The 72089-nt window shown below is 38.8% G+C and overlaps 1 protein-coding gene across 3 annotated transcripts; it reads right to left on the bottom strand.

Annotated features, from left to right (window-relative positions):
* Positions 1 to 18999: 18999 nt before the first annotated feature.
* LOC126252082 (uncharacterized) lies at positions 19000 to 67678 on the bottom strand. 3 transcript variants are annotated; one of them, XM_049952936.1, is made up of 3 exons: positions 67558 to 67678; positions 62571 to 62698; positions 19000 to 19695 (listed from the first exon to the last, which is right to left on the bottom strand). In XM_049952936.1, the coding sequence occupies exons 1-3, from the start codon at positions 67664 to 67666 to the stop codon at positions 19543 to 19545; spliced, it is 390 nt and encodes a 129-aa protein (XP_049808893.1). In that variant the 5' UTR covers positions 67667 to 67678; the 3' UTR covers positions 19000 to 19542. The 3 variants fall into 3 exon arrangements, 2 of the variants coding, with proteins under 2 accessions (XP_049808893.1, XP_049808894.1); XR_007545827.1 differs by lacking the exons at positions 19000 to 19695; positions 67558 to 67678 and adding exons at positions 23899 to 24138; positions 67324 to 67521; XM_049952937.1 differs by lacking the exon at positions 19000 to 19695 and adding an exon at positions 23899 to 24138.
* Positions 67679 to 72089: the final 4411 nt, after the last annotated feature.

Genomic DNA, 72089 nt, shown 5'->3' with positions numbered 1-72089 from the left:
AAATGAGCACATAAGACTTACAACTGAAAAAGCAACTAGACTAATGCACAAACTCACCATGCTAAATTCATCTCACTACAAACTACCTATGCAGACACTGGGGATGTATCATACAGCCCTCTTTGAGTATATAATGTATTTCGTAACAAGTGCATGACCACATTGACTGAAAAACCATTGAGGCTTGGAATAAGAGATCTATTGCTCAGAATGTCAGGGTCATTTGGCACCCTGCCCATTGAAGCCCTATGCATTGTACTTGCAACATACCTTATTGGCATAACCATCAGACACAGGGCAGCAGCATACTGGCTAAAAAGGAGAAGACTGGATAAGGTATGTGAGATAATAGGGGAGCATATTACAGAAAAATGTCAATTAAATCTTTGGAAGGTTGAAACATAGCATAAAGAACAGGAAACATCTGACAAGACCAGTCAGGTTTTCTCCTTCTGCGAATGGTTGGTGCTCAGACATATTGACCCAAGTCACAGTATGGTACATTTCCTGACAGGCCATGGCACTTATCCTACATACCTGCACAGTGTGATGTATGTGAATGTGGGCAACATGAATCCCCTGAACACATAACACTAAAATGTGGTGCACACACACACACAAACATGTAAGGCTAACATCAGAAATCAAAGAGCTTAAAGAGGCCCAGATAACGGGAGTATCCTTAATCGCATCACTGATGAAATATCAAGTGCACTACACAAGACTTATAAGCAACAATGACCATATGCAAGATCATGACCCAAAACATACCCTGCACCCCAATATGATGCATGGGGAAAAGAGATTATACACAGATATGGAAACAGATGAAAATATAGCCATAGATGATGAGACAAATAGTACAATACCATCAGATACATATACAGTGTAGTAGCAGATCACACAACTGCATCAATACTACAAGTAATATATACATGGAATTTAGAAGTAAGTTAGTAATAGAAATAAAATAATGAATTTTCCTGTTTGTACAAGTAAAACAAGAATTATTTAGTTCTTTGAATCATTATTTTCAAACATGTAATTGTGCAACCTCGTGAAATGTATAAGAAGCAGACTGAAAAAACATGTGAACTTTATAAAATTATGCATAATGTACATATGCAGTATAATAAGGCATATATACACAAACATAAGCACACAACACAGGTGACAAGCCCCCTTCAGGGAGATGAGACTCAAAGTCACCTCCAGAGGTTCCTATCCCACTTACAGTGCAGTTAAGCAGAGGAAGCAACTGTATTAACAAATAGTACTGCCATACCTTATACAAGGATAACGAAAAGTTCGTACCACAACATACATACATACATATAGTAGTAGCAGTAGTATAAGGGGCATTCAAATGAATACCAGTCACTAGTGTAAAGCAACGGTAATGATTTTGTTAAATCAAAAACGTAGTTATACACAGTACACATACTCAAAAATAGTTGCTAAAGCTGTTGGCACATTTATCGCATTGTGACACTAGTCATGTGATTCCATCCTTGAAGAGGCTAGTACGCTGCTGTCAGACCCAGTCACGCACTTTGTCAGTCACACACTTTGTCAGTCACGCACTTTGTCAGTCACGCACTTTGTCAGTCACACACCTTGTCAGTCACGCACCTTGTCAGTCACGCACCTTGTCAGGCACGCACCTTGTCAGGCACGCACCTTGTCAGGCACGCACCTTGTCAGGCACGCACCTTGTCAGGCACGCACCTTGTCAGGCACGCACCTTGTCAGGCACGCACCTTGTCAGGCACGCACCTTGTCAGGCACGCACCTTGTCAGGCACGCACCTTGTCAGGCACGCACCTTGTCAGGCACGCACCTTGTCAGGCACGCACCTTGTCAGGCACGCACCTTGTCAGGCACGCACCTTGTCAGGCACGCACCTTGTCAGGCACGCACCTTGTCAGGCACGCACCTTGTCAGGCACGCACCTTGTCAGGCACGCACCTTGTCAGGCACGCACCTTGTCAGGCACGCACCTTGTCAGGCACGCACCTTGTCAGGCACGCACCTTGTCAGGCACGCACCTTGTCAGGCACGCACCTTGTCAGGCACGCACCTTGTCAGGCACGCACCTTGTCAGGCACGCACCTTGTCAGTCACGCACCTTGTCAGTCACGCACCTTGTCAGTCACGCACCTTGTCAGTCACGCACTTTGTCAGTCACACACTATGTCGTCTATTGCGAATTGATGTCCGCGAATAGCTTGTTTTATAGGTCCAAACACATGAAAGTCACATGGTGAAAAATCACAACTGTATGGAGGATATTCCAGCATTTCCCACCAAAACTGCTGCAATGTTGTGTTCACTGCATTGGCCATGTGTGGGCACGCATTATCATGCAGGAGGATAATACCATTGGACAACATGCCTCGGCATTTTGACTGTTCCAGGAATTCAACAAGCAGTGGGCCCTTGTGGTCAAAAAAGGAGGACATCATGACCTTACCAGAACTGGTGTGGTTGACCTTTGATTTCTTTGGAGGTGGGGAAGTCGAATGTTTCCTCTGCTTGCTCTGACGATCGCTTTCTGGTTCAAAATGGTGACACCATGTTCCATCACCTGTGACAATACATGACAGAAAGCCATATTCCTCCTCATGATAACATTGCAGATGACTCAAAGACAGCACCATTTGAGTATTGCGCTGTTCAGCAGCCAGTTGGTGTGGAAACCACTGCACACAGAGTTTTCAAAAGTTCAAGTATTGATGCATTATGTTGTGGACAGTGCCAACACTAATACCCAGTAACCAATGGATTTTGCCCACAGTGATTCTGAAGTTGTCCAAGACTAAAGCATTCACTTCCACAACCATTTCCAGTGTGATGGCACAATGAGCCTGTTCAGGATGAGCATCATCTTCCAGTGACTTGTGCTGTTCAAGGAATCATTTGTGCCATTCCGCAACACTTCAGTGACTCAGACTCTACTCACCATACACAGCATCCATCCATCGATACATTTCACAGTCACCAACTCCCTCCACCACCAAAAATAAAATAATTCCTCATTGTTCCTGCTCACTTGCCTGCATACTCGGTAGTGGACGATAACTTGCATGGCCACATTCTCTTCAGCGTGAAACCACACTGGCACTATGCAACATCAAACAGTGTGCACGCATCAATCTCTCTACCAATAGGTGGTGCCACGATACCCACAGTTACGTGGTGCCACCTTATGTGTAAGGCAAAGGTAGATGCCCTGACCAGGTTTCATTTGAATGAACCCCATAGAACAGAATATTCTAGTGCTGGTGAAACAGGCTTGAAGTGTTTACCAAAGGCCTCCTACTTGAAATGGCAGGTAAAGGTACCTCTTTTGCTACCCATATCTTTACTGTCATGTATCATTTTCTTGTTAAGAATATGGTAAAATTTGTGTTTTTTCCTTCCTTTCCCAAATTGTGTTTTATATATCTTGTGTTCTTTTATGTTTCATTTTTCTTTTTTAACTAACAATTTAATTCTATAAAAAACAGGAAACGTGTCTAGTTTGTAGTAGTAAATGACCCACTATAGTTACAAAGGTGGTTGGTCACTCTGTAGTATTAATTAATACACAATAAATATATTGCTGTGCTTGCTGAGTTCTTACGTGGTGCAGTCACCCAGGAAAGTACAATCATGATGCATACATGTGGGAAAATTTCAGTACTGACATATTTAATGAGATACCTGGAATTAGAAGTGTTACTTTAGAGTCCCTTGGTAGGCGAAAAGCAAATACAAAAAAAGGTAATTTTACATTAGCCAAAAAAGTGTGATTATTAATTACTGAGTATTAGCAAAGACAAATATCATACTTCGTCAGTGTAAGCTGCTGTGCAGAATCATTATCCCGTAATGCATCAGTCACTGAGCAGCAGACATCACCAGAAATGCACTGATTGCATGTTGGGAGTGGAGTGCATTAGCAGCCAGTAGAAGACAGAACAGAGAGTTACAGTAGTCTGCACGGAACAACGTGTAATGTAACTCATCACTTACCCATCATCAACAGAGAGGAGGTAAGGTCGAGCAGCTAGCAAGCTGAGTCGTGAAATTCATCAAATGAGATGAGTTACATGCAGCAGCTATGTTGACCAGCATGCTGTTTCAGTGCATCACTGTGAGGTGCTGCAAGAGAAAGTTAAGTCATTGTAAACTGTTTTGTTTGCTAGGAAGTGTCTTGGCAATGAGTAGAAAAATGGCTGAGCAAGCATACAAGGATAGGTTTCCACCTCCTGATGAGACAGTACTTGGTAATAGTGTAGCGGGCACTCCAAGCAATGGAATGGAGAGTGTGTATGTAGTTGACCCAGTATATAGACTAGGGAGGGAGTAATTGAGGAGTGGAGAATAGGTGATTCAGGCAATTATTATGCTGAAAGTAGTAGGATCATGGTAGAGTAAGAACAACATAAGTATTCTGAACAAGTACTTGCTGGCAATGGAAATAACCAGCATATGTCATTTATGAGTGCACTGAGTACTTAATTAATTGCTGTAAATAGTAGTAATGCAAATGTATAATCAAAAATAAAATCATTAAATTTAATTTTAATGTAGAACCTGTAAGTTCAAATGTAGAGTGACTAGCAGAATCTTAAAGAAGCAATATGAAAAAGTAAAGAGTAAGCTTTCTGGTGAATTGACTAAATTAAGAGTCAAATTAGTTAAATGTTTTGTTGAGCACTCTAAACAAATTGAAAGAGAATGTGAGTCATAATTGTTGCAAATGCGTAAAGAATTAAGGGGAGAGAGAAAATTGGTTTCTGATGAATGCAAACAGTTGTTTAGAGATTCCACATCAGTAGTGCTGAAAGATTTAAAAATTCATAAAAAGGAATGTGATGACTTTCAACAAATGACTGTAACTGAAAAAGTTGCCCATGAGCAGGCTGTTGAGGATAAATCAATAACTTTCAGTAGCGAAGTGTTGACAGAAGATGCAGAAATCATTAATGAAGCAATGTAGATAAACTAATCATGAGCTTGGCATAGAACATCAAACACAGAAATGGTTTCAGGCCACACAGGTTGCTCCTAATAAAATAGCAGACCCACAAATCTCAGATCTTGACCAGTAAGTTGACTCATATAATTTTGCATAGTTCAACTTCTTGATCAGAAGATGTGGTCTTAATTAGGTGTGGAAAATTTGATTACTTTATTGCTAAGGGAGAAGTACATCCAAAAGTATTCATTCAAAATTTGACTGTGTTTTACCTACATCCTGAAAGATAAAAGAGCAATAATTTTTTATTGTTGCATACTTCCAAAAAGATGCCATTACATGAGGGAATAATTTCACAAACTCTAAGACTGTGGAGCCATTTCAGAAGAAGTTTTTGCCATATTACAGGTCTAGATAATTCCAGGAAAATTCACTTACGAGATTTCTTCAATGGAGAACCTTAGCAGTCAGGGTACGGCTCATTAACTGTTTTCTGTGAACTTTCATGGGCAAAGGAAAAGTTGATATAGACTGGCATGGACATAAGTTCATTCAGTTGTAGATTGGAGCATATTTTGACTTGTGCAGTGCAAGAAACTATGCTGCCAGCAACGCATGAGGCATATAAAAACTATCCACATTATCGTAATAGGACAGTGCATTTACAGATGCAGAACAACAATGTATGAGATTGTCAGTCATTGTGGGAGGAACATAGGCAGCTAAATATAATGTGTGCACATCCAGGGTGCACAGATAGGGGTCAAGGACATCATTGGCAACAGCCTGTGTGTAATCCCAACTTTAAAGACAATTCTACATATGACAGAGAATTAAACTAAGGAATGACTCAGCGCAGGATTGACTAGCAACAATCAGATATCTGAGGCCCCACAAATACACGCAGAGCCCTTGAGTGAAGCTGAAATGTAGATGTTGTGTGACTGGGAGGCAGAAACTGGAGATGGTATTGCAACTGAATCATAATATGTTGGAAGTTGGGCGGGGGGAGGGGGTTGCTGGTGGCAGTACAATCATTCAGTCTATTCCACTTGCAGTACATGGCAGCAAAACTAATCTCCAATCAGAAATTAAATCTTGGCAGTGATATAAAAGTAAATAATGGGATTAAAATGATGGGAAAACAGATTTCAGGCAGTTTTTATGACTTTTCTGAATTATTTGAAGAACCAAAAACACAAGCATTATTTGATGTCAGTTAAAAGTAGAACATAATGGGTACACGTAACTTCAGCAATGGAAATATGTAACATGTGGTCTGCTGAAACTGAAGAACAATTGTAAGAGAAATATGAAAAGATAAATGATATTGAGGGCAATTTGATTGGTGAATGTGGAGCTAATATGATGATGATGATGATGATGATGATGATGATGATGATGATGATGATGATGATGATAATGATGATAATAATAATAATAATAATAATAATAATGTGCCTGTTTGTAATAAGGAGGGTATTAGGGAGTTTTATTTTTGAAGATGAAGAAGGTAATGAGTATAAATTGGTTGGGGACATCCACTATGAAGTACATTGCTAACATGATGTAATTGTAATATCTGTGACTTGAACAGACACTTCAGTTTGTTCTTGGCACCCATGGTGAGCAGTTGTGTGTCTTTTACCTGTGTGTACATTCATCCAGTAAAGTGTAGGTCTACTGTACTGCGTTCTACCTCAGTTAGATCATACCCACATCATACCTGATTTCTACGTTGGTGACCCCGACAATCTGCAATGGCCATGTATGAGGTAAAATTCATGCCCATACATTTGTGACCCTGTGGCAATCTGCACATAATTGTTGTCCTGGCACCTCTGTACCTACCTGGTACATTGACCATTCAAGACAAACAGTAAGAAGACAACAGTACATCTGTTGACAGACTTGAGCAGTGTGCCTCCTCAGCTGATGAGTTCTTTGTGATTCACCAACACTATGCTGATTGCCATGCATCATTTGACACACTCTGTATGAAGAACACATTGCTACCACAATGTAATGATGACATATCTGATGCCCTCACCATGTCATGTCAGTGAGAGTGGGAGTATACATGTTATCCTGGTCCTGGCAAACAGTCACACCCACCCGAAACCTGACTGTGACCACTCCTCACTTCACCCAACATCTGTGCTTCACCAATCCCAAACACTCCATGAAACACACATATTGATGCACTGCACTTCGCCTTGTCACCCATATGCCCCTCCACTCGCATCATCTGTTATTCCCATCTAGCTGTATAGCACATGGTTGCCATGTCTCTCCTGCACCACTCCCTGCCATGCAGCTTGACTGCTGCCTACTGCCAATCCTGACAAAACGATACTGACCCCATTGGCTATGTTCACTTGGTTCCATGGTTGACTACCAACTGCAGGCTGATGATATTCTATGACACAACATCCATGTCACATCAGAGGAAACAAATAAAACATGACACTGTTTCAATCACCTTCAACTGAAAAATTTGACTCTATTTGACACTGGCAACTTTGGTGTGCCTTCACGAGCTACCACAACAAAGTGGTCTCTACAATGTTATCTCTGTCAAGACCAATTTCATCCACGACCCAAAACTGGTCAGTACTCAGCATTCCTGCTCCCTCATGGTATCCAGTCTGCCACAGACAGCCACCCACAGACTGCACCCATCAAAGTTCGCACCTGCTAATAAATTAGTGGCTCACATCAGTCGCACTACTCTCTCAACATATGTCACTTTGAACAGGCCAGTGTCTCCCTGGCACGCATGGCCTCCACATGCCAGCATCCTCACCACCAATCCCGTGCCCCCATCTCTTCAGTCGTATCACTGGTGTCCCATGTGGACACTTCCCAAATCAGCTACAGTATACCACCTGTTCAGCACTCATACCACATTCACTGTGACATCAAGAAATGGCCGAGTCATGTCTCACATAACTGCCAGCTAGGCATGGCTGATCACATGCATCTGCCCAGCATTACTATGAATAATTGCCCAGTCTTGTCTCATGAAAGTGCCAACCACAGTCATGTAAATCTGTACCTACCACTTCCACAGTCACCGACTCCACTCTAATCTTCCATTCAGTGCTCTCCACTATTCCAGAGGCTCTCTGTGGGGACATCCATTATGGTATATACATTGCTGATTGGCTGTGAGTGCAATATCCATGACTTGGCCACAGATTTCAGTTAGTTTAATGTCCATGATGAATAGCCCTGTTCCTTTTACCTAAATATATATTCGTTCAATGAAATGTAAGTTTACTGCACTGTGTAGTACCTCATTGCACCAACACTGTACCCAACTTCTCCAAATATGCTTTTGAGAGAATAATTATTGATGTGGATATTCAGCATTTGGATGCATAGGAGAAGCAGCATCAGGCTCAAAATATGTACAATTCATTGTTTCATGGTACTTTGGCCACATTTCATTGTTGCTTACTTGTTGTTAACAGTAATCAGGAATCAAGGCATTGTACTGATTTTAATAGGAGAGAAATCATTAAGGATCTTTTGGAAGAATAAGATGATAATGAAAATATTATGAATTATGTAAGTCATGTACTTAGTGCTCAATTAGTTGATGTCACTGCTGATATTTTAATGGATAGTGGTTTCAAGATGTCAGCCTTGCCTGAAGAGTTCTATGAATCTATCCCAAAGAAAGAAAATTTTTCACTTTTGCCAGTTAGGGGTTTGAAAATTTTAGGTGCATCTGGGAAACATTCTAGAGCCATGGAGAATGAAGTACTGTTATGCATGTGCTGAACGGAATTAAGAGAGAGCATAATTTTTTGATTAATCCAAATTTAAGTGTAAAATGATTGGTAGGTATAAATTTCTTGAATGAGTGCAAATAATCCCTAGAGTTTGAAGGTAAAAAGATGAAGCTGTGTGTGGAAGACTGAGAGTAGTTCCATTTAAAATTAATTTAAGTTTGAAAGAGACAATTCAGATATTTTATTTGTTGAACAGTTCTTGGGAGGCAATGTACCAAACCAGATAAGCTTCAGAAAAGTAAAAGGAAAAGGTATATACAAAGAGAATCTGAACAGAAGGATACTTTTGAAGAAATATAGAACAGAGTAGAGAAAATTGAAGTTTTATCTGACAGACAGAAAGGAGATATTAAGGAAGTGATATGAATTTCAAGTAACTATTTTCAGAATCTACAAGGCAGGTTAAGGACTTTGAATGTTGATTAAATGTAATGTCACATGAGTTTGCAGCAAAAATATATGCTGTCCTGTATGTAAGAAGAGAAGCAGTAAAAGGAGAATTAGATAGGATGCTATTCCAGGGATTTGTTAAGCAACCTAGAATTGAATAAATAAATCCACTTTTAGTTTTTCCTCTGTGTAATGGGAATGCAAGCTTAGTTTTAGATGCAAGAACGCTCAATGATACAGCAGAAAGAGTAATTGTCCAGTGGCTCAATTGCTTCAAAAGTTTCATGGCGCAAAATTTCTGCCTTTGTTGGATGCCATATGTAGATATTGGAATTTAAGATTGGCCTCTGAGTCTATGAAAAACGTACCGAGCGAGGTGGCGCAGTGGTTAGACACTGGACTCGCATTTGGGAGGACGACGGTTCAATCCCGCGTCCGGCCATCCTGATTTAGGTTTTCCGTGATTTCCCTAAATCACTCCAGGCAAATGCCGGGATGGTTCCTCTGAAAGGGCACGGCCGACTTCCTTCCCCATCCTTCCCTAATCCGATGAGACCGATGACCACGCTGTCTGGTCTCCTTCCCCAAAACCAACCAATCTATGAAAAACAATGTTTTTCTGCATTATGGTATTTGTTATTAGTTATGTACAGTGCCGTTTGGGCTTAACATTGCTGTATGTGCATTTGTTAGGGCCTTGAAGCAGATTTTAGGTCCTTATTTAATGGAACAATGGTCGCCTATGTAGGTGATATAATTTTAGTTGCTCTCAATTGGGAAGAGTATTGCTAATTATAACAGAAGCATTGAGTGCTAGGTCAGGATGAGGAATGAGATTAAAATTGAGCAAGACAGGTTGTCAAAACAGATGTGAAATTCTTAGGGTGCAGTAGTGAGCAGGGTATTAGGACAGAAGAAGCTAAATTGGAAGGCATACAACAATTCCCCAGCACTAACAATAAGAAGCATTTAAAAACCATGTTTTGTTCATTCTGCTTTTACCAAAAAAAATTTTTTTACCCCAGCATTTAATAATCCACATTTCAATTCGTTACTAAAGAAAGACGAATATTTTTTTATTTTTTATTTCTGTCAATGATATTGAACTTTTGGTTCTTAGATTACTAGTTTCGGTCAGTAATGACCATATTCAGATCTATTTTATAACATGTCCTGACATAACAAAGCCTCAGCAGCAGCATCACAAAATATATACAAAATAAGCTTAGCATTGTTCTACACTTTAAAAATGCAGTGTAAACTAGGACACAGTGCTGGTGGAGCCATATTGCCAATAGTTCTACTGTTCATAGCAGTTCGATAGACAGTATGACTCTGCCAGCACTGTGGCCTAGCTTACACTATATTTTAAATGTGTGTGATGATGCTGATTTTGAGTATATTATGTGATGATGTCACTATGGCTTAATTATATTAGGACATATTGCAAAGCAGATCTGAAGCTGATCATTGCTGACCACTTCCTAGATCACTGTTTTAATCCATGAACAACTTATTTATTTATTCATTTATTTATTTTGATCCAACATCAACTGATTGCAAAAAAAGGTTTTTTGTTCCAGTCTTCTGGATAAGTCAGAGACTTACTTACTAGGGTTACATATTACTGGCTGGCACTTTTATCTACACAACTTTTTCTAAATTTAGTTGAGAGAACAGAGTTACATATATGGACTATACATAAAAAATTGTTATTGCCATACTTAAATTAAGGAATCTACAGTTTGTGACATAGTATTCATATCTGACATTCCAATATTTACAGTTTGTGACAGTCTAAGATCTGAGATTACATCTATTTTTAGATAGATGGTCTTCCATCATACGAGTTTACTAAATCTAGAAACTCATCTATTGAATATACAGTATTGTTTAGCGGTCATAATTTTAATTTCATTTTTAGTTTGTAATGGGCAATTTGGAGATATTAGGATGGAAGCAGTTCAGTAGTTTTATGCCTGCATAGTGAGGGCTTTTCTCATAAAGTGTTGTTCTATGAGAGATGATGTGGGGTCTCTCTCTACCTCTAGTGTTGTGATCGTGTATTTCTTCACAGCTTGTGAGAAAGTTATTATACAGGTATGGATGGAAGAATGTGAGGAAGCATTCCAGAGCTTGATAATGTAATCAGCCAGTAGTAGATCATCATACAACCCTTATTTTAGCAAGCCATTTTTTATGTCAACTGACACATGTGGCTATGGGATTGGTGTTGAGATTTTTCATAGTGGAGAAGAACAAGGTGAGAGTGATCCAGTAGGAATGTTAAATAACCAGAATGTAATTATTCTGTAACTGGACAGGAGACACTGGCATCCATATTTCAGTTCTAAAAATTTGATGAATACATGTTGAAGAACAAAACAGAAATCTTAACTGATCACAAAGGCTTAAATATCCAGAAAAAATTACACAAAAGTTTCCCAGAATCTGAAGGGGTGGATCATGTGAGAATAACACATTATTTTCTGCAGGGAAACCATAGTGAAAGAGTTATGAAGGAATTGACTAAGTTGTGTAGTACTTTCTGTCATCAGAAAAACTCAGGATGAGAGAACTTTATATCCGATTTTGATGGGACAATCAATGATTTGTGGTGTAAAATGGCAGTATTTACTCATTGTGAATTAATATTGGGAGAAGAGCTAGCCAATATTGTCAGAGAGAAGGCGTGTTTCCCTGTGGCCCTGTTGTTGACTAAAGATAAGAGGGAAGAACTAGCTAGGAGTAAAATGAAAAAGAAAGCCCAAGAGAGGAAGACAAGGCATGATGGAAGAGTTACAGGTGTGATTTAGTCTTAGAAGATATCAAAGAAGAAATCCAATGAAACTAAAAGGTTTCTTCCTGTATATCATGGTGCCTTCATGGTGCAATCATGTCTCCATGAAAATGTTTATCATTTAATGCCTCCAAGATCTAAAAATATATTTGGTACTGGGAACATCATGGAGTTAAGGAATTATGTTCTGAGTAGTGAGAATTAAGTACATAGGGGATCTGTCATCCTTTCACTGGTGCGCTGTTTGGCAGGTGTGTGTCCCCAGCTGTTGAATGGTTTTCTTCACCCTTCACAACCATTCATCTCCCGCACTTCTACATCTACCCCCAACAATAGCATTTTTATTGTCATGGCGACAGCAACCAAGTACACAGTGTATGTTTTTTTTTTTTAAAGTAGCTAAGAACATAGCTATTGTACATTTTCTATGCTTACCTTTAACTTATTGTGCATGGTCTCCTTCCAAATACTTTCCTCCAGAATTGATACACCACTTTCAGAAACAGTCTTGATATGCCTCTTTCTGGGTCACATAAAACACCATCTACAACTTTTCTATCTCATCTATCGTTGAAGACCTTCATCCTTCATCCTTCAAATGGGGATTTCAAATTTGTAAGTAAAACCAAAAAATTCCGCAGCAGGGGCCAGGTCTGGAGAATATGGAGGATGAGGCAACTCAGTGATTTCGTTTGTTCTGCAGTAGTTACACACCAACAGGGATGAATATGCGGGTGTGTTATCATGATGCAAGAGCCATAAATTGTCTCACTACATTTCAGGCCACTTGCTTCTCACATTTTGTCATAGGTGTTTGCAACACATCCCAATAGTACCATTGATTACCAGTTTGTCCCTGTGATGTGAACCCATGATGAACTAATCCTTCAAAGTCAAAGAAAACTATCAGCATGGCTTTGACATTTGACCTGACCTGGCAAGCTCTTTTTGGTCTTGGAGAACTTTTCCTGACCCATTACGGATACTGAACCTTGGTCTCAACATCATAACCATACACCCATGCCTCATCACCAGTTATGACTCTCTTAAGGAACATCTCATTCTCATTTTCATGATACAAAAGCTCTTCATAGATTGTGAAGTGAAGGTCTTTCTGGTCCTGACTCATGAGCTGTGGGATGAACTTGGCGGCAACACAATTCATTTCAAAATGCTGAGTGAGGATTTCATGACATGACACAACTGAAATGTTACAGTCTTCTGCAGTCTCTCAGACAGTCATTGTTTGATTGGCATGTACAATTTCTTTGACATTCCTGACATGAGAATCACTGGTAGATGTCGAAGGGTGTCCTGAACGAGGGTCATCTTTAACTACTGTCTGACCATTTTTAAATGATGTGAAGCATTCTTAACAGCAAATACAGTGTACACTCATCACCATAGGGTTTCTGCAACACGATGTTCTACTCACTACAGTGCTGAACAATAACTAACACACATACAAAAATTAAACTTCCAACAGTTATACATCAAACACAGGAATGCCACCCACATTTTGCTCCAACACACCAATGACAAGAGATTACGAATGTTCCAGAATTTTCTGAACAGACCTCATATATGTGTAAATTTGATATGAGAGAAAATTGTTTAATTGATGAGGAAAGGAATGATGTACTTTTTTATCCACTGGACTATTCCTGGAAGCCAAAGGTATTTAAATGAAGCTTTTAAAGTATAAACAGATGTAACAATTAAAGTCAAGGTAAAAGAGCCTAAAGGTCTAAATCTCAGCAAAGTATAAAGCACGTGAAATTTAAACAATGATTAGGAAACATACCCAGGCCTAAAAAACTGTAAGTGAATACTAATTATGGTATAGAATTGGAGGGGTGTACCAAACAGACAAACATAGAAACTGTGGTATAAAAGCTTGGTCATTTATTATTTGTAGACTCAGGAGGAATAGATTTAAGTCACTACTATTGATCAAAATTTTCTACTGATGAAAAGACATAATTTCAATTGAGTAGACCAGTTGCAAAAGTGGCTAAGTCAGTTTTAAAAGATTTTTGGGAAAAGCTGAAAAACGTAGCCTTGCTCTCACAGCAATATTACAGCGATGGTTAATGTCTCAAAGAAAAAGGAAAAAACATAGAGACCAAATCATAAATGTCTCTATAATCCTACATTAACCACTTATTAGTAATTTCATGTAAAAATATGTACTTAGCACGTTTTGCAACTGAATGGGCCAGTTAGCCGCTTCTACAACAGCCTCGGTAGCCATGACGGAGTGCAGTTGGTTGCAAAACCAGCCAAAAAAATTAATTCCTGTGTTTATCTGGCTATTTAGATAAGAATGGTAGACTACAGTAGTATACTTTTGAAAGTGGAAGTGCCAGGATCCAGGACCTTTGATGATGCCAGTGGCAACCTTCTCCCAGTCTCTCACTTTGTAGTTGTCCAACCCCAACTGCACCAATGTGGTGAATTTTTCCATTATGCCGACATATATTACAGGGTTTTCAATTATTCTCAATTTTGAACATTTTCTCTCCGTGTTTCTATCAGGGGTATAAAAGAATGACCAACAATTGGGAACCACACTTCAATGCTCTCTACGTGTACTGGAGCAGCGCACAGGAACCAGTACATCAAAATCCTAATAATTGTTGCATTCTTGTCTGACCCACTGCAACCATCCGAAAAGAGGCATAGTTTGGTGAAACAATGCAAACTGGTGCTAAGCAGTTGATGATGAAGGGATGAAGCAAACTGATTCGACCCCTTTGCAAATTCATTCTCCAGCCAAACATATGAGGTCACATTGTCTTTCATCTGACTGCTCACAGAGGAACTTTGGCAAACTGTGAAATTATATAAGTACATCTGTCTGGAATAATGAGCCACCTGATCTGGGACTTTTGGAAGGACTAAATTTTTCTGGCAGTCATAACTTAAAATTAGTTGACCTTTGATTTCTTCCTTCAGTCTTTCATAAAAAACATCACTCCAAATTTTCTGAGCTGTAAGCTGATGTTCAAAATTTTTCTTTTTCATTGGCCAATTTTCCAAGGAAATCATGCTTTGTAGGGATGAGCATGTAGAGCATGTATCAATATAAGGCGCTCCAAAGCCAGTATTAAAATTATTGCAGAATATTGTCCAGTTGTAGTCATGCTTTACGTCCAGATCAGGATGTTTGTCACAGAACATTTCCCACATTATTTTTACATTTAATTCACTGGGAAAACATTGGCAGTGTAGCATTTTTCCTCTAAAGTAGTGACTTTCAATCAGCTTGAATTGTTCAATTTGTCTGACAACTGCATTTTTCCTATCTTCATACAACTTCATTCTTCTGTCACCTCCTCTTCTACCAGCAGTTGCAGGTGAGAAATTGTTCATTATACGCTGAAAAATTTTGATGACTCTCATTTTTATGATCTGCAAAATCCCCATGAAAGCTGCTCTGCAAACCCTGATGTTTATAGAAACTCCTTCAAGTTTTTTTAGGAGTATAAACTCCGTAATTAGTTGCTTTCTTCATACTTTGTCTTCTGTAAGCTTAGATGTTTGAGGAGATGACACAGTGACATGTTGTCGAATGTAGTTGCTCTGCCATTCTCAGTTATTTTGTTCATAAAATTTTTGATGGATCTGTCTTACGTCCTGCATAGTGAGTTCTTTACATTTCAGCTTTCCAGCAGGATGTTTACAGTTTGGCATCTGTGGAAACCCTTTCAGTTGGTACCTACAGATAAATGAAAAATGAAATTGAAAGCCAACTGATAGTTGTTTTGTGTCAGTGCAATCAGAAGTTCAGTGTTTCTATTTCCAAGTACGTTGAATTTACAAGAAACTGTTCCAGAAAAGGTTAGGTAATGTTGCTAGGTCATTAATTCCAACAACATTAAACATGTAATGAATATTTTTGTATTACTATAAGCAGTGGTCCTCCTTACTGCTTCCTTTTCTCGATGTTTCATTTCCATTGCTGTACATTCCATCTTCTCTTCCTATAAGTAGAGTTTCTCATAGTATCTTCCCTCTCATCATTAACAATAATCTCAGCTCTATTGTCATTGAGTTCATCAAAATGTACTTCAATAGTAGAAATTTCCTCTTCATTACCCTTGTCCATTTTGAACTGTACTACAATAAAAATACCTACACAGTCATTTTAAAATACACAGTGGAATGAGTGTGCTGGTAGGTCTTTTTATCATATAACAATGCCTTCTCGCACTTTCCTTCCTACAGTGTAGCAATAGAAGCAAAAACATGCAAGAATCTACCCAGTACTGTCAACCCAAACATTTTAGTCACATGTAGCTAAAAATCTGAACTTTTAAAAAGTGTTACATGTGACGACAATATGTCCGGTTCTGCAACTGTACCCTTTGTCGGTGGCCATTATCCCATTAAGACTCTGCCTCTTTTGCACCCAAGTAGGATTTGGCTGATTTTGCAACCTAACACATAAAAAACATATCCACCTTTGCACCCGCATGCGATTTTCGCACCTCATTTTAAAATACTTAGAACCACATGCGCATAAGGATGTCCAAACTGATTCATATGTTGTTCATTTAATTATTTCATTTGTTTGATATCTGATTTCAAAGTCACAACAGGTTGTAGAAATGGCTAAACAATTTTGTTTCTGGTTATGGTGTAAATTTTTTATTTCATATTAAGCAAATATACTGCATAAGCAATTTGACATACCTAAGAAAATTTTCATATGATATTACTGAAATTTAATAGAAAAATAATTTACTCACCAAATAGTGGCAGGACAATAGACATATAAAAAAATGGTTTTACTTGTGCAAGCTTTTGGAACCTGTAACTGGCAAAACATATACTGTCAAAGGCAGAGCCACCTGTGAAATGACACTTGTCATATACCAGCTGTTATACAAACACTGTTCAGACATTGGCATAACTATTGCTAAATTATCAGTTAGGATGAATGGGCACAGACAGAGAGTGTAAGCCAGTAAAACGCAACGTCCTGTTGCAGAGCATGCTCTACAACATGACAGTCATGACCTTGATGCCTGTTCCACACATGCACCATCTGAGTTCTTTCCCCAGACACCGGTTTCTAAGAACTCTGCAGGTGGTAAATGGCATTACAATATGTCCTTGGTTCTCACTATCCACTTGGCCTGTCCTTAATTTATGTTAAATTCGTTGAACTTAGCACTTCTTATCTGTAACTATTCCTTTCTTTACCCTCTAATCTACCACCACATACAATGCACTTAGCTTTCCACTCTCATTAACTTGTGCGCAATGTTTTAGCAGTAATCTCTGTCTTGTATATTACCCTGTGTTCCACCTTTAAGCTCTCAGGTTTTCAGATCTCATCTGATGCAGTCCCCAACAATCTTTACTTCTCATCCTGTCTGGTAAGTCTCCCTGACCAGGGGTTCTGGGTGACTTTTCTGAAATTTACCCTTTTTCCTAAACCTCTCCAGTTCCTTTCCCTTCACCCCGGTCCTTCCCCTTCAATCCTTCTGCTAGAAGAAGGAGCCACTGTCTCCAAAAGCTTGCATAGGTAAAACCTTTTTTTTATATGTTCATTGTCCTGCTTCCGCATGGTGAGTAGATTTTTTATCTATCGCATTACATTGTAATGTAAAAATAATTTGATTTTGGAAAGTTAATGAGTTTCAGCTGATAGATATTCAATGGAATTTTAGGAAATGTTAAAAATTTGTTCAAAGTTTTTTTCTTATTTTCAAAATTGTACAAAATCAGTTAGTTATTGTGTTAAATGATTGGCAGCATTTAATAAAATGGAGGTGGAGTATGAATATCTTCCCTCTATTTTTCTTTTTACTTTCATTAAAAGTGACAAGAAAATTTTTTGGGTAATAATAACAATAATAATAATAACTTAAAGGTTTCATCTAAATTCTAAGAAAAGAAGTCCATAAGAAGGAGCACTTGAAATGGCATTAAGTAGGTGGATTCCTGGAAATTTCTTATAGAAGATGGTGAGTCCAAGTTAAGAAGGAAGTTATTAACTCTGCAGGTTAAAAGTATTTATTTTAATAGTATTCTAATGCAGATAACAGAAGACAGTTCCAAATGAGTCAGTTACTTCCATTACATTTTGTAGTCTTTCATTCAATTGCAAAAGTGAGTACATCTAATGTGACTCGCCAATGCAGGAGCATATGTTCAGTGGGCAGGGTGCCAGTTAAGGCGTTGGAACACTCGAAACAATGAGTGACTAGTGGGCTGCCTTAGAGGCAGGACACAAAAATGAGCACTCTGCAAAAATGTTAATTTTGGATTTATTTTAGGGCTTTTGGAGCACTAATGCTTTTTGGACACTGCTCCAAGTATCTGAAACATTATCTGAGTATCAATGGGTTTTTCTGCAATTGTTACATGCAAGTATTGTGTACAAACAGGAAGTTACTTTGACAGTTTATACAAGTATCATCTCCAACTTTAAAGGTCTTTAGAAAGACAGTATGAATGCATTCTCAAGTGAAGTTTAATCACACAGATGGCCAATTCTTTATTGTTTGCATATCTGTTCATTTGTTCAGTGTTGTTATGCCCAAACAAGCAATTGTTTATTTTGGAATCACTACTGAATGAGTCAGTGAGAGTTAAATTACATACAGTTTTCTCTCTCTCTCTCTCTCTCTATATCTTTCTTTTATATATATATATATATATATATATATATATATATATATATATATATATATATATATATAGAGCCACTCTAAATTTCAAAGTGAATGAGGTAGCCTTCTTGGCTTTCTATAAGTGACTAACATATGCAGGGTATCTCTCTGTAATGTATTCCTCGGTCATGCTAAAGATTAAAAGATTACTGTTAACACAATTGATGGAAGTATCATCAATGGTGCATAAGGGAAGACATTTGCCTAATATTGCTTTCTTTCATGTCCTCTCTATTATGTCCCATGCTTGTTGTCAAATATGTGGGGTCTAGGAAGCCTGCTTACTATGTTCGCTAGATTAACATTCAAACAAATCTTATTAATGAGTTTTATTGCAAAAAAGTAAATGACAATACTTAACTTTGACAATTGCAATGAATTGTTGCAAGCAAAGGGCGACACACAAAATAAGCAATTGTCTTCAATATAAACAAGTCTGTGCTACATAGACAGTACAAGCAAAGTAACTATCATTGACAATTCTATCCTAATCACTCATCTTTAAGCTACTATTGAACTCGGATGTCTCAGTCAGTCACAGCACATATGTCCTTTCCACATATGGGTCGCTGCTGTCGTGTTGTTGTCCTGGAGAGAGGTCAGTCAGTGTGCAATTGGCTGACGTCTTCTAACAGCTATCTCTTCTCTATCCTTCCTGACTGGCGTGTCGGCACTTGACTTTATGCCATAACATTCCTCCCCTCTCAAATCAACAGACTGTCATTGAATAAGGAGCACAACAATGGAAGAGGAGGCAGAAGCATGGATGCTAAGATGACCTGGAAACTTTGGCTGCTGGGGACGTCAGACTTTCAGTCATACTCCACCATCCGGCCATCGCTTTGGTGCAAACATCCCCTGGAAAATACCCAGAAGGCCTATACGAAGATGTAGAAGCTGTCAGCTGCTGCACCGTGGGCAGGTCCAGCTCCATCGGTAGAATGAGAGGAGGTGGAAGAGAGAAAGGCTCCTTCTCCATGGGCTCAGCCCATGGTGTTGTGATGACACCCTCTGATGGGTGCTGTGGCTATGCTGTCCTTGGGATCTGTGAATCTGGGGGAAAGAGATACAGAAGGATCACCATGCACATGACAGTGCCAAATTTGATTGTGATGTCGGCATTGCAATCTGTCCAGGCCTGAAATGAGATACAAGCATGCGCCAAGTCGACAAAGGATCTCGCCTCACGCCCACTATCTGTTGGCAAACCCTGAAAAACACAATATCATGCAGTGCGAAGTGGTACTTGCAGCCTTCCTACAGCGCTGGATGCTGTGGATGGTGAAGCATTTGGAGCAGTGTCCAATGGCAGCAACCGCGAAGCCATGCCGCCGATGATGGTCCATCTCATGGATGCGAATTATAGGAGGTGAGAAACAGGTGAAATGCTTTATCGCTGGTGTGTGTGGTGCGAAGTTTGGTCATCTGCTGCTTGAATATTCTGACAAACATTCCACTTCACTGTTTGACTATGGGGGAATGGTGCATTAGTTAGATGCTGTATGCCATTGCATTCTCAGAATATTTGAAATTCATTTGATGTGAACTGAGGACTGTTGTCCAACATTATGACCTCAGGCAAACCTTCGAGGCAAAAAATAGAGGACAACAACTGAATTGTACTACATGACATTGTCAAATTCATTGGCACAGCAAAAGGATACTCACTATAAGCATCTACGACAATCAACCAAAAAATGTCCTGCTAAGTCTGTGTGCAAATGTTGCCATGGTGACTGCAACTTAGGCCAAGCAGAGAATTTTTGTGGCAGAACGGACAGATTTCCTGCCCATGCGTGACTCTGTAACATGATCAGTTCTATTCTGGTGTCCAATCCCTGTCAAGTTCAGTGTTGATGTGCTAACTGTTTAGTACAAACAATCCCCCAGTGTCCTTGGTGTTGTAATTGCAACATTTCTTTTTGCAATGCTTTGGGGATCAACACACAACTGTCCACTGTCACTTTGAACAAGAAACACACCTTGCTGTATAGCAGGGCTGTGCTGATGTGCAAAGTATCGGTGCACAACAGATTTCTTTATGCTACACAATGAGTGAGGCTAAGATGTGCGAATGTATTTTAGCAAAATGTTCAAATCTGAATCAGCTTCCATGGCCTGTGCAATTTTCCAACAATTCAGAGGAGAGGATCGATGGAATTCAGAATCCTTAGCATCGATGTGACAACAAGATGGAACAAAAGCATCGAAGTCTGTATTAGAGCCAATAAGAAGACATGAAAGTGCATCTAGGCAGTACATACAGGAACTGGCTTCATCGCATGAAACAAGAATGGCAATGGCTTGTGATCTGTTATTAAGTAGAATTTTCTGCCATAAGAATAATGGCAGAATTTGCTGACAACATACACAATAGCCATTGCCTCTTTCTCTATTTGTGAATAATTACACTGAGCTTTGGACAACACTACTGACACAAAAACAATAGGCCTGTTATTATCACCAAATCTGTGCAAAAGCACTGCATCAATTCCATAAGAGGAAGCATCGGCTTGCAACACAATGGGTTTATCAGGATCAAAGTGAACCAAGCATTGATTACTGAGAAATGCATCTTTAAGTTTATGAAAAGCTTCTTGGCACTCATCTGTCCAAACAAAGGGTATATTCCTGTGATGCAAACAATGCAATGGAGCTGTTATTTGTGCAGCATTCGGTATGAACCGAATATAATAGTTCATTTTCCCTAAGACTGACTGCACTTCTGTGACATTGCAAAGAACTGGCAAGTCATGTGACTGAAGAGGATGTACACCTTGACTGTTTATGACATGACCAAGATACTGCAACTCAGATTTCAAAAACTTACCCTTGTCCAGTCTACACTTTAGTCCTGCATCAGATAAAACACAAAACAAAGTGCGCAAATTTGCATTGTGTTCTTCAGGTGTACAACTCGCTTTGACAATATCATACAAATAGTTTGAACAGTTTGGTGCCTGAGCAGTCAGCTGTTCCAAATACCGTTGGAAAATGGTGGGTGCAGAAGCACTACCAAACGGTAACCACAGGTATTTAAACAATCCCAAATGAGTATTCACAACACACTTGGCTTGAGATTCTTCCTCTAGTGGTATTTGAAGATATGTGACACACACAAATCAATTTTTGAAAAGTAGGACCAGCACCTAATCTGTCCATGAGCTCCTCTGGGCATGGCAATGGATAAGTATCAATCACAGTTTGTGGGTTGACAGTAGACTTGAAGTCAACACAAAGGTGAATGTGAACTAAAGGTTGCACTGAAGAAACTGTTTGCTTGCTAATGTTGTGAATGCCTGCAGCATGTTGTGAATGTTCTGCATTGATTACATGGGCTTTGCGATTAGATTTGTGAGAGTGGGCAGAATTCTTATGTTTGTTCCATTGCAAACATAGGTATTGTACATGACCTTTCGTGCCACAAGTGTAACACTCTGCTTGTCTGGATGGGCAATCTTGGTGTTTGTGCTATTAATAGCACCAAGGGCCTGACTTAATTCTGTTCACCTGTTTAGAGAACTGCTTATACGGTGTGGAGAACTGTTTATACGGCATGGCGCATGCATGCTATTGCTGTCTACTGAGCCAGTCATAAACAAGAGACAAATTGGTGGCTGCTTAAATGTGCGCTTGAATAATGCTGATCTGGTATTTACACTAAATGCTGAAATGATGAATTGGACTACTGTTTCGAAATCTGTTCTCTAAGTTTAACATCAGTTACATTGTACACAATTGAATCATGCAACATAACATCTGAATATAAAGCACCACAAACACATTTGAATTTGCATTTCCTTGTCATACCCTGCAAATCTCTTACCCATTTACGATAAGTTTGTTCTGACCTATTCTTGTAAGGAAAGAATTGGTACCTAGCTGCCACCACATACACCTGTTGGTCATGATAGTTAAGTGAGAGAATCTATGACCTGATTGTAGGAAAGTTCACTAGGAGTTGCATTAGGGAACAATTTCTGAATGAGGCGAAAGACTGCACTTCCTACCGCTGACAAAAAGTAATGTAGTTTCACAGTACCTGACACTTTGTGAGCAATGGTATGGGTTTCAAACTGCTACAACCACTCAAGCCATTCCTCTTCTTTACCATTAAACTAGCGGAAAGGTAGTATGGCACCCAGAGCTAGGTAAATGTGATAAAAAGACAAGGCAAGCAATAAGCACACAAGCAAAGAAAATTTCTGCAACGCTCCCTGAGAACACTGAATAGAAAAAACACCATAAGAGACACTCACAGCACTTATGCCCTCTTCCCATAGGGGTTGCTGCTTTTGTTTGTCACCCTGGAGAGATGCCAGCCAGTGTGCAATTGGCTGACATCTTCTCACAGCCATCTGTTTTCTGTCATTACTGACTTGCATACTGGCACTCGACTTTACAGTGTAACACTCTCATCTTAAACCATAGGTGCCAAACATGACTACAAGTATCACTGGTGATGTAAACTGCATATTAGAAGAGGATGAAGTGCTTCTCAGTTATACTGAATGGTTTATTGCAGTTCCAATCTCTTTATTTGACTAACCACTCCCACTTTCCAAGCCACCTTGATTTATTAAGATAACTATCTAATAACTACAGTGAGAAATTATGAGAGCAGAAGATAATGACTATTTTTGAGTGCCAGATCAATGACATGGTAAAATGTCAGGGTTGTGGCACTTGTGGCATCTTACAAATGTGAGATGCTCCTTGGCACGCTGTCCACATGGTTAATTGATAGCATAGTACCTGTGCACTCAAGTAACTGGCCACTGACATTTAACTGATACAATTCTGGCCCATTCATGTTTAGATTTTGTTGACATAATAGTTCTCTCCCTGTTACAATGATAGTAAGGTGGTATTAATTAATACATTTTCCAATATACCACCACACCTGCTCAGTTTCAAGCCGATTGTATTTCATTACTGGGTCTTCAAAGACAGAATTATATGGAGTGATAAAAGAATATTTAAAATTTAGATTGTCCACTAACATGTCCAGTTTTGAGTGAGGTGTCAAAACATAATGATTAACAATTAAATACAGTTTGCACATCTTTGTAATAGATCGATATAGTTTGAAAAGTTAACTCTGGCTTATAATAATGACACATATTGTATGTCAATTCTTTTAATTTATCTTATGGTAACTTTTCAATGGAAGATATATTTTTGGATGTATATTCAAATCATTTTAGCTAGAAACACAATAAAGTAACTACAAAGCTTCACCTAAACGTGATGTTTATATTGAAATTTTGAAAAAGATATCGATTAACAAAGTAATTCATGAACGACATCTTAATTATATGTATTTCTTTTATTTCAGAAACATCAAATATTCTTCTGCTTCTGATAAAATTTGTTCTCCACATCACATGTCCATTAAGCTGTGTGCTCTGTTTCTTGTTGATAATGCTGCAACTCTGTTGATAATTCATTTATGCGCTGATTTTTTAGTTCCAATAAATTCTCCAAGTGGGATAACTGAAACAACATTATTTAGGCATTTAGTTGCTAGTTATGCCATTTTCTGAATGACTAATGAATTTATTAAATAAAAATTTAAGGTTTTATCAGCTTTGAAGAGTTGCTTGATTGTCTCGGATGCAAAAATTTATTATTTACACTGATCAGCCAGAACATTATGACCACTGACCTATTATCGATATAAAGTGATCCAGGTGATAGCAGCATCACCTGGTGAGGAAATGACTGCTAGTCAGACACAAGCAGGGTGCATGTAGTACCACTGAGTGAGCTTTCTGTGTGTGTAGAATGGGGAAGGCATGTGATCTATTTGAGTTTGAACGAGGACAGATTGTGATGGTCCAGAGGCTCGACATGAGGATTTCAGATACTACAAAACTTATCAGGCATTCAAGGTGTGATGTGGTGAGTGTCTTCAACACATGGCAAAACCAAGCTGAAATCATGTCCAGACACTGTAGGGTTGGGTGGGCATCCCCAATTACAGATGTCAAATGTTGTAGGGTGGGCAGACTGATAAACCAGGATAGACAGCAAACTATGGTCAAACTAACATCAAACTGTAATGCTGGACAGAGTACAAGTGTCTCTGAACACACAGTGCATGAAACACTCCTAACGACAGGCTTCCACCATCAACGATCCATGCATATGCAAACGATAATGCCATGACATTGGCAACTGTGACTGAAGGGGACATGACCATTGGCACTGGATGTTGGTGCAGTGGCAGGGCACTGTGTGGTCTTATGAATCCCAATACTTTATTCATGATTCCGATGGGAGGGTGCAAATCCATCATCTTCCTCGGGAACATCTCTTTGACACCTGTATTTTGGGATGGAGACAAGATGGCAGCAGCTCTATTGTGCTCAGATAAACATTCACCTAGAAATCTATGGGTCCCGTGGAGCTTGTGCAAGTCACCATGATGACCACAGAGTATTGTACACTGGTTGCAGACCACATACACCCCTTCATGATGATCATGTTCCTGGCATTTTTCAGCAAGATAATGCACCATGTCACAAGAGCATGAGTATGAGTATGATGTAGTGGTTTGAGGAACATGGTGGTGAGTTCCAATTGATGTGCTGCCCCCCCCCCCCCCCCCCTCCCAACTTGCCAGATATGAACCTGATCAAACACATCTGGGATGTGATTGAATGGGGTGTCAGGGCTCATCACCCCCCTCCCCGAGATTTGCACGAGTTAGGTGAGCATATGAGGTGCTGGCTCCCTTCGTGACCTACCAAGGGCTCATTGCTTACATGCCATGATGCATCACTGCTGTTATTTGTGCCAGCGGTGGACATACCAGCTGTTAGGTAGGTGGTCATAATGTTCTGGCTGATCAGGGTATTTTCTAACATTCTTCACAAGAAGGCTGTATCAACTGAAATAAATGAACAATGTACGCACAGGATGACAAAAATAAGTTGCCAATTTGATAAAGTAAACATGTGAGAATACTAACAAAACAGCTGTACTTCATACGGATATGCAACTCAATTTTCCATTGGATTGTACTCCCTTATGTTCATGTTAATCAACTTGACAACTTACTTGTTTTAACCTGTGTGTGCATTGTTCATTTGTTTCTGTTGATATTATCTTGCTGTGAAATGTTTGCTATGACCAAAACCAGTACACATGATGCAGACATGCAATTGTTCAAATTCCTGACAGCTGTATCAAGTCACCTCATCAAAACTGATTTCCAGCTTTGTTGCCACATAATGTTTTGCTTAGTACATTTGCAACTGTAGGGACAAAACACTTTCTATCATATCATAGAACTAGTTGTCAAACAAAAATGTGAGGTTTTCAGGCAGAATGTGATACTTCATTGTGACTAAAATTGACAAGCACTCAGCAGTAAGCCTGAACTATATTTAACAAATATTAAGTAACTGAAAATTATGCATCTGTAAACACAGAAAACAAAGAATTTCTTTAGTTTATAACACATATTTCCTTTGATTTAAGTTACTACTGAAGCTCTGACATAAACTCATTTTTGATGATATTTGTTTTAAGGTGATTAGGTCATGGCCAGAGGCATATTTCTCTGAAGTAGCCCATAGTTCAAGGCACATTTATCCCTTCGATATTCTCTCCACCATTGGCAGATGAAGTATCGGGCAGAGAAATATTCCTTTGATCACAGCCTAATGTTCATAAAACAAATCAATTTTGAAGGAATTGTGATGTGCACAACCACAATATAAGACACAAAATTATTTCTATTTACGTGATCTCTCAGGTTTTCTCAATGTGATTGTTTAATCGTGTGCTTCTGGGTTTTTGGCAGAGTTATTGCTCAGTAGTGTGTTTACATTTTGTGGTATGCACTGCAGCTGTAGCGGTTTTAAAGCTAAGTACTGACAACCTTATTTGTGCTCTGTAATACAGTTATTAAATTTAATGTTTTTCAGCTGTTTGTGCCGAAATAATGACTTAATAAACTTCTGTAATCGTTCCCTCGCTGTGTTTTTTAGAGTTTTCTGTGTGTCGAAGTCATTTAGTGAATTTTGTGCTTTAGTTTTCAACTGACATTTATTATTGTTTCTAGTGAAACATTTCATTAAAATTTTCATTCAGTGTTTTAACTTCACTTGGTGTTCCAGTGGCCGTTTTAATTTTTTGGTTTTAGCTAATATTTTTGTGAAATTTTGTTGGCATTGGTATTAGCTGTGGTGTAGCAGTATTAATACGAGTAGTTGCTTTCTTAATAGGCAGAGAATTTCGAGACCGTTATTGTTAGTTCTTAAATAGTTCTACTGGTGGAACTGAACTTAAGTAACGTAGACTTATAGTTTTTTCAGTAACCGTAAAATTTTACCATGAGTGAGAAGTATGGGCTTTGTCATAGGTTTGTGAGTAGTGGGTTATGGTGTGGGATTTGTTCAAAGTATTTTCACTGGGGGGGGGGGGGGGGGGGGATGCAGTGGGGAAGCCAGTGGTCATTTTAGTGAGATCCTCTCCTGGGAATGCAGAATCTGTAGTAGAAATAAGTAGATAGAGGAGCAGGAGCATAAGATCTGTGCCCTTCATGGTGCAGTTACAATGCGCAAAGGAGGAACTAGATAGGTTGAGGAGGGTGAAGGGTGGTGGGGAATGGGAACTGGCAGTTGGCAAGAAGGTAGCTAGGAAGAGGAGGTATTCAGACAGTTTTACTTTGCATACATGCATTAGATACGACCAACTGTCAGAGTTGAGTGGAGAGGAGCCTCGTGTAGCCGTAGACGTAGGTAACTTGCAGCAGTCCTCAGCAATTAGGAGGCCTAGGTTAGTTGCAAAGTCTAGCAGAAAGATGAAGGTTCTGCTGCTAGGTAGTTCTCATGGTAGAGGTGTGGGCCAGCAGTTGCAGGAAGTGTTGGGGACTGAGTACCAGGTCACCAGCATTGTGAAGCCTAGTGCAGGGTTGGCTCAGGTGACTGACAGCATAGGGGAGTTATGTAAGAATTTTACGAAGGAGGATCAGGTAGTGATAGTCGGTGGAGCAGGGAACAATCTCTATAGGGACGGGGAATATGATGTAGGTGGTAACCTGGTAAAGATAGCTGCTCAAACTGGTGGCACTAATGTGCACTTCGTGCAACTGTTTCAGCATCATGATCAACCTCATCTTTATGCAGCCATAGGGTGCGTTATCGTGGGGCTGGGGAGGGCGCTGATGGCAGAGGGCATGGGTCACATCTCAGTGGTGCCAGTTGGGTCTATCAGTAGATCGGGTTTCACTAGGCATGGCCTGCACCTCAATTGGTATGGACATGGGATGCTGGCAAAGCTTATAGGTGACAGTGTGGTGGGTGGTGGTGGTGGTGGTGGTGGTGGTGGTGTCACTCGTGGAAAAATTCCTATAGTAGTTGGTGTTAGAGATGCACCTTTTTTAGATTGAAGTCAGCTGATAGGCATACCTGCTTAAAGGAAGTCCCTCTAACTAAGGGCGCACCTTCTGAGGATGTAATGTTTCCAAGTAGAGAAGGAATTAGCATATTTCATCAAAATATAAGAGGTATTAGAGATAAAGTTAGTTAACTGCTTATAGATGTTGACTATGAAATTATTGGTATATCAGAGCACCACTTAAATAATCTGACAATTCAGAGGCTTCCTTTACCAGGCTACAGATTAGCTGGCTGTTTCTCAAGGAGTTCCTTGCGGGGTGGGGGAGTGGCTCTGTATGTAAAAAACAGTATTCCTTTTGAGTCCATAGACGTATCATGACACTGCACTGAGCAGATATTTGAATGTTGTGCAGCGGTAGTTGAATTTAGTGAAACCAAGCTTCTAATTGTTGTTGTTTATAGGTCCCCTAACTCTGACTTCAGAGCATTTCTGCTCAAGCTAGAGAGGGTTCTTGATTCACTTTGTAGGAAGTACCAGAAACTAGTTATTTGTGGTGACTTCAATATAAATTTTGTATATGATGGTGCAAGAAAAAGGATGTTGGTAGATCTCCTAAATTCATATGATCTGATGCAAACTGTGTTTTTTCCTACTAGGGTGCAGGGGAACAGTAGCACAGCCATAGACAATATTTTTATTCATTCTTCATTACTAGATGGGCATTCTGTTAGTAAAAGTGTGAATGGCCTTTCAGACCACGATGCACAAATTTTAACACTAAAAGGCATTTGTACTCAAATCAATGTCATATTTAATTACAAACTATGTAGGAAAGTTAATCCAACAACAATAGAAAGTTTTTTAAACCTTGTCAAGGAACAATAGTGGCAGGATGTTTATAGTGCCGATAACATAGATGATAAATACAATGCTTTCCTTAACACATTTCTCATGCTCTTTGAGAGTTGCTTTCCATTAGAACATTCTAAATGGGGTACTAGCAGTAACGGGCAGCCCAAGTGGCTGACTAGTAGGATAAGGATATCATGTAGAACAAAGCGGGAATTATATCAAAATGTTAGAAGTAGTCACAATCAAGCTACAGTAGCCCACAACAAACAGTATTGTAAGGTGCTTAAAAAGGTTATCAGGAAGGCAAAGAGTATGTGGTATGCAAATAGAATAGTTAATTCACTGGATAAAATTAAAACCATATGGTCAGTTGTGAAGGAAGTGTCCGGTCAGCAGCACATGGTCGATGATATAAAGTCAGTTCACAGTAAAAATATTTCTGTTACTGGTAAATCAGATATATGTACAATATTTAACAATCATTTTCTGAGCATTGCTGGTGAATTAAATAAAAATTTAGTTTCTACAGGAACTCGTATAACTTTCTTGGCAAATGCCTTTCCGAGATTGATGTCTGAAATACTCCTCTGTGATACAGACAAGAGGGAGATTGAGTCAATAATTAAATCACTGAAGACTAAGGACTCTCATGGTTATGATGGAGTGTCTAGCAGAATATTAAAGTACTGTGCTACACATGTTACCCCTGTATTTAGCCATATTTGTAATTATTCCTTTAGGAACGGTCAGTTTCCTGAGCGATTGAAGTATTCAGTAGTAGAGCCGCTTTATAAAAAGGGAGAAAGGGATAATGTAGATAATTTTAGACCTATTTCTATGCCATCAGTGTTTCCAAAAGTTATTGAAAAGGCCATGTATGTAAGGATAATTGATCATTTTATATCACACGATTTGCTATCAAATGTACAGTTCGGCTTTAAAAGTCGTTTAGCAACTGAAAATGCTATATTCATTTCTCTGTGAGGTACTGGATGGGTTAAACAAAAGGTTTTGAATGCTTGGCATATTTTTTTGATTTAACTAAGGCAATTGATTGTGTTGATCACAAAATATTGCTCCAGAAGTTGGGCCTTTACGGAATACAGGGAGTAGCTCACAATTGGTTCACCTCTTACTTTAGTAACAGACAGCAAAAGGACATTATTCACAATGTTGATAACGGCAGTGATGTGGGGTCTGAGTGGGGTACTGTCAAGTGGGGGGGTGTCCCAGGGATCAGTGTCGGGGCCACTCCTGTTCCTTATTTATATAAATGATATGCCCTCTAGTATTACGGGCAACTCTAAAATATTTCTGTTTGCTGATGACACTAGCTTGCTTGGTAGTAAAGGATGTTGTGTGCAACATTGGCTCAGTTTCAAATAGTGCAGTACATGACCTCAGTTCATGGCTTGTAGAAAATAAACTAACGCTAAATCAAAGTAAGACTCAGTTTTTAAGATTTCTAACACACAATTCAACAAAACTTGACATTTTAAATTCACAGAATGGGCATATGATTAGTGAAACTGAACAGTTCAAATTTCTAGGTGTTCAGATAGATAGTAAGCTGTCGTGGAAAGCCCATGTTCAGGATCTTGTTCAAAGACTTAATACTGCCATTTTTACTATTTGAATGGTATCAGAAGTGAGTGGTCGTTCGACATGAAAATTAGTCTACTTTGCTTATTTTCATTCGCTATTGTCATATGGTATTATATTTTGGGGAAACCCTTCTCATTCTAGAAGGATATTTTTAGCTCAGAAACCTGTGGTTCGGGCAATAAGTGGTTTTAGTTCATGAACCTCTTGTCGACCTCTGTTCACGAGTCTGGGTATTTTGACATTGGCCTCTCAATACGTATATTCCTTATTGTCATTTCCTGTTACCAATATTAGTTTATTCCCTAGAATCAGTAGTTTTCACTAGGTTAATACTTGGCAGAAATCAAACCTGCATTTGGATTGGACTTCCTTAACACTAGTGCAAAAAGATGTGCAGTATACTGCTGCATCCATTTTCAATAAGCTGCCACTCGAATTCAAAAATCTTAGCAGTAATCCACTTGCTTTCAAATTGAAACTGATGAGTTTCCTCATCGGTCACTCCTTCTATTCTGTCGAGGAGTTCCTTGAAAAATTAGATGATTTTTATTGTATTGCTGATAGCATTTACTTAAACTTATGGACTGACTTTTTTAAGGTTCATGAACATTTATTTTTATCTGTTATTATATTTATGTTGTAATTTCATGTACTGACACGTTTCATGACCTCGGAGATTTGCTCCTCAATTTGGTCTTACAGAACTTGATGAGTAAATAAAATTAATAAATAAAATTTTATACGCTATGTTTCGATGACCAACCCAGCTGTCTTTTTAAGTTTCTGGAAGCTTCACATTTCTATGTACTCATTTCCTGGACCCCAATCAGTCTGAAGAAGATGACTAGGTCAGTCACTCAAATATTGTGCATAAAATGGAGATAACAACTGGACAGAACTCCCAGAAGCACACTATTGATTTCCATTTATGGTGAACCTTTACATGATGATTAATAATGAAATTATGTAGTCTGATGCACAAGTTTTTAAGAATTAGCCCACAGACATAAATATGGTGGTGTGTTGGGGCTTATGGGCACTCAGCACAGACATAAATATAAATTGGAAATCCTCGCAAGTTGAAAAAATAATAAAAATATTCTGTTAAATGCTCTTTCTATGAATCATCCAGTCATATAGATTCAGCAATAGCAAACAAAATTTGTAATATTCAACAACATAATTTTCACTATAAAATAGGCATTCACCCTTACAGTTCATACATGTGTTACTTTTTAAGAATTACCATGTAAATTTTAAGCATGCAGCAGTATATGAACTGCAGCAGAATAGTGCTACTAAAATGCATTAGGTTGTTCCTCAATTAGGATCATTTCTGCTAATTTCCTGAATCAGCTGTATTATAATCTACACAAATGGAGATGCCCATAATATCCTGGACTTCACCCAAGGAGGGTGAGGATATGGTTTAGGCATTTCTCTTATAAGGTTCATTCAAATGAAACCTGCTCAGTGCATCTACCTTTGCCTTATACGTAAGGTGGCACCATGTAACTGCGGGTATAGTGGCGCCATCTATTAGTAGAGAGACTGACACATGCACACCATTTGATGTTGCATAGTGTCAGTGTTGTTTCACACTGAAGAGAAGGTGGTCACACAAGTTATAGTCCACTACCAAACATGCAGGCGAGTAAGCAGGAACAACAAGGAGTGATTTGATTTTTGGCGATGGAGGGAGTTGAAGGCCTTGAATGTATCGATGGATGAATGCTGTGTATGTTGAGTAGAGTCTCAGTCACTGAAGTGTTGTGGAATGGTGCAAATGATTCCTTTAGGGGTGCGAGTCCCTGGAAGAAGATGCTCATCCTGGACAGGCTCATCATATCATCACACTGGAAATGGTTTGTGGAAGTGAATGCTTTAGTCTTGGACAACCACAAATCACTGTGGATGAGATCCATCAGTTAATGGGTATTAGTGTGGGCACTTCCAACACCATAATGCATCAACACTTGAACTTTGAAACATCTGTGTTCAGTGGTTTCCCCACCAACTGACCGCCGAACAGCACAATATTCGAATGGCACTGTCTTTGAGTCGTCTGCAATGTTATCATGAGGAGGAATATGATTTTCTGTCACATATTGTCACAGGTGGTGAAACATGGTGTCACCATTTTGAACAAGAAAGCAAGCGTCAGAGCAAGCAGTGGAAACATTCGACTTCACCACCTCCAAAGAAATCAAAGGTCATGCACACCAGTTCTGGTAAGGTCATGATGTCCTTCTTTTTTGGCCACAAGGGCCCACTGCTTGCCGAATTCCTGGAACAACGTACCACCATCAATTCCCAGCATTATCAAGCCACTTTACAGAACCTTAGATGAGCCATCAAGTTGAAACACCAAGGCACGCTGTCCAATGGCATTATCCTCCTGCATGATAATGCCCGTCGACACCTGGCCAATGCGGTGAACACGACATTGCAGCAGTTATTGTGGGAAATGCTGAAAGATCCACCATACAGTCCCGATCTTTCACCGTGTGACTTTCATACATATGGACCTCTCAAACAAGCCATTCGTGGACATCGATTGGCAACAGATGACGAAGTGTGTGACTGGGTCCAGGCCTGGATCCAACAGCGGACTATTAGCTTCTTCAAGGGTGGATTCGACCAGCTAGTGTTGCAATCGGATAAATGTGCCAACAGTTTTGGCCACTATTTTTGAGTATGTGTGCTGTGTATAACTACGTTTTTGACTTAATAAAATCATTACCATTACCATTACTTTACACTAGTGATCTGGTTTTATTTGAATGCCCCTTATATATTTGGCAGGAGCAGTGTTGTTGTCTAATGCTCCTTTTCAAATTCTCAACCACTTCTAGTTGCTTCAGCTTATAAAACTTCCATCTCCATTATTCCCTGTGTTTCTCTAATTTCTCCAGTTTTAATCTGCAGTCCATAATCAATAAATTATGGTCAGAGTCCACAACTGTTCTTGTAAGCATGCTGCACTTTAAAATATTGGTTATAAATCTTTACCTTACTATTACATTATCTATCTGAAACATTCTGTTATTTTCAGATCTCTTCTGTGTGCACAACCATTTTTCATTATTCTTAAAACAATGAGTAAATTGTGCTTTATGAAAAATTGTACTATGTGACATCCCTTTTCATTCCACAGCCTCTGTAATTCAAATTTCAGCCTCTCATCATAATTAAATTTTCGTTTCCCTTAATGTACTGAAAATTTTCTTTCATCTCATCATACATTTTTTTCAGTCTCTTCATTGTCCATGGAGCAAGTATGCACATATACTTTTATCACTGTGGTGGATTGTGGTTTTCAGTCTGTCTTGGCTATGATAATACATTTACTATTCTGTTCAAAGTAATTTACCCGCATTCCTATTTTCTTCTGATAATCTTATTGTAGTCCATTGTCACATCTTTCTTTAGAATGATTACAAGTTTTCCCAAATTACAAACACCTTCAAATCTGTTGAAAAACATAAAAGTTATGCTAAGTTTGATCTGACATAACTAATGTGAAACACACATGTGATAAATATGAAAGTGTACACAGTACCAATGGTAGTTCCAGAGCAACCCTTCAGTTTTGTGTGCTGTACACAGCCTCCAAAATCACTAATGTGCATTCACTAGAAAGTCAGGAATTATAAAGAAGTGTGGTTAACTGTGTCAGGAGGTTCGTTCTGTATATGTGGTACATCAAGATGATAAAATCATTGTGTTAAAACAAAACAGTTAAAAAACATGATAAAACTGTGTTTAAAACTAAAACTAGAAAGGAAGAGAATCTTGCAGCTCACATCTCACACACATTTTGTCTGTGCACTTATTTTGTAAGTATTCTGCTAGAAAGCATTGCTTTTCATGGCTCATGAACATGTACAGCTTGAACTTGAGCTCTGCTGCTAGGCTGGTATCATTATTGCTGGGCTGGTCAATCATCAGTAAACATCATAGAGGCACAACTTGTTGAGCACATACCTGGTAAAATGTGTCTGTAGGCTGTATTTCCATAGTTCAGAAAAGCTATCCATCTGAAAATCATTTTGTTCATTGAGCAGTTTGTCTAGCTCCTTCAAGTGATGTGGGAAAATTCTGAGTTCCTTCAGCATATTAAGGAAACTATTCTTTGGGGCTGTATGCGTTACTTCCATTTGCTCTTCTATATTTTGTGTATTATGTTTTGCATGAATTATATGTTTACTGAATCCAGTTTTTTTATTTGTGACTACATATTGTTTGAATCGATTATGGAAACTGGGCCCGGTCTGTCCAACATAAAATTTATCACACTCTGCACATTTTATTTTATATACTCCTTATCTGCTGAATTTTCTGCACAGTCATCAATCTTATTTTGCAATCTCATTTTAATGTAACCTTGTGTATAAAATACTATGCTGTTGATTTGTGACTACATATTGCTTGAATCGATTAAGGGAACTAGGTCCTATCTGTCCAACGTAAAACTTATCGCTCTGTGCACATTTTATTTTATATACTCCTTATCTGCTGAATTTTCCTGCACAATCATCGATCTTATTTTTCAATCTCATTTTAATGGAACCTTGTGTACAAAATGCTATGCTGCCTGTTTTATGAAAACATCATGCTATTTTTTTTGTGATATGTTTCCTATAAATGTAAGCAAAATACTTCATGTCCTTGATTTGTATGGTTTTGTTTCTTGGAAATTGTTGCATTTTACTTTTGATTCTCTCATGAATTTTTGTTATGTTATTCATGTTACAGCCATTTGTCACTGCCACTTGCTTGTGGATGTCTAACCTATAATGCATTTCAAGTTCAGTTAAGACCGGTTTTAAAAGTTTATAAATCATGCTACTGAAGTAAGCTCGTTTATGCTCTGTGGGGTGGCAGTGGTTCTCGCATAATATTTTATCTGAACACATCATTTTTCTGCATATTTTAAACATGTGACCTCCATTGGTCTTACAGATTATTATATTTAAACAGTTTATAGTTCCAGTCCCAAGAGCTATTTCTTTAATATACTGAAGGAACTTGAAGCTTCTGTTCTTCATTTGAAGGAGCCAGACAAACTGCTCAAAGAACAAAATGATTTTCAGATGCATAGTGATTTTGAACTTTGTAAAGACATCTTATAGAAATACAAAGGCGCACCAAAAGAAATCACACTAATTTTTTGGTGGTAAGAGCTTTTTTAGTAATACATTTTACTGCTAGGAGCATATAGAGAGAACATTCCAGAGTGAGTAAGCCAAGTGTCATCACAGAAGAGTGTTGGGACTAATTTTTGCTGAATACATAGTGACAACTGTTTTGCGTGATTGTCATTTTTGCAATGGCTGATCTTCATGAATAGCATGTCATGATTAAATAGTGCTTTTTGCTCAGAAAAAAATGAAACAAAAACTTTTAAAATGTTAAGGACAGTGTACAAGGACAATGCTGAGATGAAAACTCAAGTGTCTAAGTGGTTTTCTCATTTCAAGAAATGGTGCAATGTCAATTGATGACAAACCTTCTTCTAGTCATCCTTTCACAGCTCAAACACATGAATATGTTGAAAAACATTCATGCAGTCACCAATGAAGATTGACAATGGACCACTGAAGAAACTATGGACCTGATGGGAGTGACTTGGAGGTTAGAGCAGTGAATTGTGACAGAAGATTTGCAAATGAAAAGAGTGGCTGCCAAATTTGTGCAACAACTGCTGACTGCTGAACAAAGTGAAGGTCATGTGGAAGAGTCCCAAAATGATTTGAACTTTTTTCTCAAAAATTACTACAGGTAATGAAACTTGTTGCTTTGCTTTAGATCCTAAATCAAAGCAACCATCAAGGTAGTGGATGACTTCAAGGTCACCTCTCCCCACAAAAGTTCGTCAAGGGAAATCAGTCATTAAGACATTGCTGATTTGTATGTCAAATGACAGAGGAGTCATCCATTCAGAGTTTGTTACACAGGGACAGATAGTTAACCAGGATTTCTACTTGGAAGTTTGGAAAGACTGCACAGTAATATGCAGCAGAAGAGGCCTGATTTGTGGCAGTTGGCTGACAATGCCCCTGCTCACACAGCCCTGCCAGTACAACAGTTCTTGACCAAAAATGGTATAACGTCCATTCCTCATCTCCCATACTCACCCGACCTTGCCTGTGCAACTTCTTTTCATTTCCTGGAATGAAAAGAGACACGAAAGGAAAGCTTTTTGCTGATGTTGCTGAGGTGAAGAAAAAAATGACTAAATTCATCTTTTGCAATGCTTGACAGTGCCTCAAACAATGTGTTGAAAAATGGAATAAAATATTATACAGTATATTAGTGCAAGTGGAGAGTAGTCTGAAGAGGATTGAAAGCTTTTGCTTAAAATGTGAATAAATAAGTTACAAAAATAATAAGTTTGGTTTCTTTTGGGTACCCCCTCTTATACCACCATGTACTTACTGAAACAGTTTAATCTGGCCAGTAGTACTAGCCCACTGATTAAAAGATCAGCCCACCAGCATGGTTGAACTACAGGTCGTATATGTTCCTGTGCCATGAATATGATGCCCTCTGATGGAATATTCACAAAAGAAGCACACTAATATAAGAGACTGAAGACAATACAAGGATGTGCTGAAAAGTAATGCCACTGTTTTTTTATTTGAAAACTTTAAAGCTTTTTACATAAAACAAACATTAATAACAACCCAAATCTTTATTATTCAAGTCTACATATTTATTTCTCAGCACTATCATTCAACATCACCACCCTGTCATAAACACATTTCTCCCAACAAAAGACTTATTTGTAGATACCATCACGATAGAATGTTTGACTGTGTTGACAGAGCTACAACCTCATCTCTGTTTGTATTGCTCTATCAGTGCCAGAGGGAAGTCCTCAGAGGTGTTCTTTAAGTTTTGGAAACAGATGAAAATGGATGGGGCCAAGTTGGGATTGTATGGATGCTGATCAATGACAATGAACCTGAGGCATTTTATTGTTGCAGATGTCACAGCCCTCTTGTGTGGTTTATCATTGTCTTGCTGCAGGAAAGGGTGCTCCATGTGTGGACAAACTCTCCGAATTCAAAACTTTATGTCGATGCATCGAAAATGGCATGCTATAATAGTTACATTAAACAATACCATGTTGTACATCACAATTTGGAGCCCTCTAGCAGCACAGGGCTGCAAATATGTAGACATGAAGAATAAAGGTGCAGAATGTTAATAACACATGTTTTATTTAAAAAGCTTTAAGAATTTTCACGAAAAAAATATGGAGGCATTAATTTTCAGCCCACCCTCATATGTTAGAGATGTGAATTGCAAAATTCTCCTCCTCTCTAATTTTAGTTTTATACACTGACTATAGTTTTATTTTATCTTTGTAACTGCTTTGTTTTAACACACTGACTTTATTATCCTCCGATGTCACACATAAAGATCAACACCTAACATGCATGCACACATGCTTTTATGGTAGTTGTCTTTGCAACTTATGGAGGCTTTACTCAGCACATAGAACTGATGGGTTGCTGTGCAACTACAGTTGATATCATACACACTTTTATGTTTATCACACCAGTGTTTCAGATCAGTTACGTAAGATCATATTTGAAATGTCTTTTATTTGTTTTCAACAGATCTGAAGACATTTAAAATTTGAGCAAAACTAGTAATCTTTATAAATACCAATGTGAAAATAGACTTCAATAGGAAATATTAGAACAATGGTCAGTAATCATGGATTTCACATCCTGTCAAGCTTTCATTTGTCATGCATAAATGCAATTTATTTATGCACACAACATAACAACATAATAATTAATTACCAAGTGCAACCAAAAATTGTTACGTCTGCAGGGAGTGTCTACATCTATACTTTCTTTTAGCTCAGAGGCAGTGCGGAGAATCAGAGTTTACAATGCACACATGAAACGTTAGCAGGCAATTCACATCACTGTCTCACTGTCTACATCACTCCCCCCCCCCCCCCCCCCCCCAAAGTTCCAATGATATTTGGAGTTGAAATGTTGAAATATACACAATGTCCAAAAAGAATTGACTTGAGATTCACTTGTAAGCATGGGTGGTGGCACTGGAAGACTATGTGTATAGTGTCCTTGTGCAGCTACACATAGGTAGCATCTCATCTTTGGCTTGAGTCTGGTGATGGATATGGTGATGAAAGTGCCTTTGATATCAACATTAAACATCTTGTTGTGGCACACCAATACTGTGTGTGGACCATCATATGGTGATTAAGAGAGGCTTTTGAACAGAATCACATGAGACGAAAACCTGTTTGCACGAGTTTAAGTTACAGAAGATGAATGGTCACATGGGTAGAATGTTCCTTAGGGGCAGGACGGAGCTTGCAGATCTGTATATGAAGATGCTATGCAAAATCTGAGGTTTCAATAACATTGTCTGCTATGTCACTAATCAAAGTGTCTGCCTATACAATAATTCAGCTTTGTTGTGTTGAGGTCTGCTTTAAAGGCTGTCCTCAAACTTAATAAAACAACAGATAAGCTATCAGTACAATGTTCAGATGAATGGCATCTGAATGAAGCCTTTAATTGTTGATGGACCATTCTACAAGACCATTAGCAGCAAGTTGGTAGGCACAGGTTCAAATACAGTTCATGCCAAGCAATGCAGAGAGATCTTTAAAGAGATATCACTCAAATTGTTTTCTCAGATCATGGAGAGAAACACAAAGTGTGGAACCCACTTACAGAAAAAAGGTCATGGTTCAAGCTGCTGCTGCTGTCTTTCATAGGATGTACATGAGGCCAATGAGAGAGATGGTCAATTCCTGTCAGGCAATATTAGTACCATTCTAATGGTGGTAAAGGTCCCAATAATGTTGTTGTGAACATGTTTGAAGTATTAGCTTGGTAGGGCAAAGATATCGAGCAGAGCTGTTACATGCCGAGTTACTTTATTATGCTGACAAGCATTGTGCTGGTGAACAAATGCCTTTCTCAGTTTTTGACCAGATAAATGCCTTCTTCAACAGTTGTACAGCAGCCCTTATACCTGGATGAGAGAGGCTCTGAGGAGACAAACTTGCTTTTTTGCGAAAATCTGTGGTAATGAACAGTTGTGCTTCTGGTGCTGATATGTCACATTGTAGCACTACATCCAAGCTTGATACCCATACGCATCAAAGCTGTAATGCTGATGATGCATCAAGGTATCCCTTCAACTCACTGTCATCTTCCTGGGCATTGGCAGGTGCTACAAAGTCAAGTTCCTTCACAATGGCATCAGTACTAGACAGTGCATCTGCTTGTCCATTCTGCTCACCATCATCATGCTGAATGGAAATGCAGAAGTTTTAACTGACACTGTGATGCCTTGTATGGCTTCTACCACAAAGTGATCACTAATGGCTTACGGTCCGTGAGAAGCATAAAATGTCTTCCCTCAAACATGTGTCTGAATATTTTGTTTGAGGCATATGCCACATAGAGCTCATGATTGTATGTTGACCAATTTGATTGCAAATGCGATAATTTACTGCTAAAGAAAGCTGGAGGTTGCCAGTCATGTTGCACACACTGTTGTTACACAGTTCTAATTGCAGTTGGTGATCCACCTACCACAACTACGAGAGGTGCACCAAAAAGAGGATGAGCTAACAACATGGTCTCTGCAAAAGCAGCTTCCACTTTGGCCAAAGATGCTTTCCTTTCATCAGTCCATTGCAGTGTCTCCAAGTTTAAGCGAACCGTCTACATTTCATTGAGAGGTGCTGACAACAATGCATGATTATGCATGAGACATTTAAAAATTGGTCAAGCCCAATAAATGACATAATTCTCATATTGTAGTGGTCTGGGAAAACAGAAATAGCTTCCACTGTCTTGAGGTGGCAGTATGACTTGTGCATTGATAAGGCATCCTAAGAACTTTACTTCTGTCACTCCGAAGACACATTTTTGTGGATTAATCATTAAACCATGTCTGTGTAGTCTACTGAATAGTTGTTGCAGGTGTGCTAGATGCTCCGACTCACTAGATGATATTACAAGCAGGTCATCAATGTAAATGCAACAAAAATCTAAATCCTAGTTACTTCATCCATGAAGCATTCGAAAGTCTGGGCAGCATAGCACAGTCCAAATGGCATTCGTACAGATTTGTAAAGCCCAAATGGAGTACAAACAGCAGATCTGGGTACATCTTCTGGTGCAATTGATGTATTGTAAAAAGTGTGGCCCGAGATCTATGGTGGAGAAAATGTGGCCACTACGTGGGCACCATCCATTATTTTTCTTAGGAGCTATATGGAATGGAGATGCCCAGCTGCTACTTGAAGGATAACAAATCCCCTGTGCTAATATAAAAGAGAACTCTTGCTTTGTTGTCTTAATTTTTCTGTATGCAGATGATAAGGCCATGAATGAACTGGCGGTCCTGGAGTAGTGACAGTGTGGTTTACCATTGAGTGTCTTTCCAGTGTTGGAGAAGGTGGTAGACTGGTTATGGTGGAGAACTGATGAAGTAGGTTATTGTATGGTGAATCACCTGTAATCACTTTTATGCCAGGATGGTCAGCATGATATAGGTGCCCACGAGTAGACAACTTTGTTGTAGAATCAAGCAGGTGGTCATTGGGAAGATCTGGGAGGAGACTATAAAAAGATAGAAGTCCACTCCTACAGTCGGATACAGCACATCAGCTAAACAAATCTCCAAACGAATTCACATCAAAGATTGAAATTTAGATGTAAGCTGATGTAGCCATAAGTATAATTGGAAGATTCATCCACATTATGTAGATAATTACCATTGATTTAATGCCATGACACACACACACACCAGCAGATATTCTCCCTGGGTTGTTTCTGCTGGAAGGTGGTTGCCATGCATGTGCGAAGCATAGTAATTGTTCAGCCAATTGTGCTTCCAGATAAATGTCTGTTTCAGTGGAGACAATTACAATGCCCATTGATGGATACATCTCAATTATTCAGTCAGCAGTTTGGATGAGAGCATCGAGATCACCACTGCAAACTGTAAGTATTTTCTTTGCATCTGTAGGTAAGTGTGAAAGGCATATATTCTTCAGAATATCACTGTAAACTGCACTGCCTGGTATCACGCAAAGATGACAAAAGAGTTGAGGTGGTCTATGATAGCCAAGTTCTTAAGGGCAGAGCAGTTTTTCAAGTCACTTGGCTTCAACTGCGACACACGCATTACAAGCACATGCTTGACGGATGTATATCTCTCAGTACTTGGCAGTGAAGCTAAGATGTCTTGTACTTCTGTACCCATTTGCTCATTAAGTGTAGTCACCATGTACTAATTTATTTTGTCCAAGTTGATGTGAGCCAATATAAATTGGCTTTCAAGTTGGGCAAACCACAGAACTGTATTATCCAATCAGAATGGCAGGGGTTTTACCACAGTCAGGCTAAGGGTCATGTTTGCCACTGTAATTCAGTGTTTGTCATGGTAGCTATTGATAACATGACATGGTTTTCAGAAGCTTCTGATGTGAAAACTTATGTATGATGCATTTAATTGGTCCAGCACACTATTTACTATTTCTGCATGCAATGTGACCATTCTGCCATGTAATACAAAAACTTGGGGGTCACCAAATGATGTGTGTAAATGCAATTTATTTATGCACACAACTTGATGATTTATTAGTTACAATAAGCAACCACAGATTGTATGACTGCAAGGAGTGTCCATACCCACACTTTTTTTTTGCTCAGAGGCAGCATGGAGAATCAAGGAGTTATACTGCAACCTGAAACATCAGGAGACAATTCACATCACTTTCTACACATTTCTGTTTCCTTGTTCATTACTGGACCTACTTCTCCATTATCCCTATATGATATTGTGTTAAGAAACCTGCACTCAGGTGGTGAGGAATACTGTTCTTCTTGCCACTACACTTCAGTAGTTCCTACTATATGTAGCTTTTTCAATCTACCTACTTCTCTTTTTAAATTCTATAAGCTATCTATCCAATCAATGGATCCAACATTCCATACTCTGACCCACAGAATGCCCTTTTGTATTTCCTGATGAAGACATCCTCCTGTCCAGATATATGAACAAGGAATTAATTTACCTCTGGAATGTTCTACCTAAAAGGATACCATCATCATTACACTGTAAAGCAGGGATGCACTTCCTCAAGAAATGTAACAGTTATCATTACCTCATGCTTTCAGCCTTTGATGTACCAATGTAGCAAGGGCATGTTGGCCAACATCACAATATCAGATACTCATTCATTGAGATTGAAAAGGCTGTCATCTTTTTTCAGGAACCATACGTCGTTCTGGCATCTCTAGATGTAATCCTCTAATGTAGCTGCACCTGTGGTTCAGCTATCTCTGTCTGTCAAGCATGTAAGCTGCCCAAGTTCCATAGTTCATGTGGGAGAGCGGAACTTAGACTGTGGAAAAGTAGTACAAATAAATTTAAAGTTCTAAAAATATCAGCAATATATACACTGTTGTCATGTGGCTCCCAACCTAGTGCAAGCCCTTTGAAATGTTTCCAGTTTGGTGGCTTGTGTGTCAGTTTTGCTATTTCTATTTAAATAGCTCCTCATTTGACTGAGTGTACCATAGTAAAGACCTTTCCATCACAGAAAAAGCTAAGGTGATTAACAAGAATCAAATTTGGGATCTCCACACCACTACACAACAATACAAACTGCTAGACAATTGAGATGGCCAACTGGAATATATGCCTGTAAGTATTGTTTCACTCTATAGCATCCAAACAGAATTTTTTAAAGTGATGTCTTTTATGTTATTTATATTGGGTTCAAGTCTTTTGTAAAATATGCTTCTGCATTTAGAGAACCTCTATCAGCTATTTGTAGTCTCCTACTACTGCTGGAATTAATTTTTCTAGATGTGCTGTGGTATTCATGAGACTCACTGCTCACTAGAAGTGTACACTGTACCATAAACACACGAACAGCTAAATAAGAAAGGTGACCAGCTGAAAGATATATAATAACAGATAAAGATCCTTTAAATGCAGGGAGCATATTTTATAACGGACTTGAATCCAATGTAAAGAATGTGAAAAAGCTGATCATTTTATGAAGTAAATTAAAAATTTACCATCTATTTGGATTTTGCTATAGTGTGAAATAATATTTAAATGTAAATTCATTCAGTAAAGCAAGTTTTAAAATGTTAAGTGTGTATATGAAATGAAAAACGTAAAATGAGTATTTCCTATTTGGGAATTTTCTGATATCTACCAAAAATTGTGCACAAAATCTTTTAAATTTTAGATGCTCATCTACCTATAAATTGTATGTAAACTGTTTATAAGATAAGATGCCAATATTTATGCAGTGCCATTCTTATATGTTACGGGTTTGGAATTTGTAATATTACTACTTACATTTATCAGAAGAATGAAAGATATATCAATGTGCATTGTACAGGTAGGTCTCTAGTCTTACAGTGAGAAGGAATTTGCTTTTTGATAAACATCAATGTCCTCATACAAATATTAAGCTTGCAGGTGGAGATGTATGGTACTATTTGATACAACTAAAGGAGCAGATATTTTTTTCAGTGTAGTCTCACATCTGGTAATTTTAATAATATAATTACCACATGTATACGCAACAGTACGCAGTAACATTTGTTGTTATTATAGACAAATACCACATTCCAGAAATTTCTCTTTCATGGAGGGATCTCTAGTATACAGTTAACTAATATAAAATTTCAGCCTGCTGGTATGAAAAGTAAACATTAATGACAATACACTAAATGTTAACTGACATGTAAAATTCCCTGGTACCAAATAGATAATGAGTTAAATGAAATTTGCACATCAATAAGCTGAGTGAAGTGGTCAGTTTACCATGTTAGCACATAAAAATCTCTCTCATTATGTTAACATGTTTAGTGAATTAGTGCCTCCAGAATTTTCAAATGTTATCCAGCATCAATAGCAAGAAGATGATCAACAAAAGTGCTTTGCAAAGTTTCAAGTCTAGTGCCACGCAAAAAACCCGCAGTGAAAAATCATCCAGATCAAAATGTAAGTGTGTAACATGTGAAGTCCATCCTGACAAAGCAAAACTAGTTGAAACTATTAATTCGTTGCAAGAAATTGTGCGCAGATCCTTGGCAGAAAACAAAGTGTTAGCTGATAGACTCAAATGTCTTCAAAATGATCATAGAAAACTAAAATCAGCCAAGCTGGGCATAAGTGAATTTGACAGAAATAAAATGTACCAATGACCAAAGATTCCGTCGCCATTCCAAGTTTTCCAACACATTCTGGGTGTACCGGTAACGCTAACCATAGCGCAATCATTTCGTCGTCTTTAGTAATAAACTCTCCTGCCGTGCTCCAAATAATGGTAGGCCTATCTACAAAAGATCAAATCATGCACCATCTGAAAGAAAGGCCTGTTATTAAGCAAAATGTGGAACCTCGCCAGCCAAAACCGTCACTCGTAAACAGAAGCAAGGTAAATTCAACATTCAAGACGACAGTTAATTTAACTAACACCACAAATGCGGCAAGAAGAATAAACGTATGTTTAATGGGTGATAGTCATCTTAGAGGCCTTGCACATTAAATAAAAAGCACAAACAGTGAAGTAAATCCTTCAGGTTTTATTAAAACTGGTGCTCGTCTTGACCAAGTGCTTTCAACTGTAAACAATATCTCTCAAAAAGACAATGAAGGAAGACTTCATTGTCATATGTGGTGGTGCAAATGACGTCACACACAACGATGGATTGCATGGTGTTAATGCCCTAAAATCTGCTCTAAACCATCTAAATGACTCAAACGTCATTGTTCTCAATATTCCACACAGGTATGACTTGCCTCAATTCTCGTGTGTAAACAGGGCAGTAGCGTATACAAACAGTCAATATGCAGAAATTTTCAACCATTAAGCAAATGTACAAATGGTTAACGTGCAACATTTTAGTAGAGATCTTTACACCACTCACGGCCTTCACCTCAATCGGCGTGGAAAAAGCCACTTAGTGTCCATTATTTGTGAAATCGTCGTAAATGCTAGCAACAATGTATACTCAAAACACACACATTCGAAGAATGAGTACTCCACAACACAAGAAGACTGCAGGAATGGGTATAAACAGATGACATTTGACAAATGGCTGCTGAAAACACCAGGTAAAGCTGATTCTTCCGAGGCTCCCAGTACATGGAAACAGACCAACTTGAATAAATGGATAGTGAAAAATACCAAACCCACTCTGTCAACTGATATTTCTTTTTTAGGGATAAATGTATAAGTGGTTCTGGTAGGGTGAGACGTCCATCAAGCGTTCAACAAACCAAACTCACTTTCAAATTAATTCAGCAGAACTTTCAAAGTCTTGGCAATAAGCACAATGAGTTGGATACCATTGCAGCAATTGATAACCCTGATGTTTTAGTTATAAGTGAACACTGGTACACAGATGAGCTAATTAGTGTATGTAAGCCACTTTCCATGATCGTTTGCTCTGCCTTCAGTAGAAAAGAGAAACGTGGTGGTGGGGTAGCTATCTTTGCAGCCTGTGGTAGTAATTATAGTGTAATAGATGTAAGTGCTTTCAGTATTGAGGGTGTAACAGAACTAGCAGCAATTAATTATAAGTGGGGGAAAGAGAACTTAATTATTATAGGCCTATACAGACCTCCATCTGGTGGCCTAGATAGTTTCTTTGATGTTCTTAATGACCTGCTTGTTGACATTGACAGTAAACACTGCAATAAAAATGGCTGGGTTAACATAATACTAACTGGAGATATAAACACTGACTTGCTGTCCAATGACTCTGTATTTAAAAAACTAATGCTAATACTAGCTCAATTTAACTTAACATTTCTGATAAATGAGCCCACTAGAGAGGTCAATAGTGTAAAATCATGCATTGACAACATTATAACTAACATGTCCCACTTTACATGCAGTGTATCAGTTCTGAAGCTTGCCGTTTCTAACCACCATGCAGTACAGGTATTGATAGAAGCTGAAAATCTTCATGTCAATAGAAAAGAGAAACAATATGTGACAAAAAGAATCGCTAATGATGACAATGTTAAAGATTTTAACAGTTTGCTGAAAAGCTTACAATGGGTGAAAAAACAGCATTACTTTCAGTGATTTTTCATCAGATTTTTATTATTGCTTCAGTGTCTCATGTCCAGAAATGACCTTTACAGTAAATGACTGCAAAAAGATACATATAAAATAATGGATAAATCATGGAGTAAAAACAGCAAGAGAGAAACTTAGACTTTTCCAATATGCAATGATAAATAATAACAATAATAATAGACTAAAGGTAGAATTTAAGAACTATCAGGATTACTATAAAGATCTTCTGCTAGAAAGTAAATATGTAGACACAATGTTAAGAAACTCTACTAACACAGGTTTAGCTGTTTGGAAAGTAATAAATAGCTTTAGGGATTGTAAGGACAGATCAACGAGTGATTTTACTATAAACCATAATGGGCATATCATGAAATGTCAGTGTCAGATTGCAAATGTTTTTAATGAGTACTTTTCTTCTGTTGGAAAATCTGTCAGTGACTATTTTAAGAATCTTCAGCGTAGATATAGGGGCATTCCAATCAAACAAAGCATATACTTGGCCCCAACCAATAACAAGGAAGTCAAAAACATAGTAATGTCATTAAAAAATACAAAATCAGCAGGCTATGATGGATTGTCTATCAGTACATTGAAAAGACGCATAGACAACATATCTGATGCCATGGCCACAGCAGTAAATGATGTAGTTGCATCAGGTTGTTTCCCAGATAGTCTAAAGACAGCACAAGTAACCCTGATTTACAAGAAAGGTGATAAATCTAAAATTGAAAACTACTGCCCCATCTCAATCTTACCTGCATTTTCTAAGGTAGTTGAGAAAGTTATTTATACTAGACTAATGACATTCCTGAGTCAACACAATTTAATATTTGAAAATCAGAATGGCTTTATGAAAAACAAGTCAACATCAGTAGCAGCAGCACAATTAATAGACAAAATAATAACGGCCATAGAGAACAAGGAGTACGTAACTGGAGTGTTCCTTGATCTAGAAAAAGCTTTTGATTGTGTCAACATCACCATATTACTTGACAAGCTGTGGAACCTGGGTATCAGAGGAACTGGCTATGAGCTAATAAAATCGTATATGAGCAATAGAAAACAATTTGTCTTGATTAAAACAAACAGTGGGTCTTACAAATCTAAAATTACTGATTTCAAATTTGGAGTGCCTCGAGGCTCTGTCTTGGGATCCCTTCTTTTCTTGATTTATGTTAATGATATACAGTATTGTTCTCCTAACTGTACAAAAATATTGTATGCAGATGACACATCAATAGTGTGTAAACACAAAGACTATAAGAGTCTGGAGGTACTGTGCAACAGTGTAACTAATGAAATAGTCAAGTATTTTAATGAAAGCCATCTAAATGTAAGTGCTTCAAAGACTGCAATGATGGGATTTAACACAAGTAAACAAATAGAATTTGACATGAAATTATCCATAGGAAATGACATTGTAAAAAAGGAAAAATGGACAAAGTTCTTGGAAATTACAATCCAGGACAGCCTCAAATGGGACATGCATATTGATTCCTTAGCATGTAAGCTGTCGAAGAATGTGTTTGCTATAAATATGATTAGCAAATATTGTAAGGACATGTGTGTACTAAAAACTGCTTATCATGCCCTATTCTCATCAAACTTAAACTATTCTGTAGAAATATGGGGTGCAACAACTCAAGCCAATCTAAGTACATTATTAATACTACAGAAAAAAGTTATCAGAATTATTTGTGGTGCCAAACCTCGAGAATCATGTCAGAATCTGTTTCCAAAATTAGGTGTGCTTACCATTATAGGTGCTTGTGAAAACAATAAATCCAAATTTCAAGTGTGACCTGCACCAGTACGATACAAGACAAAAGTTCAGATGGTGAGCAAGATGTATGAGACAGGCGGAATACCCTCAGACTTCAAGAAGAATATAATAATTCCAATCCCAAAGAAAACAGGTGTTGACAGATGTGAAAATTACCAAACTATCAGTTTAATAAGTCACGGCTGGAAAATACTAACGTGAATTCTTTACAGATGAATGGAAAAACTAGTAGAAGCCAACCTTGGGGAAGATCAGTTTCGATTCCGTAGAAATATTGGAACACGTGAGGCAATACTGACCCTACGGCTTATCTTAGAAGCTAGATTAAGGAAACGCAAACCTACGTTTCTAGCATTTGTAGACTTAGAGAAAGCTTTTGACAATGTTGACTGGAATACTCTCTTTCAAATTCTGAAGGTGGCAGGGGTAAAATACAGGGAGCGAAAGGCTGTTTACAATTTGTACAGAAACCAGATGACAGTTATAAGAGTCGAGGAACATGAAAGGGAAGCAGTGGTTGGGAAGGGAGTGAGACAGGGTTGTAGCCTCTCCCCGATGTTGTTCAATCTGTATATTGATCAAGCAGTGAGGGAAACAAAAGAAAAATTCGGAGTAGGTATTAAAATCCATGGAGAAGAAGTAAAAACTTTGAGGTTTGCCGATGACATTGTAATTCTGTCAGAGACAGCAAAGGACTTGGAAGAGCAGTTGAATGGAATGGACAGTGTCTTGAAAGGAGGATATAAGATGAACATCAACAAAAGCAAAACGAGGATAATGGAATGTAGTCAAATTAAGTCGGGTGATGCTGAGGGTATTAGATTAGGAAATGAGACACTTAAAGTAGTAAAGGAGTTTTGCTATTTGGGGAGCAAAATAACTGATGATGGTCCAAGTAGAGAGGATATAAAATGTAGACTGGCAATGGGAAGGAAAGCGTTTCTGAAGAAGAGAAATTTGTTAACATCGAGTACAGATTTAAGTGTCAGGAAGTCGTTTCTGAAAGTATTTGTGTGGAGTATAGCCATGTATGGAAGTGAAACATGGATGATAAATAGTTTAGAGAAGAAGAGAATAGAAACTTTTGAAATGTGGTGCTACAGAAGAATGCTGAAGATTAGATGGGTAGATCACATAACTAATGAGGAGGTGTTGAATAGGATTGGGGAGAAGAGAAGTTTGTGGCACAACTTGACTAGAAGAAGGGATCGGTTGGTAGGACATGTTCTGAGGCATCAAGGGATCACCAATTTAGTACTGGAGGGCAGCATGGAGGGTAAAAATCGTAGAGGGAGACCAAGAGATGAATACACCAAGCAGATTCAGAAGGATGTAGATTGCAGTAGGTACTGGGAGATGAAGAAGCTTGCGCAGGATAGAGTAGCATGGAGAGCTGCATCAAACCAGTCTCAGGACTGAAGACCACAACAACAACAACCATGTAAATAGCCACAGAACAGCTTTATATGAAAAAAATGCACTTCATGCTGGGCTGAAGCTAGCCAATGCCCTACCAAAAAGTCTCACAACCCTTCCTACTCACAAATTAAAAGATCAGCTAAAAGGAATTCTAATTGAAAACCCTTTTTATTCCCTAGATGAGTATTATATCTGTATGAAAAGTGCTTCATAAGTATGTCAAGCTCATTGTTTTTAAGTAACCTACAACTAATATTATGTTGATAAAAACAATATTTGTAATATTATGGTTGTATACTAACAAATGTAAAATCCATCAAAATGTAAAATTTATTAATACAAACAAATCTTTATCGTGTAATTTATAAAATGAAGTATTCAGAAGAATAATCTGTATGATGTCCTGAAACTGCATTATTTCTAGGGATTGTATTTGATTATTCGATGTTGAATAAATATTATTATTATTATTATTATTTGATTACTTTCTCAGACTTTTTAGAGGTCTGGTTAAGAATGGAGTGACACGGACCTTTATCAAGCGCCACTTCCTTTTTGCTGTACGGTACATGTTATATTGCATTTAGGAACTTTCGGGTAATTGAACATGTATCAATAATTACGGATTTCTGTAATTGTATATATATGTTTGGATGTAGCTGTATTGCATTGATGTATTGGTGGATATTGTGTGGTATGACTCCTGTAGTTGATAGTATAATTGGTATGATGTCAACTTTATCCTGATGCCACATGTCTTTGACTTCCTCAGCCAGTTGGATGTATTTTTCAATTTTTTCTCCTGTTTTCTTTTGTATATTTGTTGTATTGGGTATGGATATTTCGATTAATTGTGTTAATTTCTTCTTTTTATTGGTGAGTATGATGTCAGGTTTGTTATGTGGCGTTGTTTTATCTGTTATAATGGTTCTGTTCCAGTATAATTTGTATTCATCATTCTCCAGTACATTTTGTGGTGCATACTTGTATGTAGGAACGTGTTGTTTTATAAGTTTATGTTGTAAGGCAAGCTGTTGATGTATTATTTTTGCGACATTGTCATGTCTTCTGGGGTATTCTGTATTTGCTAGTATTGTACATCCGCTTGTGATGTGATCTACTGTTTCTATTTGTTGTTTACAAAGTCTGCATTTATCTGTTGTGGTATTGGGATCTTTAATAATATGCTTGCTGTAATACCTGGTGTTTATTGTTTGATCCTGTATTGCAATCATGAATCCTGCCGTCTCACTGTATATATTGCCTTTTCTTAGCCATGTGTTGGATGCGTCATGATCGATGTGTGGTTGTGTTAGATGATACGGGTGCTTGCCATGTAGTGTTTTCTTTTTCCAATTTACTTTCTTCGTATCTGTTGATGTTATGTGATCTAAAGGGTTGTAGAAGTGGTTATGAAATTGCAGTGGTGTAGCCGATGTATTTATATGAGTGATTGCTTTGTGTATTTTGCTCGTTTCTGCTCGTTCTATAAAGAATTTTCTTAAATTGTCTACCTGTCCATAATGTAGGTCTTTTATGTCGATGAATCCCCTTCCTCCTTCCTTTCTGCTTAATGTGAATCTTTCAGTTGCTGAATGTATGTGATGTATTCTATATTTGTGACATTGTGAACGTGTAAGTGTATTGAGTGCTTCTAGGCCTGTGTTACTCCATTTCACTACTCCAAATGAGTAGGTCAATACTGGTATAGCGTAAGTATTTATAGCTTTTGTCTTGTTTCTTGCTGTCAATTCTGTTTTCAGTATTTTTGTTAGTCTTTGTCTATATTTTTCTTTTAGTTCTTCTTTAATATTTGTATTATCTATTCCTATTTTTTGTCTGTATCCTAGATATTTATAGGCATCTGGTTTTTCCATCGCTTCTATGGAGTCACTGTGGTTATTCAATATGTAATCTTCTTGTTTAGTGTGTTTTCCCTTGACTATGCTGTTTTTCTTACATTTGTCTGTTCCAAAAGCCATATTTATATCATTGCTGAATACTTCTGTTATCTTTAGTAATTGGTTGAGTTGTTGATTGGTTGCTGCCAGTAGTTTTAGATCATCCATGTATAGCAAATGTGTGATTTTGTGTGGGTATGTTCCAGTAATATTATATCCATAATTTGTATTATTTAGCATGTTGGATAGTGGGTTCAGAGCAAGACAGAACCAGAAAGGACTTAATGAGTCTCCTTGGTATATTCCACGCTTAATCTGTATTGGCTGTGATGTGATATTATTAGAGTTAGTTTGGATATTAAGTGTGGTTTTCCAGTTTTTCATAACTATGTTTAGGAACTGTATCAATTTAGGATCTACTTTGTATATTTCCAATATCTGTAGTAACCATGAGTGGGGTACACTATCAAAAGCTTTTTGGTAATCAATGTATGCGTAGTGTAGCGACCTTTGTTTAGTTTTAGCTTGATATGTCACCTCTGCATCTATTATCAGTTGCTCTTTACATCCTCGTGCTCCTTTGCAGCAGCCTTTTTGTTCTTCATTTATAATTTTGTTCTGTGTTGTATGTGTCTTTAATTTCTGTGCAATGACTGAGGTTAATATTTTGTAGATTGTTGGTAGGCATGTTATGGGGCGATATTTAGCTGGGTTTGCTGTGTCTGCTTGATCTTTAGGTTTCAGATAGGTTATTCCATGTGTAAGTGTATCAGGGAATTTGTATGGGTCTGCAATGTAACTGTTAAATAATTTAGTTAGATGTGAATGTGTTGAGGTGAACTTCTTTAGCCAGAAATTTGCTATTTTATCATTTCCAGGGGCTTTCCAATTGTGCGTAGAATTAATTGCTCGGGTGACTTCATGTTGTAAAATTATCACTTCAGGCATTTGTGGTATCATCTTGTATGAGTCTGTTTCTGCTTGTATCCACCATGCATGCCTGTTATGTTGTACCGGGTTTGACCATATGTTGCTCCAGAAGTGTTCCATGTCTGTTATGTTTGGTGGATTGTCTATTTTAATGTGTGTGTTATCTATTGTCTGGTAAAATTTCTTTTGGTTTGTGTTGAATGTTTGGTTTTGTTTCCTTCTATTTTCACTTTTTTTGTATCTTCTAAGTCGTTTGGCCAATGCTTGTAATTTCTGCTTCTTTTCATCTAATTGCTCTATTGCTTCTTGTTGTGAGATTTTACCTAACCTTTTTCGTTTTTTGTCTGATATTTCATTTCTTATAAATTGTGTTAGCTGTCCGATGTCTTTTCTCAGTTTTTCTATTCTGATCTGTAGCCTGTGTTGCCATGCTGGTTTTGTGGGTTTCTTCTGTGTGTTGGTTGGTTCTGATCTCTGCCTAGTGTGTATATTTAGTGTAGTGAGTGCTCCTACATAAACCAGTAGTTGTAACTCTTCCATTGTTGTATTTTCATTTATTTTGTTGTGTATGATTGTGTTGATAGTTGTTATTGTTGTTTCGACTTGTGGGTTATTTGGTGGTGTATGCAAGAATGGTCTAATGTCTGTATTTGTGTCTTTGTATTCTATATATGTCAGCTGAAATTTCTCTTCTATATCTAACATGTGTGTCACTTCGTGTTCTATTTGTGCTTGTTCTGGTGGCTGTCTTAAGATGTCGTTTTCCTCTGATTGTTTAATTGATGTGTGTTGTTCTTTGTTTGTTTGCTCTGGGATGTTTGAGTCCATTACTGTATTTTCTTCTTCTTCTTCTTCTGATTGCACATTATTTTGTTCTAGTATTTGTTGTACTTGTTGTTTGATGTTTTCTAATTCTGACTGGGGTATCCTGTTATTTTTGATTATTACACGGATCTGATCAGCTAGTCGTTGTTCTGTTAAAAATTTTAATTCTGGGTATCTGGTAATAAATGTTGTGTATACTTGTGATCTGTATCCAGTTGTGTTGGTTCCTAGGTTTGTTGCTTGGTAATAACAGAACATGAGGTGTCGATTAACTTCATCTGACCATCTCATCCTCTGTCTTCGTTTTCCTTCTAGGGTGGTTGCAGGAAGCATATCCTGCAAAACACCTCTATTTGGATTTAAATCATTATCCAGTTGGCTAGCGGTGTCGTTACCATTGTGGGCGGGCATAGGGTTCAAGCGTCGTCCCCGACCATGACGGCGCTTGTCCGAGGCTTCTTTAGTTCTGTCCTGAACCAAGTAATCACACTAAAAGGGGGGTTAGCCCTATTAGTGGTTTGTTCTTTTCGTCGCCTTTTATTATTATTATTATTATTATTATTATTATTATTATTATCATTATTAACATACAGTCACAGATGAATTTCTTTTGCATGCTTGCTCATGCTGTTGTCCTGTGAAATAATCTTTTAGGGGAATGCAGAAAATGATTTTTTTCTGTTTTGAAGAAGTACAAGCAATAAGAATATTGTGGGAAACAGGTACCCATGTATCTTACAGAGACAACTGCAAAGATCTTTGCACTTACTCTAACTTTCCAATGAATTTAAACTGTATTAACCACTCCTACAAAATTGTACAGGGTATGTCAAATACACTTTTAGGAACTATGTATGTGGTTTCCTCAAATATAAGCTGATTATTAATGGCAGAACAATTTCCTTGCTGAAGGTTTCTACACCTGCAATCATTGCCACTGTAAAACCTATCCCATATACCCACACACTACTGCACACTGCAGCCTTGCAACCGGTAAATTCTACAACATCAAAGACAGAACAATTTGTAAAATCACACTTGTTGTTTACCAACCAATATATGTCCAATGCACAACATTTTATGTAGGAATGGCCACCCCAATCTGGCTAAGTGCATGAATGGGCGTAGAACTGTCTGCCTTGGGGTCATATTTTGTCCAGTTGCTGAACATGCTCTACAGTATGACTCAAAGGAGCTGAGTGCCTGCTACACCACAAAGGTTGTTTGGATCCTGATAGTAGTTTCTTTGAAATCCAGAGACAGTGACTTACCCTCCAACATATCCTCACATTCTGACATAAATCTGGACTTAACTACCATTAGAATCTTGCCCATCCCTCTTTTTCCTTTTTGCATCACTACAACCTTTTTTCATCTTCATTACACAGTTTTATGTATTATGTCATATATAATATTTTATTTGTGAATCTTTACTTTTTCATCTTGATTACCCTCATTCCCATCACTTATCATCACTTTTTTCTACAGTCTCTTTTTCCTCCTATTTTTAATTGCACTGGTCATTCCATTACTCTTCTTCTTACTCTATCTTTACTTCTCACATTGCCCCCCCCCCTTTCTCCAATCAGCTCAGGATAGAAACTGGCACAATGCTTACCACCACCACCACTATCATCATCGTGATCATCATCTTGAACAGTTTCCAGCTCCAGACTGGGTACTCACCTCTTTTTTCAATACACTCCTCCATGTCTTTCAACCATCTTACCAACGTACTACATTTGACCTCCAGGTCTCTCTGAGGCCTTGCCCTTTCATCTTCATTTCCCCCCACCCACAGCTGGTTGAAGACTAATTGGGATGCCAAGCTGAGAGGGTGCCAGGCTGAGAGGGGTACTAGAGGGGTTCCTAATGCAGAATTTGTACACAGGGTGTATCGAATTAGTAGCAAAAGTAACCCATTTCCACACTCACTAAATTTAGGTTTATTCTTAAAGGCCTTGGCAAGAGACCAAGAAATGGCAACTAATATATGAGGGAGTGAGGGAGGGAAGTGAAGGAAAGAGAGGCAGTGTCATAAAATGATATGTAATTCATGTGGGAAAATGGGAGGGGCATCGATTGATATGCTACTTGTGTGAAAAAAATGTTCTTGGATTGGCCCTGCCCCTATCCTCACAACAGATGGGTCCCTGTCACCTTGGGCTCTGAGAAGCCTGTGTTATATCCACCAATTAACACACACGTGTGAACAAAAAAGTTTTTGAAACTTCCTGGCAGATTAAAACTATGTGCCGGACCGAGACTCAAACTCGGGACCTTTGCCTTTCGTGGGCAAGTGCTCTACCAACTGAGCTACCCAGGCATGACTCATGCCCCATCCTCACAGCTTTACTTCTGCCAGTACCTTGCCTCCTACCTTCCACACTTTACAGAAGCTATCCTTAGTTGGTAGAGCACTTGCCCGTGAAGACATGGCACCTGGACATTCCAGCTGCATCGAAGTATCTGCCAGGCGGCAGTCCACGGCAGGTCGAAAGATGCCCGATTCCCTTTCTTCCAGCTATTTAAACAGTGGCTCCAGTCTTCCTCCACTGATTCTGGAGTGATGATTGGCAGCCGTTGGCGATCCCTGACTGGTGGATGGTGATATCATAGTGTGACCATCCACACCGGAAAAAGGCTCTTGGGTGTGTGTAGTTCGTGGCTGATTGAATGTTTGGCGGGAACACATCTAGCGCTGGCTGGCAGAACACGCCGGCACTAAGTTGCTGGCACCGCTTAACTCTGCTGCAGTAGCCGACCGTTGCGTTTGTGTGGCTGTGTGCGCTACGGCAGCCTGCCCTGTATTTTACCTCCCCTTACTGATCCCGCTTTCCTCCCTGATGAAGCAATTAATAGTTTTAAAAGTTAGTTTAGTTTTGTGTACTTTTACGTGCATGTGCTGGCAGTGCTAAAAATTTTTCCTTGTGAACGTAAGTTGTGGCCAGCAATTATCTCTCATAGACTTATAGTTTTCTCAAAGGAATTTTCCTTTTCATACACTGAACATCTGAGAAAATCATAACAAGTGATTAAAATGATCTTTGCCTGATTATATACGTGCAAGAGATCACTGGAGCATAGATGCCACACCATTTCAAATACTTCTGAATGATGTAAAATAATTTTGCAGACTTCAATTACACACTGACAAAGCATCACTGCATTAAAAATTTGTACTGCATAGACCACTTGCCTTAAGGGGCCACAGAGATCTAAACCTAAGGAATTGAGACTGTGGAAAAATGCAGGTCATGGAATTGTTTCTTTCCTATCCATTTGTCTGCATGGTAGATATTAAGCACTTCATCTTGAATGATGTGACTAAAAATTGCTTCAACGTGTACAAACCACAAGCTTTATATTATCTGCAGGCCCACATGCTTTAACAAGTCTGGAAAAGTGTTCTCAGTGGAGTCCTTGTAGATAGTACCTGTAAGACATGCTGGGAGAATATGTAGACTTATCAGGCAGTACCTACAGTTCAACTGCTGTTGTTGTCTAGCTTGAATAGTTCTACAAAGTTTTCATCAAACTACAGATGTTGGTTGTGAACTGTAGCAATGCCACAGCACAGAGACTGTTTCAATTTGAGAGAAGGAATAGTTCCTGTGGTCACTATAATGTTTTTATTCACACATAATGTATTCTGATAAGCTGAAAACTACTACAGGCAGACCAAACTGATCAAACTCAAAGACTGCAAAATATTTAAATTAAACATATTATTGCGTAGCAGGAATTTGAATGTTTTTAAAGTCAACTGTGGGTTTTCATTCCTTTCAGATGACTTCAAAATCATCTCTGAATGCTGTACACAACCCTGATGGAATAATTTGCAAACTGAGCCATCAAAGATTTTTTGTGAGTTGTCCAGCTTTATTATTAATTTATTATCAGGTCTCTAGTGCTAAAAAATAGGTTAATTATATTAAATGCCACTGTGCACTTTGTAATTAGTCTAATCTTGTCTCTCTTCACTCCTTATGGGAGTGATAAGTAGCCAGCTGTAGTGTATTTGTAGATTCCGTAATTAGTAATCATTCTTCAAATTCTGCACGTAGGCTTTCAAAAAATAGTCACTAAATATTTGTGCAGATTTTTTTTCAGACACAACCTCATTATAGGCAACTGTATCATCTGCAAAAAGCCTGAAGTTGCATTGAATATTTTATGCCATGCCATTAATATAAAACATGAACAGTACGAGTCCTGCCTCTTACCTGGGGCATATCTGAAGTACTTCTACAACTGTCAATAAAGTTCCACCAAAGGTAACATATTGAATCTTTCCAACCAAGAAATGCTCAATCCTATCACAGATTTCAGTTTTGGAATTCACGATGGAGATCATTCTGTCTGAGATATCACATTAGGTTTGAGCTTACAATATGTTATCAGATTCCACAAAAATCTGATGTTCATGATGCTGGACTTTTGTTGACCGATTTCTGCTATGATTTTCTGGGAGGGTGAAACTGTGCTCTCTTCTATGTGCACAAGGTATAAGAGGACAGTGCATTGGTGGAGCTGTTGTTTGTACTTAGATGATTCACAATGGAAGGTTCTTGATGTGATTATGGCTGCACGTTGGGAACACAGAATGGTAGTTGGAGCTAGATGCATGGGACATTTCACTTCAGAAAGTATTATTCCAAGATCCACAATGTCAGTAGTGTGCTGAGAATACCTAAGTTCAGGCATTAGCTCTCACAAAGGGTAACTCAGTAATCTACAACCTTTACTTAACGAATGAGTGTAGCAGCATTTGCATAGAGTGTCAGAGCTTACAAATGGGCAATGGTACATGAAATAACTGCAGAAATCAATATGAGACATATGACAAATGTGACAGTGCCATGAAATTTGGCATTAATGGACTATCACAGCAGACGACCAACGCGAGTGTCTTTGCTAACAGCACGACATCATCTGCAGCGCCTCTCCTGGGCTCATGACCACATTGGTTGAACCCTAGATGACTGGAAACTGTGACCTGGTCAGATGAGTCCTGATTTCAGATGGGAAGAGCTGATGATAGGGTTCAAGTTGGCAACAAGGCACTGCTCAAGCTGGTGATGGCTTCATACTGGTGTGGGCTGTGTTTACTGGCATGGACTGGATCCTGCAACTGAACTGAACAATGACTGGAAATGGTTATGTTTGACTACCTGGAGACCACTTACAGCCATTTATGGACTTAATGTTCCCAAACAATGACATCATGTCACTGGGCCATAATTGTTTGTGATTAGTTTGAAAAACATTCTGGACAGGTCAAGAAAATGATTTGGCCACCCATATTGCCTGACATGAATCCCATTAAATTTTTTGTGACATAATAAAGAGGTCAGTTCATGCACAACATCCTGTACCATCAACACTTTCACAATTATGGATGTCTACATAAACAGCTAGGTGCATGAAACGTAACAGTCCATTGAAACCCATTTAAAACAAGTATTTTTCGATCCAGTTTGAAATAAACAGGAATCACTGATGTAAACAAGGGGCAGTGGTATAGATAAACCTATACTTACAAAATTGATACCATAAAACTGTTTACTGAATTTTTGTTGTGTTGATGTGTATAGGTCCTGTAATTGGTAGGAATATTTAGAATTAATGTAATTTGGTGAAATCTGGAACAGATGATCGAGTGCATTAGTCAAAGTCATTTTTTTTTTTAAACTGAGATGGATTTGTGTTAAAACAGTATCTAAATCAAGACTGTGATATTTAAACAAAAAACCAGCTGTGAGAATCAAAATTGATTAGAAAATTAAAATGTAATTAGCGAAAATGTTATAAGTGGCGTGTAAACAGTGGGAGACTTGGAAATATATACACTGATGGGAACATTTTCTGAACCATGTGTCTTTTGCAGTTCATAAAAATGGTAAAAGTATTGTTAATATTTCATATTTGTGTATTCACACACTCCTAAAATGTTAAATACTTAAAAATCGATAAATGTATTTGCTCTGTTAGAGCCAGTGAAACTGCTGAAATATGTCATTAGTTTTAAGGCAACAGTTTTAATTGCAATTTTATTAAAAAAACCTTTATAGCAATACTGAGGATTGTTCGGGTTTATATATAAAGGGCCAGCCATGTTGGCATGGGAGAGCAGTGTCTTAGAAGATATTTTGCGAGAAGCACATAATTGCTTAAGTAAGATGTACATCAGTGTTGTAAGCATGTTAGTATAATTATGACGTGATTTAGAATAAAGGTTCTGAAACATAATGTTTGCCTTGATCATACATGGTGTAAAAACCATGTTGCAGTTGACATCATGAGTTTGTGGCAGCAGCAGATATAAAGCAAATGGATGAGTACACCCTACAAAATTATATGCTTTGTTAATAATAATTTCATGTGCAGTATTTCTGCAGGGGACTTCTAACAACTTGTGTCCATGCTACATCAAGTTGCTACACTACATCATGCAAAAGGAGGTACAACATGACAATAGGAGGTATCCCATAACTTTCATTGCCTCAGTATATATTACGGTTAAGAGAGGAACTAACTCATCTGCAAATTCTGTGTAAAATCTCACAGGGATTCCATCAGGTTCTGAAGCCTTCTTTAATCTTAGCAGTTTCAGCTGTTTCTCAACACTGTTGACACTACTATCACCTGACTTTGCACTGATGCGAGAGTTAAACTGCAATTGTACCCCTGGATCTTCCTTGGTAAAGGAACATTTGAAAATTGAGTTCAGCATTATTGATGTTGTTTTGTTGTTAACTGCCATCCATTAGCTGTCTGGACACTAACTTTGGTGCCACTGGCAGCCTTTACCATATGATCACAATTTATTCAGATTTTATGAGAGATCTACAATAGTTGTTAAGGCATCACATATTGCCTTTTCACAGCAAATGTGTTTGAGTTAACATCTCTCCATCTAGAGCATTATGATTTGTTCCACACTTATTGTGCGGTAGTCGCTGTTTCAACATAAATGTCTTTACGGTGCCTGTATACCAAGAAGTTTCCCTCCCAACCTGAATCATTCTACTAAGTACATATCTGTCCAGTGTTTGGTCAACTATTCTTCTAAACTTGAGTCTCAGTTTCTTTATGTGGCCCTGTTCAGCCAAATATTTCAAATTCACCCTTGAGATATTACAGAAGGAAGACAGAGCTGCATTAATCTCATGAGTGAACGAGTGTGCTAATGCTATACAACCCCTATCTTTACCTCAGGTGAATGTTTGCCACACTCTCATTTTGAACCATGTGTTACTCTTGAAATCATGTCTAGGACTCATAAACTTAAAATAGACATCCAATAATGGTATTGCAAGCTTTTTCTTACGGTCTCAGCACTGAGGGCACATCATGAAATTACTCAAAGACATTGCTACATGGTGTGAACAAAAATTACCTTTTATTCATCTATCCAGTTCTCAGAATTTAAATGTGAAGCAACTATATGTAAATTGCAAACCCACATAGGCCAAATGTATGTTTCTGTAAATCATATTCTTTTTTCATTATGTTGTCTTTGCATCAGGGTGAGCAAATCACTGCACAAACATATTTTTAATGACTTAAGAATGTAAGGATTTCAAAAATAGTTTAATGGGACCATGCAGAATATATATTTTGCATATTTTCATTTAATGATGTCGTATGGACTAATGTCCTGGGGTAACTCATCTTTATGTCCTGCAGTAACTCATCTTTAAAAGAGGGTCTTCATAGCTCAAAAATGTGCAATAACAATAATGTGTGGTGACCACCTATGATCATCTTGTAGAGATCTGTTTAAGGAGTTTGGCATTCTGACTAATGCTTCACAGAATATTTGTTAACTGATGATGTGTGTTGCAAATAATCCACTACAGTTCAAAAGGAACACTGATGTACATAATCACAATACTAGAAGCAAAAAAGTCATTAATTACTCCATAATAAGGTTGCCTTTAGCACAAAAATGGGTGCACAACATTCCAGCTAAAAGTTTTGATCACTTACCCACTGATATAAAATGTCTTACAGACACCAAAGTAAAATTTGCAAATAAACAGATGAAGTTTGTCCTTAATAGTTTCTCCTGTTCTGTAGAAGAATTTCTATTATTGTAATGTGTAAAAGGTGTTGGGTAGGAATTACTAACTCACATCTGTATATTAATAATAATAATAAACTTATAAATATTTGGCTTGTAACCATATTTACAAGTGAATTGACTCATTCCACATTGAGAAATACAAGCAAAAACTTGTGCAGATTGGTGTCCCACTTCAGTATCCTACCTAAAGACATGGCAGCAGGGTATGACTGCGCGTGTACATGTAGATGTATGCATGTGCAGCTGTTTATCTCTCCCCCCCCCCCCCCCCCCCCCCCACACACACACACACATTGAATGTAATTTTAGCAATTTCAAATTCAAGATCACTTTATTGAACCAAAGAACAATATATAAAGCAGTGTGATAAAAAACAAATATCAAGGATATGCTCTGTGGCCTTCCATGTTAGTAATCCAAAAGTATCCATTATCCATAAAGAATGTTTCATGATCTTGTTGGTAACAGTAAAATGAATGAGTTTTAAGTAACACTGTATGTAAATCCAAGCAGTAAATAGCTTTCAAAAACAATGGGAAAACTGGGATGGAATAATAACTGTTTGAAAAGTAACAATATTATGAAAAGGATAGTTGCTACTTACAATTTTTCATTGTTTAACAATTTGAAAAGGATTGATATGGGAGGTGTTGATGTGTTGAGTGATAGACAGGCACAAGGAAAAAGAGTGCTAAGATGTCATTCAGCTACTGGACTAAGACTTTCATCAGATGAACACAACAAAACTCACACACAAAATATTTCTAGCCTTATTTTTCATTGTGCCTGTCTTCTATTCAACACTTCCACTATCTGGTGAGTAGCCATCAATCCCTTCCATATTGTTCTTACTTCATCTTGGACTTTCCATTGTTTGATTTGGTCCAAAGGACTTAATCCAGTACCTGAATTATACGTAGCCGTCTTTTTCATTATGCCCGTCTACCACTCAGTGCCTCCTCTATGTGGCTCTCTACCTTTTCATATTGTTGGCTTACAAATTACCACACATGATAATGTTTTATATCTTACCTTTTTCTGTAATGCATCAATCATCTCATCTTTTTTGGTTAACTCATCTTGTTTTTTCATGAATTCTTTCAGTGGTATAAGTATTTGCTCTTTGTCACTTCCACTTGCAGGAACTCTTACTATCTCACCTAAAATGTATAAAAGTACTATGAGCTTTCAGAACATTGTTCATTGTCTTAATGACAAGTAGTTTGAATTCAGTTCACACAAATTATCAGCTGTTGTGGAACCCCTGCAAGATGGGAGTGTGGCAAAGTTGTTCCCCATTGTGAATATACGGGAGGAGATTCACAGTTGTAACATTTCTTAATAACCTGCAACAGCATAGTCTTGATTACAGTGAGCATGTGTCATTCAATAGTAAAAGTCATACAAGTTGAAAAAACATATTGCTAATGAAATTTCATTACATATGAAGAAAGGAGGAAAACAAAAACACATTCTTATGCATCCTGATTTGTGAATCTACAATTATTCAGAAATAAATGTAAGTTTAAGTATGTTTGTGTGCCCTCACATTCCCATGCATTTCAGTATCAGAGCACTTTCATTTCTAAATGCCCCACATATCTGTGTATTGCATGATTCAATCAGCCACCCAAATGGAGGCCCACCAGTGATGTCACTGCGGAGGGAGGAGATCCCCCCCCAAGAGGGATAATAGCCAATAAAATTTTATTAAATAATTTTTCCATTCATAATGTACAGCTGTAGCTGGCTTGGGCATACTGTGGTGAAAGATGCTGGCCGGAAGACCATTTTCGGCACATTCCTGCCACGTGCTCCTCGGTCAGACGCTAGTCCCACGGGTTGGTTGCGCTGACGAGGGTACGCCACTAGCAAGGCCCGTTGGTGGAATCAACCCTCCAATCAAAGACTAGTCGTGTGATCATGTGGGGACGCGGCCGGGAGCGATGAGGGTGGCTTGGAAACAGCTCCGTGCTCTCTTAGCTTCAGACCTCGGCCCCGAGTAGTCGCTCCTCTAGCCTCTGCCTCTCTCCTCAAACCTCCTGATAAACAGACAGCAACCCCTCTTGGGGCAGCTCAGCCCTTCGTAGGCACTCATGTACCATCATTACATGAATAAACAGGGTCCATTCCAGCTTGATTACTTTTAATTATCACAACGCCCACCGCTCCTGACCTCTATCCTGATGAACGAGTGGCATCAGAAGTGGGATGCGACCCACCTTACGGTTGTAAAATAACCTCATCAGTTGAGTATGAGTACGACAAAGGGGCCGAGGCTGAGCAAGTAAAGGAAACTAGACCAAATGTGGCAAGGCTGCAGCGTGCCATGTGCGTACTAGCTAGCCGGTTGCCTGTGTTGCCGAATGTGCGTGGCTGCGCACTAGTGCACCACAAGCACGACGCAGTTCGCCGTCGGACATGAGCCAAGGAGGGTCTGCGATACAGTCACACTCGCTGACACCGCCACCGCCGCTGTCCGTGCCATCACCTGCCGCCTGCTGCCCCCGCACGTGATCAATGCACCTGCCAACGCTCGTCGACACCGCTACCATCTGTCGTCTGCACGCCACCAAATAATGTAAGTCGCTAGCGACACTACGGTGGTCGCGATGCCCACACTATTTTAACATGCAGACCACCAGGCAGCAATTGGAGGTAGGAGCAGCCAGAGAGGATAAAGATCCCCTCTCGGCACTGCAGACCCAGATAAATCAATTAATTTTAACTAATGCAGAGCTTAAGCAACAGATAGATGATCTTCAAATGGTGTCTCCACAATCTAATGTTGCTACCCAAGTGCTAGTGGAGGAATAGCCGAAGCAGGTGACTCCACCACTCACTAGTGCAGAATCACCTGTGGCAGTAGCCACTTCTACTTTGGTGCAGAGCTTTCCAGCAGTAGCATTTATTCTGGCGTTCGCTGGAAAGCCGCACGAGAATATTCAAACGCTTGTCCAGAATATCCAGGACATTAGAAAGCTTTGCGGTTGGCCAAATGAATTTCTCTTAAGCATGATGAAAATGAAACTCACCGGTGAAGCACGGAATTATCTGCAGTTGGTTGAGAGCTTGAAAAATGCCCCTACCTTCCAGTTCCTTTCAACAGGGTTGATTGAAATGTATACAGACAAACGTGGTACTAGTTACTATTGCGACTTGCTTTACACCCTTAAGCAAAAAACGGGTGAGGATTTAGAAGCATTCGTGGACAAGATTAGAAGCGTCGCATGCCACACATACACACTAAGTGCCAATTCTGCTTGTAATGAGGTTCTGTTGGAAGAAGCAGAATGTTGTGTGATAGACGTATTTATTCGTGGCATAAACCCTCAAATAGGGGGCGAATCAAGGTAGCTTCCCCCTGCATCTTACACGAAGCCATGCAATTAGTGCTCTTGACAGAGGAGGCGAGCCGATTTGTGGCCGTCTCTGCGTGGCAAAGCGAGCCCCAACGTGTCATTTCGAATGACACTAAGTGTGGGTGCTGTAATAGACAAGGACATGTGGCAGAGCAATGTCACGTGCCATATTGTCATCGGTGCAGGAACATGGGTCACCAAAGTGTGCATTGTCCTAATAGTAGGCCACAACCGCCTGCAAATTCCAGGTGAAATGCAAACCACCCACAGAATTCAGGAAACAGCCGCAGGGCAGGAAGTGCCACCCCTCCCAGCCCCCGCTAAAAATAATGACCCCACTAACTTATAAGGGAATCACGCAGGTGGGAAGGGTGGTTGTCGATGGTGTTAGAGGCCACAAACCAATACGCATGCTAAATGACACAGGTGCACAGATCAGCTAGTCATTTTTATTGAAGAGAGATAAAAGAACATTGCAACTGCCGTGGTACCATATCAGTGGTATTGGTCCCGGCATAGTGAAACCTGATGGCAGCTGTTGCGTTGAGTTCATGTTGGACTCCACAGAATATGCTTTTACGATGGAGGTTGTACGGAACAGATGCATGTATTACGACATCATCCTGGGAAGTGACTTTCTGCGTCATTTCCAAGGAGTTATTGACTATAGGTTAAATACCATCCAACTCGGCGACAACGTGCACTGTTTTGGACGTGACTGCACGTTGCGGGTGAGCAAAGCTGGGAAAAAAGGATCCGTTTCCCAAGTTTCGGAGTCTCCCATAACGATGCTAAAAGCCGATAATCCCGTGGAGATACCAGAAGGCACAGGAAAGATCCTTTGGGTGCCTGTTGGGATATGTGAATCTGAAGAGGTTCATTTCTTGGTACATCCACTCTGCCAGAATGAAACTCTTGACCAGATTCAGGTCCATGTAAAACGTAGCCTGTGCAAAGCGCAGCAAGTACAGAAAGAAAACTGCGTACCCGTGTGTTTAGACACAAGCAAGCTTTAATACCACATGGTACAGTATTAGACAGCTTACAAGTTATCACAGAAGATGAGTTGCCAATGAAAGCCCCTTCTCTGAAAAAGAAAAAGAAAAAGAAAAAGACTGCTGCCACCTTTCAACACCTTTTGACAATCATGTAACATCTGACAGATAAGTTTAAAGCTAAGCTTAGTCACCTATCACTGCATGAACAAAAGCTAATAAATGAAATACTGAATGAGTATTCATGGTTGTTCGAGAACAGGAAATATTTACCAGCAACAGATCTAATCCAACATGAGATTCCAACTGGAAATGCTAGGCCAATAGCTCAGAAAGGGTACCAAATTCCCTACCATCTCCAGTCAGTGGTAGAGGAAACTATACAACAGCAACTAGAAGCAGGAATAATACAACCCTCTTCTAGTGCGTGGTTTAGCTCAATTGTAGTCGTTCCAAAGAAATCTATAGATGGAGAAAAATCCTATTGCCTCTGTGGAGACATGTGAGCAATAAACAAGGTTACTACCCCAGACCATTATCCATTACCCCGTATCCAAGACACACTCGATCGTCTGGGCAATTGCCAGTACTTTACAACATTAGACATGCGCAGTGGGTATCATCAAATTCCAATTGCTCCTCAAGATCGAGCTAAGACAGCTTTTGTAGTTCCTGGTGGCTTATATGAATTCTTAAGGATGCCTTTCGGGCTTCGCAACACGCCAGAAACCTTTCAGCGATTTGCAGATCTGCTATTATGTGGGTTGAAACCTACTATGTGCCTTGTATATCTTGATGATATAATTATATTTTCAAAAGCCACATCTACGCAGTGTACTGTTGCAATTTCAAAATGCTAATTTAAGCTTAAAATTAGAAAAATTTTCTTTTGTTCAATCACAAGTGCAGTATTTAGGTCATGTCATCAGTTCCAGCGGAGTCAAGCCAGATCCACGACTAACTGAAGCAGTAGACACTTTTCCTCTTCCAACAAATTTAAAGGAATTACAATCCTTCCTTGGTCTTGCAAATTATTACCGCCATTTTGTTAAAGATTATGCTACTATTACCAAACCTCTTACTAAATTGTTGAAAAAGGATACTCCTTTTGTGTGGCCGGATGAATGTTCATCCGCCTTTTAACCTACCTAACCTAACCTAACATAACCTAACCTAACCTTCACCTGTACTTATTTACCCAGACTTCACTGAACCTTTTATTTTATCTTGTGACGTATCTGATTTTGCTGTAGGATGTGTCCTAAGCCAAGTGCAAGATGGTGAGGAAAAACCCGTTGGGTATGCCTCTTGTCAACTGAAGAAAGCAGACACTAATTACAGTACTACAGAAAAGGAATTGCTTGCCCTTCTTTTTGGAATTAATTATTTTAGATGTCACCTTTATGGTCGCAAGTTTACAGTTCTTACCGATCACTCTGCTCTGCAGTGGTTATTGAATCTTAAGGACCCTAGCAGCAAACTTAGGTGCTGGGCCATGAAATTGTCAGAATATGATTTTGAAGTTTGGCACAAGCCTCGTCGGTTGCATCAAAATGCTGATGCGTTACGTAGAAAAGTGCGTGTCATTCAATCGGATGAGGTATCAATTGAAGAGTTAAAAGAAGCCCAGCAGGTGGACGTTCAATGTCAAAGATACGCCACCTTGCCAGAATTTGAAGTAATAGACGACCTTTTGTATCGAAAAACTCCCCATGGAAATCGTTTGGTAATACTGGAATGCTTGCAGCAGCGTATGATACAATACAAGCATGTGACAGTGGAAAACGCGCTACGAATGCTCGAATTGAGACACATTATTGGTAGCAGTACCGACAACGTGACGTAGACAGGTATGTAAGATCTTGCCTGCCATGTGCACAACGAGCACAAAATAGGCATCCGTGAGTGCCACTGCAAACACTTCCTCGGGCATCTTCACCCTTCAAAATTCTTGATTTAGATATCCTAGGTACTTTTCCACAGTCGCAAAAAGGTAAAAAATACATTTTGTCTGTTATTGATCACTTTTCACGTTATCTAATTTTGGATCCCCTCGCCAACATGACAGCTGAAACTGTGGCGAGAGAGTTTGTAAATCAGGTGATACTACCTTTTGGAAGTCCCAATGCCATTTTAACAGATCAAGGAACCAATTTCATGTCTGCTCTATTTGTACAAGTTTGTAAATTGCTAAGAATCAAAAAATGGCGTACAACTCCCTTCCATTCTAAAGCCAACGGTCGTGTTGAACTCGTACACCGTGCAATTTGTAAAATGTTATCCTATTATGTTGCAAAAATGTATACTGATTGGGACAGATATGTACCATATATTTCTTCTGCATACAACACCTGAATACATGAATCCATGGAGTATACCCCTTACGAAGCTGTGTTTGGACGGCCGATGAATTCGCCATTTGAAATAAAGGAAGTAAAAGGTTTAGCCCGCTGTCTAAAAGCGATCTGGTATAACGTAAAGAGGAATAATATCAAAGCTACTAATAAACAGTTGCACAGGCAGAACAAAAATGCTGTTTTACCGACTTATCTAACAGGTGATTTAGTGTTATTACGAAACCCGGCAATCAAAAATGGACGAACTAAAAAGTTCTCTTCCTGCTTTGAAGCCCTGTATCGGATTGTACGGTTGACCTCACCAGTCAATGCAGAACTGCAATTAACCGACTGTACGGTGATAGTGCACTTTGACTGCCTGCAACTTTACCACAGTAGAGCTGTGTCACCACATCAGGTCGCAGCCCCCGATCTGCTTCTGTCACCTCCACCTCAAGTGGAACAAAGACAAAAGAAAAAGTGGAGGAGATTACCTCCACAGGGTTGTCCTCGGTACGCTTTGCGGAATCAACACCCTTATGGTTTAAGATCGCATGATTAATCACGCCTAATTAGTGTTTTATGTTATGTTTTATTGCAGCTTAGTTTAAGTCATTTTCTCCAGGGACTTGGAAGCAAGACGTGCCTGGCCACCACGGAGTTCCCAGCCATTCTCAATTGTCAGTTTCCAGTCTTGTCCTGTATTTTTGCTCATTTTTATATGTAAGATTATGTTTTATGTTTTGCAAGCAATGCCACGCATTAGACGTCACGCAACTGACTTGCTTCAAATGCAACCATTACACTTAGTGTTGGCAGTACCACGACTGCTAACTCCGAATATGCTGGCCGGAGTGGCCGAGCGGTTCTAGGTGCTTCAGTCTGGAATTGCGCGACCGCTACGGTCGCAGGTTTGAATCCTGCCTTGGGCATGGATGTGTGTGATGTTGTTAGGTTAGTTAGGTTTAAGTAGTTCTAAGTTCTAGGGGACTGATGACCTCAGCTGTTAAGTCCCATAGTGCTCAGAGCCATTTGAATCATTTGAACTCCGAATAATATTCTTCAATGTCATCTATCTGGCAAACCAGTAGACGTGGAGTGTTTTTACTCCGAGTTTTTCTTTATACTTGTTATGTTGATGTCTAGTGTATTGTACTATACATCGTAGTTATGTATTTGCTGCAGCTAACCGTAAGTAATCAGAACAGAAAAAGCCAGGACTTGAAATGCATACACCTCATATGCTTTGTTTATGGGACCAGCTGTTGGCGGGGAAACACATCAGCTGTTGCCTCCCCGCCTCCCCTCCACTCTTCAGCGCTGTCTCCTCCTTGCACCTCCCCTCTCCTCGCCAAGAGCTGGCCAGCCCCCATCATTGTTTCTCAGCCAGTAACAGCGCTCCGCGCAATGACGTATCTTATCACCACGTGTGCTGCTGCCTCCAGCGTCTTGACACGCAGCACGTCCGAGTAGTTACAAAAACAAACCGCAAATTACTGGCCTATCCTCCACATATGACAGACTACAATGCACTTAACATCATTTTATATAATTAACAGCTTTTTTAAACCTCTTATTCAAGATGATTAGCAATTTCTAATTCATCGTTGTTTCTTGTACACGCTAAGCGCGAGATATTTGTCACTACAATAGCGGCCGGTCTCTTGCGGCTACACGCCATCTCACATAACCGCTGATGTGCTACTCTGCACCTACGTGTGTGCTGCACACTTGCTAACAGCTCCAAGCTGGTTTCTTTCATGCCGCCAGAAGACACGGCAAACAAAATTCATTCAAACATCCCAATAAATCTTAACATAAATATTAAGTAGATGTGATTCATTGTTTAATTTCTTTTCCTTGTTCTGTTTCACATTAGCTGGATAAATTAAACGAAGTTCTTAACAATTTACATTATTCTGCATACCTTAGTCTGCAAATCTTATAAGTGAAGTTTCATTATTGCTTTGATTCATTGTATAAGCTACAAACTACAGCCCTAACCGTCTTACACATCAAACTATGAGGACATTTAACATTGTCTTCCTTGGACAAGGCCAGATATGGGCAAACCAATGCAATGCCATGGCTTTTTCACGCTACTGACAAGGCACAAATGACCAATCGTCCGGGCTGCCGCATATCGGTGGGCGATTGTTCCTTGGTTGCTACACAGTTATTTTTGCCCTCCCTTTTATTTTACTCGACTGCCGTGGTCATTGTTCTATCCTGTTTTCCTTCTTCAGTCAATGAGGAGGCCCCTACAACATGGTAGGTACCCTCTTCTGACAGTACCGGTCTTTTAATCTTACCACCCATTTACACCAAGATACCGCTTCTCCCTTGTTGCAGTCTTGCCCCCAAAATATCAGCCAATGATCCATTGTGAGATACGTACTTTGCCTCTAACTAGCCGGTGATGTAAGCACTATCGGAACTGTGCCTAGTTGTCCTTTCAGTTCAATTTGTTATCATCAGTTTTAAAACAAACACACACGCAGCCAGCCCCAGCCCCAGATGTTCACGCTGAGCAGTCTGACTACTTACAGTGTTATTATTATACATCATTGTGTTTTTTATTTTCCTGTCAATATATGTCATTGTGTTTAAATATGTCATTATGCTAGCACTAGTGATTTATAGTTCATAATTTTCATTTGATGTATTGTTATGTACTGCGCACACAAAAAGTGATGCTATTTATGCATGCATGCTATTCTAGCTTCAGAGCTATTTTTATTGGTTGAACAGTCGACATTTTCCTAGTACAGCAGGTCGCTAATAACGCCGCTGATACTTTTATTCCATGTATCACAGGCGACCCATGTTCCTGCACTAATTGTTTATTAAATCAGACAGACGCCCTTAGGCCCGCTGAACCACGGTATTGCAGATAGCTCCAATGCACTGCCTACCCATCAATTATTAGATAGGTTGCCTTAGCACTGCCCGCCGGTTGCTCCATTGCCCTGCAAATTATGTAATCATAAATTCAAGTCTGCAGATTGCACTAATGCACTGCTGAACTTATTAGTCAAGTCACTCGCAGGTAGCTCATTCCCACCGCAAACTTGTACTTACATGTCACCGAATCCTAGGCTCCTCAGTTGACCGCAAAACAATTCATACATCAATTACCGTGAGACAATTTTCACTCACACTATGCCTTTGGCACTCAACCACAAATGAACTGAGCCACAAATGCTCTTTTAGTACTTTTTATACAACGTCACTGTTGTTATATGCACTCACTCTGTCAGATTCTACTGACGTAGTCCCTTATTCACTTCGTCAACCGACTAAAAAACAACATCCCCTGATGGATTTCGTATCTGATTCGGAAGTTTATGTTCGGGAAATATTCCCTTGATTTTATTTCTTGTCAGTTATTATTACTTCAATGTCATGTTTGGTTATTATCAATTTATAGTTATGATTCATGTTTAGTACACTTCATGGTTATGGGTTCTTTTTGTGTCATATTCGGTATTCCCTTTTAATTTTCATTGTTTTCTCGACTGGAAGTATCTCTGATAGCACCTATTGGCCTTCAATTCGTATCCGCCATCAGCTACCATTAGTCACACATTTACACAACACTTCATACACACAATAACACACTTACAACACACTCACACTGTTCATATTCACACTACCATGATGTAACTTGTTGATGTTACCAGACCTCTATTGTCATATACTATGTACATGAACAAGGCTTTTATCGTTTATGCCCTCCGCTCTTTGGAAGGGGAAAGGAAAGTACATACATATGTACATTATGTTCAGTAGTAGTTTCTTTTAAACAACTTTAACCTGAACCCTTATGCGAGGGTTAACCCCTCTGATAAAGACATC

The sequence above is a fragment of the Schistocerca nitens genome, chromosome 4, assembly GCF_023898315.1.
Source record: "Schistocerca nitens isolate TAMUIC-IGC-003100 chromosome 4, iqSchNite1.1, whole genome shotgun sequence".
Lineage (NCBI taxonomy): Eukaryota > Metazoa > Arthropoda > Insecta > Orthoptera > Acrididae > Schistocerca > Schistocerca nitens.
Note: the sequence above shows the minus strand (reverse complement) of the source record. Positions and strands in the feature narration are given on the sequence as shown.

Excerpts from the sequence above, each read along its gene's own strand:
- LOC126252082 (XM_049952936.1), bottom strand. The coding sequence starts at position 67,666 with ATGCTTGTATTGTATCATACGCTGCTGCAAGCATTCCAGTATTACCAA. Across the intron at positions 62,699-67,557 it reads TTACTTCAAATTCTGGCAAG|GTGAGATAGTAAGAGTTCCT; the intron begins GTGGCGTATCTT and ends TATACATTTTAG. Across the intron at positions 19,696-62,570 it reads TTGATGCATTACAGAAAAAG|ATTCACAGATCCCAAGGACA; the intron begins GTAAGATATAAA and ends TCTTTCCCCCAG.